Source organism: Coffea arabica, chromosome 11c (assembly GCF_036785885.1).
Source record: "Coffea arabica cultivar ET-39 chromosome 11c, Coffea Arabica ET-39 HiFi, whole genome shotgun sequence".
Lineage (NCBI taxonomy): Eukaryota > Viridiplantae > Streptophyta > Magnoliopsida > Gentianales > Rubiaceae > Coffea > Coffea arabica.
Window position 1 is genome coordinate 21,187,524 of NC_092330.1, and position 72,089 is coordinate 21,259,612.

The 72,089-nt window shown below is 39.2% G+C and overlaps 1 protein-coding gene and 11 non-coding genes across 12 annotated transcripts; all 12 read right to left on the reverse strand.

Annotated features, from left to right (window-relative positions):
* Positions 1-23,893: 23,893 nt before the first annotated feature.
* LOC140018186 (5S ribosomal RNA) lies at positions 23,894-24,012 on the reverse strand. Its single transcript, XR_011824487.1, has one exon. It is a non-coding gene; the product is annotated as a 5S ribosomal RNA (ribosomal RNA).
* Positions 24,013-24,397: 385 nt separating this feature from the next.
* Positions 24,398-24,515, reverse strand: LOC140018192 (5S ribosomal RNA). Its single transcript, XR_011824493.1, has one exon. It is a non-coding gene; the product is annotated as a 5S ribosomal RNA (ribosomal RNA).
* A 412-nt stretch (positions 24,516-24,927) lies between these two features.
* Positions 24,928-25,046, reverse strand: LOC140018185 (5S ribosomal RNA). The gene has a single exon (XR_011824486.1). It is a non-coding gene; the product is annotated as a 5S ribosomal RNA (ribosomal RNA).
* A 748-nt stretch (positions 25,047-25,794) lies between these two features.
* On the reverse strand, positions 25,795-25,913 carry LOC113720401 (5S ribosomal RNA). The gene has a single exon (XR_003455300.2). It is a non-coding gene; the product is annotated as a 5S ribosomal RNA (ribosomal RNA).
* A 413-nt stretch (positions 25,914-26,326) lies between these two features.
* LOC113717432 (5S ribosomal RNA) lies at positions 26,327-26,446 on the reverse strand. The gene has a single exon (XR_003454363.1). It is a non-coding gene; the product is annotated as a 5S ribosomal RNA (ribosomal RNA).
* A 411-nt stretch (positions 26,447-26,857) lies between these two features.
* Positions 26,858-26,976, reverse strand: LOC113717456 (5S ribosomal RNA). Its single transcript, XR_003454385.1, has one exon. It is a non-coding gene; the product is annotated as a 5S ribosomal RNA (ribosomal RNA).
* Positions 26,977-27,385: 409 nt separating this feature from the next.
* On the reverse strand, positions 27,386-27,504 carry LOC113717468 (5S ribosomal RNA). The gene has a single exon (XR_011824494.1). It is a non-coding gene; the product is annotated as a 5S ribosomal RNA (ribosomal RNA).
* Positions 27,505-27,917: 413 nt separating this feature from the next.
* LOC113720395 (5S ribosomal RNA) lies at positions 27,918-28,036 on the reverse strand. The gene has a single exon (XR_003455294.1). It is a non-coding gene; the product is annotated as a 5S ribosomal RNA (ribosomal RNA).
* Positions 28,037-28,786: 750 nt separating this feature from the next.
* Positions 28,787-28,905, reverse strand: LOC113720400 (5S ribosomal RNA). The gene has a single exon (XR_003455299.1). It is a non-coding gene; the product is annotated as a 5S ribosomal RNA (ribosomal RNA).
* A 5,064-nt stretch (positions 28,906-33,969) lies between these two features.
* On the reverse strand, positions 33,970-34,088 carry LOC113720402 (5S ribosomal RNA). Its single transcript, XR_003455301.2, has one exon. It is a non-coding gene; the product is annotated as a 5S ribosomal RNA (ribosomal RNA).
* A 413-nt stretch (positions 34,089-34,501) lies between these two features.
* LOC113720399 (5S ribosomal RNA) lies at positions 34,502-34,620 on the reverse strand. The gene has a single exon (XR_003455298.1). It is a non-coding gene; the product is annotated as a 5S ribosomal RNA (ribosomal RNA).
* A 12,662-nt stretch (positions 34,621-47,282) lies between these two features.
* LOC140016506 (uncharacterized) lies at positions 47,283-52,446 on the reverse strand. Its single transcript, XM_072070038.1, has 2 exons — positions 50,824-52,446; positions 47,283-47,345 (listed from the first exon to the last, which is right to left on the reverse strand). Exons 1-2 carry the CDS (start codon positions 52,444-52,446, stop codon positions 47,283-47,285), a joined length of 1,686 nt encoding a protein of 561 aa, XP_071926139.1.
* Between the last annotated feature and the right edge of the window lie 19,643 nt (positions 52,447-72,089).

The window sequence follows — 72,089 nt, forward strand, 5'->3', positions numbered from 1 at the left end:
TTTGAACTATTTTTCTTGGGTCAAATCGTCGCATTTTCAAAAGTCCCATTTAGACCCATCTTTCTTTTAAATCACAATTCATTTTCCAATCACAAAATCCATTTTTCAAACCATTTATTCATTTATTCAAAAAATGGGGCGCGACACCTCCAAGCCCTATCTATTACAAGCCAAGAGGTGTACACATACCCCATAAAGAACAACTTAATGAAAACAAAAGTAAATGACATAAATAAAAGGAATTAAGGAAAAGCTAGGAAAGCAAATTAGACATGCAAATCTCACTTAGCACGTTGGATCACATAGGAGACACAAAAGGGATAAAAGAAATTATACCGCCCCCTTTGAATGGTGTCCAGATGAAAGAAAAATGGCTTCAAAACAATAAAAAGGTCACGGTACCTCAAACAGTAAAGTATAACAAAGTCACCAAAACTCTCCTAATTGCAATTTAAATGAAATCAAACTATACATAATTTTCAATAAAGGAATCCACCAAGGACCCAATTGCAAGCATTAATCAACCATTCAAAGCCAACTGAAACATTTTAGAAACTTTTGAAAGTCAAAGAGCAAGAAAAAGGCCAAAGCCAATTTATTTCAGAAAATTCAAGAAAATAGGCGAACACAAGCTCATTTGAACACAAAGTTCTTAAACTCTTGAATTAAGTACCACCTAAACAAATGAAAGCAAATGAGCAATCGAGTTGCAAAGTTGAGGCTACCAAGGCCTCAATTGTGAACATTAACCAAACACTCAAGCTCAATTAAACATTTTTAGGAACTTCAAGGGTCCAAGGGCAATGAAAAAGTCAAGTAATGGCTCAAAATGCAACTACTTTAGGACTCGATTGCAAGAATTTAGAACATTATTGGGCCTTTATGGAACAAAGGGGGACTTGAGGGGTCAAAGTGCAAATTCTGAAAGTTATTTTGCATGCAAACCATGCAAACTAACGTGAGAAAACATTCTGTGAAAACTGATGTACCTTTGTCTCAAATTCAAACTCTAAAATCAGATTTGATCTCATACTTTAATCCAAAGATTACTTGATCCATCATCAAATTTCAAACCAAACAAACACAAAACATGAACTAGACATTCTGAACCCGAAAAATCATAGAAAGAAATCATGCAAACATTTAAAAACTTCATGCAAACCAAAACTAAGAAACTTCTCACAACAAGAAATTTGCTGCGGCTATGTTTCCAAATAGATACTTCAGATTTGAACATCAACCTTGGTCATAAACCTTTCAATCAAACCTCTAAACCTTGAACTAAACATTATGACACACAAATTCAAAGTCCAAACCAGTCAAGACGTAGAAGATACATCATGTTCATGCTGGAAAATTTTATGCGAAAGGTTCAGCAATCCTGATGAATTTTTCAGCAAATGCTCAAACATGATTCAAATATTTTAGACTCAAACATGCCAACTCAAACCAATCTTCACCCATCCAATTCCTCTCTCCAAATAAGATCAGACATCAAGTTGAATGGCCAAAATTTGGTGAAACAAATGCAAGAAAGAAAACAGCAAAAGGTAAGACCGAATGCAGCAGCCTTTGTTTCTCTTATCTTAGCTTAAAAGTATTGACATGAAAAACTCAAATAAGCTTTACCCACTTGTCATCTAAAGACTACATGTAAGGAATTCACCCCCCATTATCATCAAATGTCACCCAAGCATAAACTGCCTTGAAGATTCAAACAAAGCCAATGGACAAAAAATGCAGCAACAGAAAAAATGAAACTCACGGCAATCGCTAAAAAAACTGCAACAAACTAGCTGCTAACCTTCACTTTTCAAGCATGGATTTTACCCTCAAAACACCAGCTCAAACGGAAACAAATTCAACCAAACAATCAAAACTTTGATATAAACCAAAAACCCACAGGATCTTGGCATCTAAACTTACAAACATATTAGAATAAAAACCTGCAATTTTCCTGGTGCCCAACCCGTGACATGAAGAATGAATGAAACATTCGCATGATTGAAAACAACTTCAAATTAAACTCACTTGCAGATTTTTACTTGGAAAATTCACAATATAGAAACCATAGTTTTAGTTCCTTTCCCCCACCGACAGATTCACAAGCAAAACATTCATGGTGGAGGGCAAACAGATGCAAGCATCACAACAAAGTTTCAACCTTTCTAACATGATTTTTATAATCTATGGACAGCAAAACAAATGAAAGGCGTTACCTTTATCCCTTTCAAGGGGACAATCAGGGTCTGGGACGATGAATAGGGTATCCCCGCTCAGCCCAAAAGCTTTATCTTTCCGGCTACCAAACGTTCTTCCTCTGGTTTCTTCAACCGCAGACCCACTCCTTGTTTTCCTTTGCTCTCTCTTGCTCGCTATCTCTCAATCTCCTCTTTTCTTGCTGTTCAGATTCTTCCTGGAGCCCTCAGCTGTCAGCTCCTTCTCCCTCTGTTGTTCCTTTCCTTTTTCCTCACCAATCGCCTACCCCTTTGGTTCCCTCACTTTCACTTTCTCTCTAGCCCTTCCACGCTACTCCAGTCCGTTCTCCAATATCTCAGCCCTTTCTCCCTTTCGGTCTCCCTCTTGTTTTTCTTTCTGCCGTCCGAACCCTCAGCTCTCTTTCTTGCTATAGATTTTTCCGCCGTCCTCTTCTGCTTTCTAGTTTTAGCCGTCCGTCTCTTTTCTAGTCACCCCCCCTTGCGGCTAGTGTTCTCTTTCCTATTTATATGGGACTTCTCAAACCTAAAACCCAGTCCTTTCTTCTATAATTTGCAGCCAAGGGGCTGCCCAGCCTTTTCTTGCAAGCTACGACAAAACGCAGCTTGCATGCCGCAAAACCTCTTTTTTTTTTCTTTTTTTTTCAAATTAATAATTTAACAAAAATAATAGTAAAACTAAATAATAATAAAAACAACAATTTTAATTACAAATACATCAAAATAAACAAACTAAAAATAACAAAGTTACCATTTTCAATCTTTTCCTTTCATTTTTCCATTTTTCATCATTTTTCTCCTTCTTTTTCAAGAAAACATTGAATTTAAATAAAAAACAAATAAATCATATTTTTGAACGCTTTTCTTTTTCCTTTGAGAAATTCTACGCTAAAATGGCTAAAATAACTAAAACTAATTGTGACAAAAATAAAAATAGAACAAAAATAAAAAAATGAATAGCCAATAAATAAATAATAAAACACCAAAAATTTGGTGTCTACACTTGGTGAATAGAATCCCTCTCCACAAGTTGTGAAATAAGCAATCGAAAGATTGAATTCTAACGTTGACAAAGCTGCAACTAATCAGAATTGGATTATCTCAATTTTCAAAATTTAGAATCTACATACATATATATTGTAGCATAATTCTATGTTTGAGAGGTCATAACCATTAAATTGTGAGACCCAAAATGTACGCCTCAATGCGAAAAGCTTGCCAAGGTCCTCCTCTTACTGAGGAAATTGATCTTGAAGCTCAGGAAGTCCCATCAGCCTGTGGTTAGGATGTACCTTTATTTGATGTGATGTGAGCTGATTAATGCGACCCTTCACTAGTCTATTTGACACGCCTACATTGACCTACAACTGTAGGCCGACTCTAAAAAGATGGTTTGGATATCAATAAACGGTACAGCTTCTCTACTATATGTATCCCCTGTGACGCCCCCATTTCTCCCAAGGGCGAACCCAAGGTATCCGCGGAACGCCTGCCCAGCTTTCGTCAGGACTCAATACAATTCGATTCAAACTTAAGGATAACAACCAAATAATAAAAGTCGAAACGAAAAAAAGTCGCTTCCTTAAATAAATATTCAAATCTTACAACACAAGTTCTCAAAAGTACATCGCTTTCCCCAAAAGTACAATCACTAGAAGTCAGCTAATCAAATACAACCCAAAATACATATCAAAAGTAATCAAACCGGCTTCTCCAAAAATTCTTTCCATCCCAAACTCCTGTTAAGGAAAACAAAGTTAATGGGGTGAGCTGGCGCTCAGTGAGGCCAAGAAAACATGCAAAGTTGCAAACACATAGTTCAAGTAACAATGGCATTTGTACAAGAAATAAAACAACGAAATTCAAATAATTCATGAATAACATTAACACACTTAATAAGGATACAGGAGCTCTCAAAAGCTAGATTCCACTTGCTTCGCCAAGCCTCGATCAAATACCTCCACGGGATGACACTCCATCAAAACCAGGTAGGTATTAAGTTCGTAGAACTCCACTTACTCTTCATTCCCATTCACCGTTACACCCCCTATCCCGGGCCCGCTCTTCTTTTATAAAAGGCACTACTTCACAAGTATGCCAAGCGAGATCTCTTAATAGATCAAGTTTTTGATTATCTCATGGTTCACCGAGCTTCTCGACCAAGTCCATGCTAGTTCGAGTCGCAAGGTCGGCCAATTGAGATTTGGGCATCCCCCGATTTCTATTATGAGTCGATGAGATTCACTCCAATTGACAAATACAATTATAAGCCGATGAGATTCACTCCAATCGACAATTCAACCACAATCATACATTCAATTATGAGCAATTCAATTATATAATCAATTAAAAGAGAACGAGTGCGATAAAGTACACACTCGACTCAACAATTGTAAATCACTTAATTAATAAGAAGCAATTCACATAATTGACAACTATTCATGCATTTGACACTCACCAATTCAAAATTAATGAGTAAGTGCAAAATAAGATCTTTAGTGGTCGGCTCCGAGATTCTCTTCAAGGTCCTCTTGAGCACCTAAAGAAATAACAACTATCTATCACTCACAAATACTTACAAACCACTATCAATTAAGGACGAAAGTTCATTCGTTTAAAACTTAAGACAACGTCTTAAAAGAGCTTTATTCTCTCGAAAATCGAGATTCAAAAGTGAGGATTTAAAGTCACAAGAGAAACTAGTATCCTCCATGAAATCGAGTTTAAAACGATCTATCAATATCGAAAGCCAATGAAAAGTTCTCAAAAACTCATTCCCCAAGAATCATGAATTTTCAGCTTTGCGCGATAACCTTGGTAAAATCAGATTTTGAGTTTAGTATGTCCAAAAATGGAAAAATTTATACCGTTGGAAATTAGATCCAAAGTACTAAAAGTTCCTAGAAGACACTTTTTCAAGATTCTAAACAGAAAGCATTCATTTTTCAGCTCAAAGTCGCTGATTCAAGAAGGTAAGACAGAACCAGTCTTGGTTTTCAGCGATATTTGGAAATTCAGAAAACTTTACAGAACGTGAATCAGTCCTTGAAATTTATAAAACAATAAGATTTCAAAACAAGGTTTCAAACACAACAATCGGAACTAAATTCAGAGTTTTGAGCATCAAGATATAACAGTTCAAAGTCAGCTGAATCTTCCAAACTGATCGGTAAATTTCCAGATTTGAAGAGTAATCTTTGGGGCATCATTTGGATATCGAAATGGTATTGAATTACACCAAATTTGGTACACTTAAACTTCCATATGTGGAATACCTCTCTATCAAATTATAGGAAAAAACTCACATGGGAAGGCAGTTAACAAAATGACTAAAGTTCGTGAAATTTTCAAAGCAAATCTGCCAACCCACTCTTTCTTTCTTTCCAAAGGTTTTTGTCCAATGAAATCAATCCCAATTCACTCCATTTAAAAAACCAGGGTTCCAGAAACATTTAACAAGAAATTTATGGTGAAATGAATCTAGAATTTTTGAAATATAATCTCCCAAAACAGGTTTGACCATTCGGCCAACAAGAAAGGAAAAAGCTTCCAGTTTCCAGCTTTGTCGCATTTTCGAAATCAAGCCATATCTAACTCTATACAAACTCAAATTGAGAATGGTTGGTGGTGTTGGAAACTAGGTTTTAAATTCCACAATTCATCAGAAGACATGATTTTGAAAATCTTTTCACAAGTGGGACAAAATCAAGCCACAAAATGCAGCTCCCAATTTCATTCGTATGAATAGTCAAATCAGAACAGCTAATTTTGCCGACTCACTGCGGTTCACTCAAAACGAACCAGTAGGAGATTTTTATACCGTTGGAAAGTTATGAATGTCTAGTTTTGAATACCGCTAACAACCCTCAATTTTGACTTTTGTACAAAATGTTATATTCGCATAAAGGAGCACTGTCCGAGCACCCCTGCTAAATGATTTGCAGATTTGAATCTTGCCAAAGCTCAAGTTTTATGCAACCAAACGAAATGATTTTTGGAAGGCACTTTGTACACACAATATACAACATATATCCATCAATTTCACAGTCATCCAAGCATCAAAATTTCGAAATCAAAACTGAACAACAGGGACAGAATTTTCGGCCATCACACTCTCCAAAATTTTCCAACTTTCTCTCCATTTTCTAATCGAAATCCTTTCATTCATCACACAGACAACATTAACCAAGCAACAAATTCTCAAGGCAGCTACCTACAAGCCTCCTCAAGACCGCTAGCCTAGAGATTAAAGTAAGTAAATGGTTTCCTCAAGTCCTCTAACCTATTTCTTGCTTAGGGTTTCAAACCCATGCAAAACTAACCATGATTCTTGAAGAAATTGGAAAGATTAAAGCAGTTGAAAGGTTACCTCCTAAACCTTGATGAAACCAGATTTTTTCCACCAAAAATCCTCGAAGAAACTCCACAAGATGATGCCTTTCTTCAAGCTAGAGTTGATTTCCAAGAGGTGTGGAAGTTGGATGAAGAAATGGAGCAAGATGAAAGCTAGAAGTGAGGAGTTTTCTTTCTCTTCTTCCTCCTTGAGGTTTGGCCGGCTATGGAGAGAGAGAGAGAGAGAAGGGTTTGACTGATGAAAATTGTGAGGGAAGTGTCGCGCCCCATTTTTTGATAAATAAATAAATGGTTTGAGAAAGATGTATTTTTTGATTCAATTTATGATTGAGAAATGAATTGTGATTTAAAAGAAAAAGTGGGTCTAAATGGGACTTTTGAAAATGCGACGATTTGACCCAAGAAAAATAGTTCAAAAAGGGTTTTATATGAGAAATAGAGTCGCCACTTGGTATAGAGTTAGGGTGTACCAAGTCACCCAAAAATGTTTTTTTTAGGAAAAAAAGTTGTAAGAAACCCCTTTTAAACGACTCCTAGTCCACGTAAACCAATGAAAAAGGTTCGGGAGTCACATTTGACGAAGGGGAAGGCAAGGATAAAAATCCAAGGCACCCCTTCGACCTAGCCAAGGCTAGTTGCGTTGATTTAATCAAAGATTTTCTTGTTTTGACCAAAGAATTTATTACATTTGGATGTACTACATGAATGCAACAAGAAGGAAAAAATGCAAACCTAAATTCTAAAATGTCTCTTGTAAGGTTTTTGGTCCCAACCACATGAATTGTGGCGGCCAATAAAGGAAAACCTTATAGAGGTCGATTAATGCAAATGATGGCTAAAGTGCAAGTGTGCAAGTGTATAAAAAGGTGAACGTGTGAAATTGTATGAAAAATCCAAGTGTTTGTGTGCAAGTGTATGAAAAGGTGCATGTGTGAAATTGTATGAAAAATCCAAGTGTTTGTGTGCAAGTGTATGAAATATAGTGATAAGTGCGTATAGGTGTAGTTAAGTGCACTTTTGTGAAGTAGAAATCAAAATGAACAATAAGGAAAGGAAAAGTGATAAGGAAATGTGAATTGAAAAATGAATAAGTGATAAAATGAGAATGAATGAACCTAAAGGAATGCATCAGGTTGGGTATGGGAATGACTCCTAACTTTTCGACTTCGATTTTCCCTTTGATTAGAAAGCAAAACTAGCGTGCTAAGGCTATCGAGTAGCCACACTCGCTCGTTTCCCTTATCAAAAGGGGACACTCAAGCAAAATGAACCCTATAACTAGCATGAAATGCAAAAATCCTAAAATGGAGGGAAAACGGGTTCGAGGATCATGCCAAATGATAAAACTAAGGAAAATGCGTGATATGTGGTGAACAAGCAAATGATATGCTAATGAGGGGAAATCCCTAAGGGTCTAGCGTTGGACTAGCCCATTCTATGAATTCCGACTAGCGTTGGACTAGTGGAAACGATAAAAGAAGCCACAACTAGCGTTGGACTAGTGTGGTGACGTACATTCATCCATTCCATTCATTCAGGCTATGGAAAGCGAGTAGACATGCCAATCACATAGCACATAACACTTAGCATGCATATCTAAATGCCAAAGCCTAAGAAAACGATTAAACATATAGCACATAGACACGCAAGACACATAAGATGATTAAGGCCCTAACTATTACATTTGCTAGCTAGGCACAAGTCTTCAACAGCTCTTCATCGAAAGCTCCTCCAAACCCTATCTATTACAAGCCAAGAGGTGTACACATACCCCATAAAGAATAACTTAAATAAAAGGCAAAAGTAAATGACATAAATAAAAGAAATTAAGGAAAGGCTAAGAAAGCAAAGTAGACATGTATTTCTCACGTAGCACGTTGGATCACATAGGAGAGACAAGAAAGATAAAAGAAATTATACCTCCCCCTTTTGTGGTAATCAAATGAAGTAAAAATGGCTTCAAAACAATAAAAAGGTCAAGGGACCACTTTATTTAAGAAAAATTAAACGAAATGCGCAAAACAAAGCTCACTTGATCATAAAGTCCCTAAAGTCATGACTTAAGCGCAATTGAAACAAAGCATGGTAGTTAATTGAAGCAAATAAGCAATGAAGTTGCACAAATTAACATGACCAAGGACCAAATGGATGAAATTATTTAATTGGTTGGGTCACAGTGAAATGAAGGGAGACTTGGGGGGTCAAAGTGTAAATTTTCTGGAAAATTGTTCATGCAGCTCATGCAACCCACGAAGGGAAAACAAGCTTCTGCAGCATTTTGCCCTGAAGCTTTCAGTAGCAAAAACAAACGTCCGAATACAGCTTGCTTTGAAAACCAATTCTTTGATCAAAATCATAACGTGGAACTAAGCAACAAGACCCATAGCTTTAACATCAAACCAGCAAGACAACATAAAAGGAACTGATGCAGCTTCTTGGAAATTTCCATACAAAAAAGGTTCGGCTACCTATTTTGCTTCTGCAATTCTCATACTAAGCTCCTACTACTTCACCTTGACCGATTCACAACCTCTCAAACCAAAACCCAACCTCATCCTCTTATCTAGCTTATCATGCATGCAAGGGATTAAATCAGAAACACTAAAGACTTTCATGCAGACAAAAATGCGGACAAGGCTTTCTGCCAAAGGAAAAGAATGTGCAGCAGCTAAAAGGCTTTCGGCAAACCAGAAGACATTCGCGACTTTCATGCTTGGAAACTTCGGCAATATCATGTTGCCAGTTCTAAAAAAAAAATCATCTCAAACCAGAATCCAGCTAAACTTATCATTAAGGTAGTATACTAAGCATGCAAAGGAAATGAGTTGGTCGACACTACTGCAAACAAACAAATTGAGACTATACAACTCAAACAGAAACAATCACATTTTACAACCCCAAAAATGCATTCCTCGCAGACCCCAGCAATGAACTTCAGTGGAACTTGCAAATCCATTAGGCAACACGCTAAACCAATACTCTAACATGATTACCAAGAACAAATAGCAAACAGCCATCAAGAGTGTTAAAATAGTCATGATTTCGGCAATTCTGCAACCTACTGCTGCAAAGTTGCAGCTTTAAACTCTTTACTCAACCGAGATGTATTCATGCATAGCAATTTGAGAAAACCATGATAGATTCGACACTCAACCAAATGCCAAAACTTGGGATGAGGGGAAAGGACTATCCAGCAAACTTTCAGGCATCAAATGCAATCAAAATGACTGGAGTGCTTACTAAACTTGGACCCAAAGCACAGAGCAGCAGGAGAGACCCCAGATTTCATGAACAAATTTAAGCAAGACTCCATTTTTTTTCTTGAAAAATTCTGACCGAACATTTCCAGACCAAAGGACAAACAAAACAATCGGATTGCAACTTATCATGACTCCTAACAAACTCAGCACCCAATATAAAAAGCAAACAGAAACTCGAAAGCTTGGATCTTTATCAACATTTCTGGAAACCAACTAAAGAAAGAAGCCGTTGAAATCAACCTTTACAACTTCAGACCATAGAAGAAGAAAGAGTGATGGTTACCAGATACCTGAAAGTTGAAACAGAGATTATCTCTCTGGCCTGAAATTGGAAGCTGGCTTGGTTGGGTTCACGCTCTTCCTTCTTTACTCTTCTGCAACCTCATGGCCGCGCCTCTCCTTTTCCCTCTGGTTTCTTCTCCGTCACCTCACGCTGCCTTCCTTTCTCTGTTTTTCGTTTCTTTTTCCGTTCCCTCTCACGTCGCCTCTCCTTTCTCTCTCTCTTTCTGGTTTCCCTCTGTCTGGTTTCTCTTCACTCGGCCCCTCTCTTCTGCTCTCTCCTCAATCCACAGCCGCCCACTTTCTTCCTCTCCTCCTCACAGCCGTCTCTCTCTTTTCTCTCTCTCTTTCTTGCCTTTTTATTCCTTTTGTTTTTCCGTCACCCTCCCCTTTTTCTCTGCTCGCAACCCAGAAATTTTTCCTTACCGCTCTCTTGTTTCCTTGCTTAACTCCGTCAACCCCTCTCTCTCAGCCCTCTCTGGTTTGCTCTCTCTTTTTCCCTGATTTTTTATCTCTCCGATCCTCCCCCCTTTCTCCCCTTGCCTTGATTCCTTTCCAGCGGCCTTTCCTTTTCCTTGCTATAGCCTGAAACTCCTTGTTTCTCCGTGGGTTTTGTCTCCTCCGTGTGTTGTTTTTCTATCTTTCCTCCTTCTCGGCTTCCCCCTCTTCTATCCTTTTCTCCTAACCGTGCACCTCTGGTTTTTCTCTGCTCAGCCGCAACTCTCCCTTTCTATCTCTGGTATTTCTTTTCTTGTCTCCTCCTCCGATGTGCAGCCGCCGCTTTTCTTTTTCTCTCTTTTCTTTCTTTCACTTCCCCCGTAACCCTCTCCTCTCTCTTGCTCAATACCCTAGCCGTTTATTTTCTGGTTCCTTTCTATCCCTTAGGCAGCCGCCAACCTTCCCTCTTTCGCTGTTTTTCATTTCCTCTCAAAACCAGCCGTCATCTATTCTTTTTTTTTTTCTCTTTTTTTCATTTTTCCAATCCAACTAAAGCCTATTTTTTTTGAATTTTTTCTTCCTTTTCCTCTTTTTCTTTAATTTTCTCTTTTTTCCTTTTTTCCTTTTTTATGATTTTTCATTTTCATTTTTCTTTCAAGAAAGCATTGAATAAAAACAAAATGACTAAAACATATTTTTGATGTTTTCCTTTTCTTTTTTCTAAAAACTCTATGCTAATTTTAAACTTAAAAACTAAAACTAAAAACTAAAACTAAAAGTAAATAAGAATAAATAGCAAATGAAATAGGTCAACTAAAAGGGCGAAAATGAATAAAACTAAAATATCATAACAACTAATAGTACAAAACACACAATAACAAACTAAAATGCAAGCAATCTAAAATGAAAATCATGAAATAGATGCTACATAAAATTGTTCAAAATTTGGTGTCTACAGTTTGCCCTCTTTATCTGAGTTTTGAAAAAACTTGAGACAAAGAAGTAGACACCAAATACTTACCTGTGTTATTGGGCTGCAAAAGATTCTATCGAACAAGAATTCTAACACGGGACTGACCCGAATATGAAAAATGAAACGGGACTGACCCGAACAGGAATTTAAAACGGGGCTGACCCGAACAGAAATTTAAACGGGACTGGCCCGAACGGAAATTTAAACGGGACTGGCCCGAACGGAAATTTAAAAAGGGACTTCACTGGGAAGGTTTAAACAATAAATTGAGTTTTTACCTCGAGGTAGTTCAAATTTTGTACCAAGAGGGAGATTTGATCTCTGTGGCTAAACAAAAGGAAGTGCGCACTAGTGGGACTGACCCACGGCCAATGGCTTTGAAAATGAAATGCTTTGACAATCGGACAGTGGGATTAAACCCGATCCTGCCGTGATGAACTTGATTTGATTTTTTGATTTTTTTTGATTTTTTGATTTTTTTTTCTGATTTTTTTGATTATTTGATTTTTTGATTTTTTTTCTGATTTTTTTGATTTTTTGATTTTTTGATTTTTTTCTGATTTTTCGAGAGAATCTTTTTCAAAATAATTTGCCCTCAGTGTAGGGCCCTTTTCCCTTCTTTCTTTTCTTTCTTCAGCGTCGGCTTTCCACATCACCAGATGCTCCTTCGTCGATTTCAACTATGAATACCTGCACAGGGGCTTACCAAAATATGACATGCACTTGAATTTCATGAAAAGAAACAGCGTGATTGATTTGAAAAATGCATTATTTGATTCTTGGACGAAATCCTCAAATGAACTATAAAAATTTTGCCCCAGTGTGGGCTTGTTTTCACGAAATCTCATAACAAAAATTTGCCCCAGTATGGGCCATTTAATTGCAAAAACTTGTTTGGATGACTTTCCATTTACTGAACATAGTAAGAAACTATGTTTCCAAAAAGAAAAACTTCATGATGAATTTCTTGAAATAAAACCAAATCACAGAGGATTTCTTCCTCATTTTTAGCATCTGTGCTTTGGGTAATGAGTCACCATTTTCAGTTGGCTCATCTTTTCGGGACCAATCAAGTGATTTTATTTTTGAAATGGCTAAGGAAATGGGAAGTCAGAATTTGTCTCATTTTTGTGCCCCAGTTGTATGTAATCCATCAAATGTCACATCTTAGTGAAAGCAAATAGTTTGTCACCCTCATTTCTTAAGAAAACGTAGTGAACATGCAAGCTTCTAGGCTTGTAACGTATGGACAGAAGTGATAGCTAAACATGTGGGAAAGGGTTATACCCTTATGATCACAAATGATTTGATGAATTTCTTATGAGCATGATCCTCCCTTTGGATTGTCATGAAGGAATAAGTCAACGATGGACTTTGTTAGCTTGTAATGTGGCTTGAAAACGATAGCTAAAGAATAAAACTTTCAAGGACATAGCTCCGAAGATCGCATTTTTCCAAAATTGCCCCTATTTTGAACTCGAAGATTCTGAACTTTGTTCGATCACTCAATAGGGACTTCACCATCGAATCCTTTGTATTTCATTTTTCCTTTTTGCTTTTCCGTTTTCTTTTCTTTGATCTGGTGGGTTTTCCATGGTGAGTAGCGTCAGCCCCCATACTCAAGCAATTCAGAAATACAGCTAAAATTTTCCGGCATCAGAAATTTTCTTGACAGGGCCATTGCAAAGAACAAAAGTCAGGACTTTCGGCTTTTGTAATGGGGTCAGGTGGGGTGTTTAGAAAAGTTGAGGCTTGAAGGCAGATTTTAAAAATGGTTTGAAGAATCTGAGATCGCATTGTTGCGCCAACCCTATTTTAGGGTTAAATCAGAATTTGCCCCAGTTTATGCTCAATTGAGGCTTTTCTCTTTCATTTTCTTTTGATTTTTCGGCCTTTTACCATTTTTTTATTTTTTTTTTTGAACTTTTCAAAAATTTGCCCCAGTTTATTTGTGAACTGAGGTTCTCTTTTCTTCTTTTGTCTTTTGAATTTGTGGCTTTTCACTTTTCCACTTTTTGAAGTTTTCCTTTTCAACTCAAACTTGCCCCAGTGTGGGGTTTGCGATTCTCAGGGGTTGCCAAACGAAATAATTTATTCTGAAAGCTCAAAAGGGATAATTAGGGATAGAATGTTCGATTGGAAAAGAAGAGGGCCTGACTTTTAATCCGTTCCTTACATTAACCCTGAAAGGAAAATTTTCATTAATGCGAAATTTTTGCATGCACCTGAATTAATTGACTGAGGAAGACGTTCATGATCCGCCGGGCAAAACTCTTCTTTTTCTTTTTTTTTTCTCTTTTCTTTCAAAATTGAAGCTCAAGTAGAATCAAATTCCTCCGATTTATGATTCCCTCTTTTTAATTTTAGCATTTTTGCTTTTTCTCCTTTTGGAAAATTCTCCAATCTCCTTCCCCAATGTGGGGTGCGATCATATGTGCACTCGAAAAGAACCACCAATTTTTAGCTCAAATGAGGATGCAAGGGATAAATGGTGTTTAGGTTGTAGAAACGACGGCCAAAGTATCATTCTTACACCTCATGACAACCAAAGTAACAAAATGGTCATTGAAAATCCATTCCCCTTTTAAATATTTGAAAATTTTCCAATAGAGGGTAATGATCATTAAGGCGCTCATTTGAAACGAAGTTATTCTTTCAAAGGCTCAAATGGGAGAGCAAACGATAAAATGTGTATAGGTAGAGAAACGAATGCTCGAAATATCATTCCAAATTTTCAAAACAAACAAGAATAATGCACATTTTTGCTTTCACTTAGATGTGAGTTGAATCTATTTAGACACAACGGCCATTTTCAAGCCAAGGTTGCCCCAATTTGCAATTTATCAATCAATGTGACTGATTTTATTCTGGACCAATAGAAGTGGGCAAAAAAAATATGAATTGTACAGTGAAAGAGAAAAGGTATCTCATTGGGCCTTTTGAGTGACCTCTTTCAATCTTGAGCACTCTTATTGTATAGCTCAGATCACCAATTTAGTGTACACAAGGATTTTAGAAAGCATACACTGGCGAATTTTCAGGCTGGAGGTTGAAAACAAATCCCAATTTAGTTTTTTTCTTAAAATTCATCATGAAATCTCCAATGAGTAAGAATAAAGAATGAAATGTACATAAATATACACAAAACAATAATTGTCCAAAAACTTTATTGCTGAAAAACAATTTGAAACAAAATTTCTCGTTCAATTATGATACAAATGAGAAGAAAATTTATTGTTTCCTTTTCTTTTGGAACAAAATTTAACAAATCAAATAAACAGAATTTCCCTTTGGAAAACAATTACGACATCTCTCAGAGGCTTTAGCGTAGAGCTTCCAGATGGATCATTTATGTTTTAATCGTAGGATCTGCCCAAGAATCAAATAACACTTGTAATCTTCAAACTTTATGGGATTAAAATTAGCATCAGATATAGAAGAATATTTTCGTCTTATTGAAACATTTTTATGAATGCAGGGGAGGGGGAAAACAAAAGAAAAATACTCAGAGTTAGTAGGCAAAACTGCAAAATCGGTATGCATGTCCTATGGGGGAACCCTTTTTGTGCCAAGGGTAGGCCTAGCATGAAAATGCAATCCGCTAGAGTAGGCACTATACAATACCTGATGGATCTGATCAATTCATTGAGTGAAAAATAATTTTGAAGAATTTGGTCAATTGGAGAGACGAAAGACACTTTGTCAAAAAGAGGACCTCGTCCGAAGAGATTGATCACTTTTGATCGATATTTGCAAAAACGCATGGGTTTGACCTTGACGAACTTCCTATCGAAGAGATTGGAATTCCTTGATAAAATTTTCTCAGTGAAGCGCGGGTCAAAATTCCAACTGATCAAATGCCTGGATGCAATGAATGGTTTTCTCAAAACCGACTAGGTTTCCAAATTGAAATTCGTCATTGAAACCCTACTTGGTCAAATGGGTTGAACGAAATTGACAATTTTATTTAAAATCGACCGCATTACCCTAAAAAGGGAATCGGGTCAAATGAATTGAGTGAAATTTAAAAGCTTACTCAAAATTGACCGAATCATTCTAAAAAAGGGATTTGGTCAAATGAAATCGAGAATTTATTCAAAATTGACCGGATCGCCCTAAAAGGGTAAACTGGTCAAATGAATCGACGATTTATTCAAAATCGACCAGGTGACCCTAAAAAGGGTAAATTGGTCAAATGAATGGATGATTTTTCAAAAATTGACCGGATGACCCTAAAAAGGGTAAATTGGTCAAATGACCCTAAAAAGGGTAAATTGGTCAAATGAATTGACGATTTATTCAAAATCGACCAGGTGACCCTAAAAAGGGTAAATTGGTCAAATGAATGGATGATTTTTCAAAAATTGACCGGATGACCCTAAAAAGGGTAAATTGGTCAAATGAATGACGATTTATTCAAAATCGACCAGGTGACCCTAAAAAGGGTAAATTGGTCAAATGAATGGATGATTTTTCAAAATCGACCAGGTGACCCTAAAAAGGGTAAATTGGTCAAATGAATGGATGATTTTTCAAAAATCGACCAGGTGACCCTAAAAAGGGTAAATTGGTCAAATGAATGGATGATTTTTCAAAAGTTGACCGGATGACCCTAAAAAGGGTAAATTGGTCAAATGAATGACGATTTATTCAAAAATTCGACCGAATGACCCTAGAAAGGGTAAATTGGTCAAATGAATTGACGATTTATTCAAAATTGATTATGAATTGTCAAAATGGATCGACTGAATCGGCCGGCCATTGGTGGTTTCAGAAAATTAGTCTATGAGCCTTCTAAAATCACGATTTGGCCTCAATTTATTTATCGTCTCAATAGGAGGAATCATTTGTGAATTTTTTCAAATTAATGTCCTTCACGCAAGGGATTTTTACCAATTTTTGATAAAATGGCCAAAAAGCGATTATTAGATGCTCATATTCCAAAGATCACTCTACGAAAATGATCGGATCCTACCTTACCTTGTGCACTACCCCTTTGGATGGTACAAGAAAGGTGAACGTGCAGGTCTCATTGGATTATATATCCGAGACATGGGGTGGTTTATTTCTAAAATGGGATTCCCTATGTGGCATTCCCTTCTAAGGTAGATGCATGATGCCATTTTATTAAAACAATGTAAATATGTGACAAATGTGGCCTAAAGGACATGAATAATGCATCGGGGGGAAAAGGTCTAAAAATGAAATGTATTTATTGAAAATCAAGTGTAATAACTGAAATTTAAACATGTGAGTTATCTAGTGGGTAGGCCGCTAAAAGAGTGCCAAAGTGGCCTCTTATTGCTAAGGCACATGAATGCAAGTCAGGAAAACAAAAGAATGGTTAGTGCAATTGATAGTACACATAACACATTGGGAGCAATAAAAGAAATACAATAAAAGCAAATAAAAGGGGTGGAACCCCTTCCCTCGTGCCTAATGTGCTTAATAGGGTAAGGTCGACTCTACCCTAGGCAAGTCTAACATGGATGCATGAGGCTGGGGTTCACTAATGCAACTAAACTTGATAAGGCTTCGGCTCCCAAGCCTTCAGACCTAAAGGCAAAGGGTCATCACTCCCAAGGCCTTCGATCGGTGGCTTGAGTGATCCCTTAGGTAGCGCTATGGGCGCAGAGCACACCAGCCGCCTACCCAAGGCGATCGATCCTAATCCTACAAGGCGGTGTGGGATAGCGCCCATGAAAAATAAAATAAAATGGGATAACAATAAGTAAACGTGCACGTATGAAGTGCTCCCTATTTTGAGGGAAGGGGTTGAGAACCACGCGAGGCTCTAAAGGTGACACCCCCCCCCAAATGCAATGCAAGCGCGAGATAAACATACATCCAATCAATCATACATACGTGAGTGAGGGATTAGCTGGACACGCGTGAAATGCAAAATCCTAAAAAAGGAAAAAATGCAACCCTAAAACACCCAAATGTGATATATGAAAAGGTTAAAAGAAGAAAAAGGTTGATTAAATCAAATTTGCTCGGACTCTCGAATGTCCCCAGTGGAGTCGCCAACTGTCGCGCCCCATTTTTTGATAAATAAATAAATGGTTTGAGAAAGATGTATTTTTTGATTCAATTTATGATTGAAAAATGAATTGTGATTTAAAAGAAAAAGTGGGTCTAAATGGGACTTTTGAAAATGCGACGATTTGACCCAAGAAAAATAGTTCAAAAAGGGTTTTATATGAGAAATGGAGTCGCCACTTGGTATAGAGTTAGGGTGTACCAAGTCACCCAAAAATGAATTTTTTTTAGGAAAAAAAGTTGTAAGAAACCCCTTTTAAATGACTCCTAGTCCACGTAAACCAATGAAAAAGGTTCGGGAGTCACATTTGACGAAGGGGAAGGCAAGGATAAAAATCCAAGGCACCCCTTCGACCTAGCCAAGGCTAGTTGCGTTGATTTAATCAAAGATTTTCTTGTTTTGACCAAAGAATTTATTACATTTGGATGTACTACATGAATGCAACAAGAAGGAAAAAATGCAAACCTAAATTCTAAAATGTCTCTTGTAAGGTTTTTGGTCCCAACCACATGAATTGTGGCGGCCAATAAAGGAAAACCTTATAGAGGTCGATTAATGCAAATGATGGCTAAAGTGCAAGTGTGCAAGTGTATAAAAAGGTGAACGTGTGAAATTGTATGAAAAATCCAAGTGTTTGTGTGCAAGTGTATGAAAAGGTGCATGTGTGAAATTGTATGAAAAATCCAAGTGTTTGTGTGCAAGTGTATGAAATATAGTGATAAGTGCGTATAGGTGTAGTTAAGTGCACTTTTGTGAAGTAGAAATCAAAATGAACAATAAGGAAAGGAAAAGTGATAAGGAAATGTGAATTGAAAAATGAATAAGTGATAAAATGAGAATGAATGAACCTAAAGGAATGCATCAGGTTGGGTATGGGAATGACTCCTAACTTTTCGACTTCGATTTTCCCTTTGATTAGAAAGCAAAACTAGCGTGCTAAGGCTATCGAGTAGCCACACTCGCTCGTTTCCCTTATCAAAAGGGGACACTCAAGCAAAATGAACCCTATAACTAGCATGAAATGCAAAAATCCTAAAATGGAGGGAAAACGGGTTCGAGGATCATGCCAAATGATAAAACTAAGGAAAATGCGTGATATGTGGTGAACAAGCAAATGATATGCTAATGAGGGGAAATCCCTAAGGGTCTAGCGTTGGACTAGCCCATTCTATGAATTCCGACTAGCGTTGGACTAGTGGAAACGATAAAAGAAGCCACAACTAGCGTTGGACTAGTGTGGTGACGTACATTCATCCATTCCATTCATTCAGGCTATGGAAAGCGAGTAGACATGCCAATCACATAGCACATAACACTTAGCATGCATATCTAAATGCCAAAGCCTAAGAAAACGATTAAACATATAGCACATAGACACGCAAGACACATAAGATGATTAAGGCCCTAACTATTACATTTGCTAGCTAGGCACAAGTCTTCAACAGCTCTTCATCGAAAGCTCCTCCAAACCCTATCTATTACAAGCCAAGAGGTGTACACATACCCCATAAAGAATAACTTAAATAAAAGGCAAAAGTAAATGACATAAATAAAAGAAATTAAGGAAAGGCTAAGAAAGCAAAGTAGACATGTATTTCTCACGTAGCACGTTGGATCACATAGGAGAGACAAGAAAGATAAAAGAAATTATACCTCCCCCTTTTGTGGTAATCAAATGAAGTAAAAATGGCTTCAAAACAATAAAAAGGTCAAGGGACCACTTTATTTAAGAAAAATTAAACGAAATGCGCAAAACAAAGCTCACTTGATCATAAAGTCCCTAAAGTCATGACTTAAGCGCAATTGAAACAAAGCATGGTAGTTAATTGAAGCAAATAAGCAATGAAGTTGCACAAATTAACATGACCAAGGACCAAATGGATGAAATTATTTAATTGGTTGGGTCACAGTGAAATGAAGGGAGACTTGGGGGGTCAAAGTGTAAATTTTCTGGAAAATTGTTCATGCAGCTCATGCAACCCACGAAGGGAAAACAAGCTTCTGCAGCATTTTGCCCTGAAGCTTTCAGCAGCAAAAACAAACGTCCGAATACAGCTTGCTTTGAAAACCAATTCTTTGATCAAAATCATAACGTGGAACTAAGAAACAAGACCCATAGCTTTAACATCAAACCAGCAAGACAACATAAAAGGAACTGATGCAGCTTCTTGGAAATTTCCATACAAAAAAGGTTCGGCTACCTATTTTGCTTCTGCAATTCTCATACTAAGCTCCTACTACTTCACCTTGACCGATTCACAACCTCTCAAACCAAAACCCAACCTCATCCTCTTATCTAGCTTATCATGCATGCAAGGGATTAAATCAGAAACAGTAAAGACTTTCATGCAAACAAAAATGCGGACAAGGCTTTCTGCCAAAGGAAAAGAATGTGCAGCAGCTAAAAGGCTTTCGGCAAACCAGAAGACATTCGCGACTTTCATGCTTGGAAACTTCGGCAATATCATGTTGCCAGTTCTAAAAAAAAAATCATCTCAAACCAGAATCCAGCTAAACTTATCATTAAGGTAGTATACTAAGCATGCAAAGGAAATGAGTTGGTCGACACTACTGCAAACAAACAAATTGAGACTATACAACTCAAACAGAAACAATCACATTTTACAACCCCAAAAATGCATTCCTCGCAGACCCCAGCAATGAACTTCAGTGGAACTTGCAAATCCATTAGGCAACACGCTAAACCAATACTCTAACATGATTACCAAGAACAAATAGCAAACAGCCATCAAGAGTGTTAAAATAGTCATGATTTCGGCAATTCTGCAACCTACTGCTGCAAAGTTGCAGCTTTAAACTCTTTACTCAACCGAGATGTATTCATGCATAGCAATTTGAGAAAACCATGATAGATTCGACACTCAACCAAATGCCAAAACTTGGGATGAGGGGAAAGGACTATCCAGCAAACTTTCAGGCATCAAATGCAATCAAAATGACTGGAGTGCTTACTAAACTTGGACCCAAAGCACAGAGCAGCAGGAGAGACCCCAGATTTCATGAACAAATTTAAGCAAGACTCCATTTTTTTTCTTGAAAAATTCTGACCGAACATTTCCAGACCAAAGGACAAACAAAACAATCGGATTGCAACTTATCATGACTCCTAACAAACTCAGCACCCAATATAAAAAGCAAACAGAAACTCGAAAGCTTGGATCTTTATCAACATTTCTGGAAACCAACTAAAGAAAGAAGCCGTTGAAATCAACCTTTACAACTTCAGACCATAGAAGAAGAAAGAGTGATGGTTACCAGATACCTGAAAGTTGAAACAGAGATTATCTCTCTGGCCTGAAATTGGAAGCTGGCTTGGTTGGGTTCACGCTCTTCCTTCTTTACTCTTCTGCAACCTCATGGCCGCGCCTCTCCTTTTCCCTCTGGTTTCTTCTCCGTCACCTCACGCTGCCTTCCTTTCTCTGTTTTTCGTTTCTTTTTCCGTTCCCTCTCACGTCGCCTCTCCTTTCTCTCTCTCTTTCTGGTTTCCCTCTGTCTGGTTTCTCTTCACTCGGCCCCTCTCTTCTGCTCTCTCCTCAATCCACAGCCGCCCACTTTCTTCCTCTCCTCCTCACAGCCGTCTCTCTCTTTTCTCTCTCTCTTTCTTGCCTTTTTATTCCTTTTGTTTTTCCGTCACCCTCCCCTTTTTCTCTGCTCGCAACCCAGAAATTTTTCCTTACCGCTCTCTTGTTTCCTTGCTTAACTCCGTCAACCCCTCTCTCTCAGCCCTCTCTGGTTTGCTCTCTCTTTTTCCCTGATTTTTTATCTCTCCGATCCTCCCCCCTTTCTCCCCTTGCCTTGATTCCTTTCCAGCGGCCTTTCCTTTTCCTTGCTATAGCCTGAAACTCCTTGTTTCTCCGTGGGTTTTGTCTCCTCCGTGTGTTGTTTTTCTATCTTTCCTCCTTCTCGGCTTCCCCCTCTTCTATCCTTTTCTCCTAACCGTGCACCTCTGGTTTTTCTCTGCTCAGCCGCAACTCTCCCTTTCTATCTCTGGTATTTCTTTTCTTGTCTCCTCCTCCGATGTGCAGCCGCCGCTTTTCTTTTTCTCTCTTTTCTTTCTTTCACTTCCCCCGTAACCCTCTCCTCTCTCTTGCTCAATACCCTAGCCGTTTATTTTCTGGTTCCTTTCTATCCCTTAGGCAGCCGCCAACCTTCCCTCTTTCGCTGTTTTTCATTTCCTCTCAAAACCAGCCGTCATCTATTCTTTTTTTTTTCTCTTTTTTTCATTTTTCCAATCCAACTAAAGCCTATTTTTTTTGAATTTTTTCTTCCTTTTCCTCTTTTTCTTTAATTTTCTCTTTTTTCCTTTTTTATGATTTTTCATTTTCATTTTTCTTTCAAGAAAGCATTGAATAAAAACAAAATGACTAAAACATATTTTTGATGTTTTCCTTTTCTTTTTTCTAAAAACTCTATGCTAATTTTAAACTTAAAAACTAAAACTAAAAACTAAAACTAAAAGTAAATAAGAATAAATAGCAAATGAAATAGGTCAACTAAAAGGGCGAAAATGAATAAAACTAAAATATCATAACAACTAATAGTACAAAACACACAATAACAAACTAAAATGCAAGCAATCTAAAATGAAAATCATGAAATAGATGCTACATAAAATTGTTCAAAATTTGGTGTCTACAGGAAGATTGATGGAAAGTTACTTTAAGTTAGGTGCAAAAAGGTCAACCTTGAATAGTTGTCGCGCGAGGGTTTCATACCACCATTTTCTCTCGGGTTTGATACACTCATGAACTAATCCTCCAAGGTACTTCCTTTAACACTGTAATTATTCACTCTTAGTAGTCTAGAATTAATTCCTCAAATCTCCAACTAGTCGCGTGGTACGACTTTCGAGAAACTATTGACACGCGCGCGGTAAAAGCTTAATTTTAACTAACTCACATCTAATCCCTCAATTAACTTTTCTTAATCTACTATTAATTATTCTTAATTCTCTAAGATTATTGCACTTTTGGATCGAATATTGTCTCGAAAAATGTGTACTCGCTATTTCTCGCTAAACGAGCCTCCGAAATTAAATTTTGCTAACGTTTTTAAAATATAAGTGAGACCTTGTTCCATGTAAATGATTTAAAATGGTTGAAATAAATTATTTGGAGAAAACAGGTGGATAATAATTAAATAAGCCAGTAAAATAAGATAAAAATAAAAAATTTTTGGGTCCTCACATCCATCTCTTCACTTTCTAGAGATAATTGATGTTGTCATGTACAATTCGTTACCACCTTTGAGCCCATTTTCCTCTACTTTAGTCACTGATTCAAGCATCAGAGTTGCACCAAGGGTGAATCCTCACTTGCAAGTAGCTTGTTCTTGCTAAGGCATGTTTACCGACTCGGGAAGATAAAAAACCGTGCCACACAAATTAGTGCTGTCATGGGAATCGACAGTTCAGCATCTTCTTTTTGAAGATATGCCACCTACTACTCATACTAGTCATTCCAAGAAAGTCCTCTCCTCAATGTGTCTCACGAGAGAGAAGGAGGCTTACCAAGACCATACTCTTGAAGATGACCGCGGGAAGTGACCGGAAAGGAAAGGTGACTGTAGTGGGGCCAATCCACCAGAGCCACGTGTCAGTTCGGACATGGTGACTTGTCAGCTCGGCCAGGGCAGCTCGCACAGGTGTTGATGCCAGTTCATGTGAGGACTCGCAAAATTCATCTTATTTTCTTAAAATTTCCTTTTATTTTGATTAAATTACTTTATAATAGATTTACTACTCATTTACATCCTCCATAGTTGTAATAAATCATAGAATCAAGAGTTTCATCTTTAGTTTCTTAGTTAGTACCCATCCTAGTACTACTCTAACCCAAGCACGCTTAACTTCGGAGTTCTGATTGGATCGGCGCATTAGTACTGGTATGATCGCACCCGCCATATTCTTTTCGGTTTATTCTTTTAAACTACCCCGTCCTATGAAGCAATGTGGCTTTTCTAGAACAGAATTCATTTTAAGCGTCAATTCAAGCATTTTCCTCTTATCCTTTTATTTATTTACTTTTACATTTTTTTTCGCATTGATTTGCACCTTGTTTTTTTCCCTCATCGCGCAACTCTCAATTATCATGAAATTAATCCATCACGCTTGCGCTTATACATTTACACCGACAATTTTGAACGACGATCCGGGCTTTGATCGAGTCGTACCATTCCTGATTTGTCTCGCGCCTTCAGATCCGCCTTCATGCTTCAATAAGAAGCAAAATATAAAGCAATTGTTCCGACGGAGCAAAATTACTACAGGATAAAGAACGAAGAGGAAATTTGGATTTTGAAACAAAAAAAAAGGGTGCAACACGAGGACTTCCCAGGGGGTAACCCATCCTAGTACTACTCTCGCCCATGCACGCTTAACTTCGGAGTTCTGGTGGGATCCGATACATTAGTGCTGGTATGATCACACCCACCATGTTCCTTTTGTTTTATTCTTTTAAACTACCCCGTCCTGTGAACATTTTAAGCAACAATTCAAGCATTTTCCTTTTATCTTTTTATTTATTTACTTTTATATTTTTTTTCTTATTAATTTGCACCATGTTTTTTTCCCTCATCACGCAACTCTCAATTGTCATGAAATTAATCCTTCATGCTTGCGCTCATACATTTGCGCCGACAATTTTGAGCGACGATCCAGGCTTTAATCGCGCCGTACCGTTCCTGATTTGTCTCGCGCCTTCAGATCCACCTTCATGCTTCGATAAGAAGCAAAATACAAAGCAATCGTTCCGACGCAGCTAAATTACTACAGGATAAAGAACGAAGAGGAAATTTGGATTTCGAAACAAAAAAGGGAGGGTAACACGAGGAATCCCAGGAGGCCACCCATCCAAGTACTACTCTCGCCCAAGCACGCTTAACTTCGGAGTTCAGATGGGATCCGGTGCATTAGTGCTGGTATGATCGCACCCACCATTTTCCTTTCGCTTTATTCCTTTAAACTACTCCGTCCTGTGAAGCAATGTGGCTTTTCTAGACCGTAATTCATTTTAAGCGTCAATTCAAGCATTTTCCTCTCATCCTTTTATTTATTTACTTTTATATTTTTTTCTTGTCGATTTGCACCTTTTTTTCCCCTCGTCGCGCAACTGTCAATTATCATGAAATTGATCTTTCACACTTGCACTTATGCATTTGCGCCGACAACTTTGAGAGACGATCCGGGCTTTGATCGAGCCATACCGTTCCTGACTTGTCTCGCGCCTTCAAATCCGCCTTCATGCTTCGATAAGAAGAAAAATATAAAGCAATCGTTCCAACGGAGCTAAATTACTACGGCATAAAGAACGAAGAGGAAATTTGGATTTCGAAACAAAAAAGAGAGGGGTGCAACACGAGAACTTCCCAGGAGGTCACCTATCGTAGTACTACTCTCGCCCAAGCACGCTTAACTTCGGAGTTCTGATGGGATTCAGAGCATTAGTGCTGGTATGATCACACCCGCCTTGTTCCTTTCGCTTTATTCATTTAAACTACCCCGTCCTGTGAAGCAGTGTGGCTTTTCTAGACCGGAATTCATTTTAAGCGTCAATTCAAGCATTTCCTCTCATCCTTTTATTTATTTACTTTTATATTTTTTTTCTTGTTGATTTGTACCTTTTTTTCCCTCGTCGCGCAACTCTCAATTATCACGAAATTGATCCTTCACGCTTGCGCTTATACATTTGTTCCGACAACTTTGAGTGACGATCCGGGCTTTGATTAAGCCGTACCGTTCCTGACTTGTCTCATGCCTTCTGATGGGATCCGGGGCTTTAATGCTGGTATGATCGCACCCGCCATGTTTCTTTCGCTTTATTCTTTTTAACTACCCCGTCCTGTGAAGCAGTGTGGCTTTTCTAGACTGGAATTCATTTTAAGCGTCAATTCAAGCATTTTCTTCTCATCATTTTATTTATTTACTTTTATATTTTTTTCTTGTCGATTTGGACCTTTTTTTTTTCATCGTCGCGCAACTCTCAATTATTATGAAATTGATCCTTCACCCTTGCGCTTATGCATTTGCGCCGACAACTTTGAGCGACGATCCGGGCTTTGATCGAGCCGTACCGTTCCTGACTTGCCTCGCGCCTTCAGATCCGCCTTTATGCTTCGATAAGAAGCAAAATATAAAGCAATCGTTCCGACGGAGCTAAATTACAACAGGATAAAGAACGAAGAGGAAGTTTGGATTTCGAAACAAAAAAGGGAGGGGTGCAAAACGAGGACTTCCCAGGGGGTCACCCATCCTAGTACTACTCTTGCCCAAGCACGCTTAACTTCGGAGTTCTGATGGGATCCGGTGCATTAGTGCTGGTATGATAGCACCCGCCATGTTCCTTTCGCTTTATTCTTTTAAACTACCCCGTCCGGTGAAGCTGTGTGGCTTCTCTAGACCAGAATTCATTTTAAGTGTCAATTCAAGCTATTTCCTGTCATCCACTTATTTATTTACTTTTATATTTTTTTTCTTGTTGATTTGCACCTTTTTTTTTCCACATCGCGCAACTCTCAATTATCGTGAAATTGATGCTTCACGCTTGCGCTTATACATTTGTGCCGACAACATTGAGCGAAGATCCGGGCTTTGACCGAGCCGTACCGTTCCTGACTTGTCTCGCACCTTCAGATCCGCCTTCATGCTTCGATAATAAGCAAAATATAAAGCAATCGTTCCGACGGAGCTAAATTACTACAGGATAAAGAACGAAGAGGAAATTTTGATTTCGAAACAAAAAAGGGAGGGGTGCAAAACGAGGACTTCCCAGGGGGTCACCCATCCTAGTACAACTCTCGCCCAAGCACGCTTTAACTTCGGAGTTCTGATGGAATCTGGTGCATTAGTGCTGGTATGATCACACCCGCCATGGCTCTTTCGTTTTATTCTTTTAAACTACCCCGTCCTGTGAAGCAGTGTGGCTTTTCTAGATCGAAAATCATTTTAAGCGCCAATTCAAGCATTTTCCTCTCCTTCTTTTATTTATTTACTTTTATTTTTTTTCTTGTTGATTTGTACATTTTTTTTCCCTCGTCGCGCAACTCTCAATTATCGTGAAATTGATCCTTCACGCTTGCGCTTATACATTTGCGCCGACAGCTTTGAGCGACGATCCGGGTTTTGATCGAGTTGTACCGCTCCTGACTTCTCTCGCGCCTTCAGATCCGCCTTCATGCATCGATAAGATGCAAAATATAAAGCAATCGTTCCGATAGAGCTAAATTACTACAGCATTAAGAACGAAGAGGAAATTTGGATTTCGAAACAAAAAAGTGAGGGGTTCAACACGAGGACTTCCCAGGGGGTCACCTATCCTAGCACTACTCTCGCCCAAACACGCTTAACTTCAGAGTTCTGATGGGATCCAATGCATTAGTGCTGGTATGATCACACCCGCCATGTTCATTTCGTTTTATTCTTTTAAGCTACCTCGTCCTATGATGTTGTATGATTTTGCTAGACCGGAAATCATTTTAAGCGTCAATTCAAGCATTTTCCTCTCCTCCTTTTATTTATTTACTTTTTTTTTCTTGTTGATTTACATCTTTTTTTTTCCCTCGTCGCGCAAACTCTCAATTATCATGAAATTGATCCTTCACGCTTGCGCATATACATTTGCGTCGACAACTTTGAGCGACGATTTGGGTTTTGATCAAGTTGTACCGTTCCTGATTTCTCTCGCGCCTTCAGATCCGCCTTCATGCATCGATAAGAAGCAAAATATAAAGCAATCGTTCCGATAGAGCTAAATTACTACAGCATAAAGAACGAAGAGGAAATTTGGATTTCGAAACAAAAAAGTGAGAGGTTCAACATGAGGACTTCCCAGGATGTCACCCATCCTAGTACTACTCTCGCCCAAGCACGCTTAACTTCGGAGTTCTGATGGGATCCGGTGCATTAGTGCTGGTATGATCGCACCCGCCATATTTATTTCGCTTTATTCTTTTAAACTATCCCGTCCTGTGAAGCTGTGTGGCTTTTCTAGACTGGAATTCATTTTAAGTGTCAATTCAAGCATTTTCCTCTCATCCACTTATTTATTTACTTTTATATTTTTTTTCTTGTTTATTTGCACCTTTTTTTTCCCTTGTCGCGCAACTCTCAATTATCATGAAATTGATCCATCACGCTTGCGCTTATACATTTGTGCCGACAAATTGGAGCGACGATCCGGGCTTTGATCGAGCCATACCGTTCCTGACTTGTCTCGCGCCTTCAGATCCGCCTTCATGCTTTGATAACAAGCAAAATATAAAGCAATCGTTCCGATGGAGCTAAATTACTACAGCATAAAGAACGTAAAGGAAATTTGGATTTCAAAACAAAAAAGGGAGGGGTGCAACAAGCGGACTTCCCAGGGGGTCACCCATCCTAGTACTACTCTCGCCCAAGCACGCTTAACTTCGGAGTTCTGATGGGATCCGGTGCATTAGTGCTGGTATGATCGCACCCGCCATGTTCCTTTCCCTTTATTCATTTAAACTACCCCGTCCTGTGAAGCAGTGTGGCTTTTCCAGATCGGAATTCATTTTAAGCGTCAATTCAAGCATTTCCTCTCATCGTTTTATTTATTTACTTTTATATTCTTTTCTTGTTGATTTGCACCTTTTTTTTCCCTTGTCGCGCAACTCTCAATTATCATGAAATTGATCCTTCACGCTTGCGCTTATACATTTGCGTCGACAACTTTGAGCGACGATCTGGGCTTTGATTGAGACGTACCGTTCCTGACTTGTCTCATGCCTTCTGATGGGATCCGGGGCTTTAATGCTGGTATGATCACACCCGTCATGTTCCTTTCGCTTTATTCTTTTTAACTACCCCGTCCTGTGAAGCAGTGTGTGGCTTTTCTTGATCGGAATTCATTTTAAGCGTCAATTCAAGCATTTTCTTCTCATCATTTTATTTATTTACTTTTATATTTTTTTCTTGTCGATTTGGACCTTTTTTTTTCCATCGTCGCGCAACTCTCAATTATCATGAAATTGATCCTTCACCCTTGCGCTTATGCATTTGTGCCGACAACTTTGAGCGACAATCCGGGCTTTGATCGAGCCGTACCGTTCCTGACTTGTCTCGCGCCTTCAGATCCGCCTTAATGCTTCGATAAAAAGCAAAAGATAAAGCAATCGTTCCGACGGAGCTAAATTACTACAGTATAAAGAACGAAGAGGAAATTTTGATTTCGAAACAAAAAAGGGAGGGGTGCAAAACGAGGACTTCACAGGGGGTCACCCATCCTTGTACAACTCTCGCCCAAGCACGTTTAACTTCGGAGTTCTGATGGAATCCGGTGCGTTAGTGCTGGTATGATCGCACCCGCCATGGTTCTTTCGGTTTATTCTTTTAAACTACCCCGTCCTGTGAAGCAGTGTGGCTTTTCTAGATCGGAAATCATTTTAAGCGCCAATTCAAGCGTTTTCCTCTCCTCCTTTTATTTATTTACTTTTTTTTCTTGTTGATTTGCACCTTTTTTTTCCCTCGTCGCGCAACTCTCAATTATCATGAAATTGATCCTTCACGCTTGCGCTTATACATTTGCGCCGATAACTTTGAGCGACGATCCGGGTTTTGATCGAGTTGTACCGTTCCTGACTTCTCTCGCGCCTTCAGATCCGCCTTCATGCATCGATAAGATGCAAAATATAGAGCAATCGTTCCGATGGAGCTAAATTATGTGAGAACCCGAAAATTATATTTATATTGATATTCTCAAAAATTATATATATATATATTTGTATTCTAGTCTAATTGCCTCGAATCTTTGGTTAATCTAACGGTTGAATCATGATTTTACTCCTATTGCCTCATTCAATTTATTGCATGTTGGTTTTCTTGGGGTGATATACCAACTCGTCGAACTAGCGAGGTAGGTGCGATAAATTTTGTGAACTAGAGGGAGATTTGTACAAAAGGGGTTATTGTGCTGCAAGGTGTTTTCGAAACGCAGTTGTTTTGAAATTCTCTACTTTGAATGAATTATATTTCTTAGTATTGGAAAATGATTTATATATGATTTTATACCTTCTTGTTTCGGTCCAATAATTTTGAAAACATTTGCAAGGGTTTAATTGAAGTAGTCAAACTTATTTGGTTGTGCAAACTCTATTTGAGTGGAAATGAAGGGTTAATCTTGGCTAATTACTTTTAGAATTATTGGATTTTTGACTTTGATCAAGACTAGTTTTAGTCTTCACCTTGGAAGCAAAATGGACCAAGACATTTCATTCCTTTTCTTACCTCTTGGCCGACCATGGAGTTGAAATATCAGCCATAATCTTCTTCTCTTGGCCGAAAATTTTGACTAAGCAAGAGAGTAGGAAAAAACAAATTTAAGGGAAAGCTGCCGGATGGTTTTTCCTTGTGTTACTCCAATTGCCCAACCGAGAGAGACATATTTCTCCATTGCCTCCATTTTTGACCAAGTAGCATGCAAGTTGACTAAGCCAAATTTACTTCCTCTTGTTTCTTTTCTTTAGCTCAACCACCGAGAGAAAGAAAAACAAAGACAAACAAGACTGCTCACTTGTTTTGTCCCACCTTAGCCGAGAAAGAGTAGAGAGAGTTGAGAGGAAAAGGTTGTGTCTTGCACCCACCTTCCAGCGAGAGAAAATTTGGGGAAACAAAGAAATTTCCCTTGTTTTGTTTCCACTTCAGCCAAGAGGAACCAGCAAGAGAAAACTGAAAGGAAGCTTGAGTCTTGTTTCCATTTCCAGCTTGTTTGATCGAGTAGAAGGACCAAAACAGGGGAGTTAACTTCTAGCTTGTTTTAAAGGTAACATGACTTGGAACTTTAATTTCTTTCACATACTTTAGAGGGCTTTTGATGTATATTTCCTTGAGGTTGGATTGAAGTAGAAATTGGTTGTAAAGACTGGATTTATTGCTGGAAATTTCTGGAAAACCAATGATAGGAAACATATGTTATACATTTACCTTAAGTTTATAAGAGGTTTGGCTGAAGAAATCAAGATTAAAATACTGACCAAGTGCTGGAAATGCTCAATAGAAGCTGTTATGTGATATTGTTGAGCTAAGCTGAGATTTTCTGATTGTTTCTTATGTGCATGACTGATATACACTCTCTAGTTCATGTATATGGACATGAATGGTAGACTTTAGCTAAGAATGAACCTTGCTGAAGAAAATTTAGATTAAAGGCTGATTGGGTGCTGGAAAATTTCTGAGATGACCGAGGCTAAGGAGCTAGAATTTTAACGCTTGTAACTAGAATTTCCTTGAAGACTCATGTTAGCAGAAGTATGAAATATATCTACTTCAGGTTATATAGGATTATTAGCTGTGAAAGTCGTATATAAGTTGTTCTAGTTGCTATGCTGCACTCTTGGCTTTATTTTTAGATAACAATGGTGAGTTTCTGAAATAGAAGTCGTGTCAGATGCTTCAAAGAGAGAGCTGCTGTGAAAACCAATATACTACGGATTTGGGTGCCAATATCTATGTCTCTTGGTTCCTTAGGTAGTGCTCTTCAAGGATACAGTATATGATTAATTTCCATTTTAGATATATGACCAGGTTCCGTATAAGAATAATGGTAGTGAAGTTCAAATTTTCTCCTTTTATAAAACATGTCAATGTTTTGAGGAAGTGGGTATTTAAACTTTAGATTGCTATTAATTGGTGCAGTTAAGCTGCATGATGGTTGGCCTAGTCTGGTTGCTATTCATTGGTGTAGTGGAGCAAAACCCAAACTACAATCAACTTAGAATCCATGACTATTGAATAGAAATGATTTAATCTTAGTCTACACATCTTACAAAACTTTCAACTTAGAATATACATATCTTTGGTTTTTGTTGAAATTTGATGCTTAAATTATGTTAAAATTGCTGGTATGAATGTCATACTTAATGTATGGGTGGTTGGAATAAAGGTCTTGTGGTTTTAAAAGAGAAAAAGGAGTTTTTCACAAGTGAAATTGAGTTTCCAGATTTTCGGATTTCACTGACCAGTTTCAGTAAAATGCTTATATCTTGGTGTAGAAAAATCCGATTGAGGCGCCGTCAGTGGCATTTGAAACTAGGCTCATGGGCCTTTGTTCTGTAAAACTTTCATATTTTTCCGCCATGTGTACTGCTGTCCGTGACTCCTCAAAGTAGGCTGCCCTGCTTGAATGTCCTGTTTCTTCAGGAAAATGGAAAATGAATTTTTGACTTTGATCGAATATTTGGCCTATTTTTTATTTTAATCTCTAAAAAGTGTCTTCTAGGATGTGGTAGTACTAAAAATCTATTTTACAACGGTATAACTTTCATAATTTTTTGACTTGTGGAACTCGAGTTGCGAATTTTTAAAGTTTACTGTTACTATTCATCTCGGTAGATTCCTAAAGCTGAGAAACGGGCTTCTTGACTTTAAAACCTCGGACGGCCTACTTCCAACCTCTTACCTTGATTTTTCCACTTCCTTGACTTCAAATGTACCCCTATTGAACTTCTCTCGCTAATGTATCTCTTATTTTCTCAAAGTTTTACTCTTTTAACAAGTTATCTTAATTAAAGCGGTCAAGACTTGTACTTAGCTTTTAGCCACTATTTTCGAATTTCCAAGTGAAGCTTACTTGCTAGAATTGCCTTGTATTTGGATGACTTTTAGCCTATTAAACGACTATTGTGATGAGATTATTTGTATGTGTTTTGGGGCTGATTGAGAAAAAGAATGAAGCCATAAATGGCTGGAAAATAGGTAAATACAAAGGGCAGCACGCCCAAATTTGCACTCGAGGGCTAGGTAGATATACTTGCGACTCGAGTAAGGCTTGAGAGCGAATACCACGTGAACCATCTAGGATATTTGCATCTTCTTTTATCGAGGTATATGAGTTAGAATTCGGCCGAAACTTGTACCCTTGAAAAAATGAAAATTACGACTAATAGAAATATGTTTTCTCCATTTCTTCGACTCAAATGGTATTTCAAAGTATAATTGCTTTAAAGTTATAAAGGTTTAAGAGCGAGCATGAATTGTTTGGCATTTGATAAGTATCGTGAATACTACTTAAACGAGTTGCATTTACTTGATTTTCTTGAAGCGAAACTCCTATGTTTCGAACTTTAGAGAGTTTTACATTCATAAATGATATTTTATCGCAGATTTAGACTCCAACCAAGGAGTTGAACCTAAACATGACTTTTGAGAGGCACTAGACCTTTGATGAGTGTTTCCAAATACCTGATTGAACTGGATGCTGGTTTTAATATTTGACCAATATGATCGAATGATATGTGATTGGTATGATCGGGCAAGGGTGTACTTTATCGCACTTGCCCTAATGTGATATGTACTTGTTTATTATTGCAATTGATTTGAGATACTTGTACGTGACTTGTAAGTACTGATCGGCAGTATGTACCACACTCGATCCGAGTGGGAGGTACCTCTCATTCCCGTCTCCGTACTTTTATCTTGATTCAATCGATTGGAGTGTTATCTCATCGACTTTTTGGGGACCCAAACCCCATTGGCTAGTTAATCGAGTCGAGCCGGCAAGGGCCTGGTCGATTAGATAATGAACCATGGGTATCTAGTGTTGTCGAGTGGAGTGTTATCTTTTCGACTAATCGGTATACTCGAGTATTACCACCAGTGTTTATCTTGGAGTTCGGGCCCGGTAAGGGGTTTGGTTGGTGGACGGAGATTGGAGTTAAGTGGTGATCTACTGGATTGGTTACTTTACTTGAAAGTTGACGGAGTGTCAACTAATATTTGATGAAGCTCTGGTGAAGCAATGGGAACTTGGCTCCTGAGAGCCATCCGTATCCTTATACTTGGAAATGATTATTGCCTATTGGATTATGGTTTCTTCTAAAAACTAAAAGCACTTTACACTCGTTCATTTGGAAATTTGCTACTTGAAGTGTTAGTGTTCACTTTTATGAATTTGTTATGCTCGCTATCTTTTGCTACGTTGATACGTGTACCTTTAAATAATAGTCAACTTGCTATTTGGAACCTCACTGGGCTTTTAGCTCATTCAACTCCATTTGTTTTCCTTACAGGGGGTACGAGCGAGGCGTGAGACATGTACCGACTAGCGTAGTCTAGTTGTTTTGAATTTTGAATTTGTACTTGTGCTAGTACCCAACCAGGGTTGATTGTACTCGAATTGTAAACACTTTGAAATATTTTGGTATGTAGAAGCTCTGTATCTGGATTTGAGTTTCGATGTATATTATAAGTTTGAATTGCGATGTTATTTTTTGTCTATGGATGTATGCGTAAGATACGAGTGAGTGAGTCCTGGCGAGAGCTGGGCAGGCGGTCCGCCGAACCCTTTGGTACGCCTTAGGGGGAGGTGGGGCTGTCACAAATTACTACAGCATAAAGAACGAAGAGGAAATTTGGATTTCGAAACAAAAAAGTGAGGGGTTCAACACGAGGACTTCCCAGGATGTCACCCATCCTAGTACTACTCTCGCCCAAGCACGCTTAACTTCGGAGTTCTGATGGGATCCAATGCATTAGTGCTGGTATGATCGCACCCGCCATATTTATTTCGCTTTATTCTTTTAAACTACCCCGTCCTGTGAAGCAGTGTGGCTTTTCTAGACTGGAATTCATTTTAAGCGTCAATTCAAGCATTTTCCTCTCATCCACTTATTTATTTACTTTTATATTTTTTTCCTTGTTTATTTGCACCTTTTTTTTCCCTCGTCGCGCAACTCTCAATTATCATGAAATAGATCCATCACGCTTGCGCTTATACATTTGCGCCAACAATTTGGAGCGACGATCCGGGCTTTGATCGAGCCATACCGTTCCTGACTTGTCTCGCACCTTCAGATCCGCCTTCATGCTTCGATAACAAGCAAAATATAAAGCAATCGTTCCGATGGAGCTAAATTACTACAGCATAAAGAACGAAACGGAAATTTGGATTTCGAAACAAAAAAGGGAGGGGTGCAACACGCGGACTTCCCAAGGGGTCACCCATCCTAGTACTACTCTCGCCCAAGCATGCTTAACTTCGGAGTTCTGATGGGATCCGGTGCATTAGTGCTGGTATGATCGCACCAGCCATGTTCCTTTCGCTTTATTCATTTAAACTACTGTGACGACCCCACTTCTCCCAAGGCGGGCCGCCTGCCTAGCTCGCGCCAGGACTCAAAACTTAAAACAATCAAAGCCAGAAAATTCAAAAGAGTACTATATACAACCCCAAAAGAGTTATAATTACATTCTCCAAAAGTATCGAGTCAAACCACCAAAACAAAAACAAACATCCTAACTGTTCAACTATTACAAGCCAATCTAACTATACTAGTATACGAGCCAAAAGTCCCCGCGTCGGCCCCTGCTAAGGAAAACAAAAGGAATGGGGTAAGCTATATGCTTAGTAAGTAAACAGGGGCGAAAGCATAAATTTCACGTAACAGTTACACAATAAAAGTAAAGCAAAAGCAGAAAAGTAACATCACATAATAAGGATACAGGTGGCTCCAAAGCCAACTCATGTGCCATGCATGATCTCCTGCCGACACTCCGTCGACCGCAAATAATAGTCCGTAGAACTTCACTTGTACACCCACCGACACCTTATCACCCTCACTGGCCAGTCACCTCACAAACTTGCCCGGGCGAACGAAATCACAAACTTGAGCTTGAGTCACAAGCTCGGGTCACAAACTTGGTCACCTTCTCGGTGAACCGGATTCACAAAATTGGTTCATAACATGAACCTACAAACTTGGTGACCTCAGACTAAGTTGGACTGCCTTCGACCAAGCCCTAACCGGCTCGAATAGTCCAACCAGGTCAAGAGTTCACCCCAAACTCACAAACTTCACAAAATTATTCAAAATCACAAACTTTGCAAACTTCACAAACTTTATTCGAAAGTCGCCCCGAGCCACAAGCTCAAGGGTTTTGGTTCCAAAAGGTTCATATACATATGTCAAGTACAATTATACATTCAAATTAGGGTTTAGGTCGAGTGCGATAAAGTACACCCTCGCCTAAGTGCCCTTTTCACATATCTCAAACACATAGCAAAGAAAACACACCAAACTGGCCTGAATACTTACTCAAAATACCAAAAGTAGTACGAAAGCAAAATCGCTTCGCGCGTTCGCTAGTAGTGGGCCCCATCGGCTCCGCCTAGCTCACCGCTGTCTGAAATAGAAGATTTTATCACAAACGGCCACTAACATGCCCAAAACAAGCAAAACGGCAAAACAACACGCGCGCACGTAAATATGACAGCCGGAAACGGAAATGGCAGATTTGATACTCGTTTCTAGTTTACTCATAAGTTGAGCTACGAATATCGGATTAAGGCGTATGAGACGCCATATCGAAGCTTAAAGGATGAACAACAACTGTTATGAAGACATCCAGAACTGAAACTGGAGGCTTTAGTCCCAAATGAACCAAACACAATCACTTACGAAATCTGGCCAATGCACAAATGGTCAGTTTTGAGTGCAAACTGTTTTCTATGCTACACATGGTCAAAAGAGCTGAAAATTGGCAGTTAGATAGTTCATTCCAAATGGAACAACTTTCATGAAGGTCGGCAATCCAAATTCGGAACGGAAATTGGTCATCAGGACCAAAACAGATTTCTAGTCATTTTCACGGGCAGGCCTTGTTTGCTCGGCTATATCTCAGGTTTTATCAATCCGATTCATGAAATTCCAAGGGCGTTAGAAAGCTCTGATATAGGGCTATAAGTTTGGTGTTTTGGTCGGAAGCCCAAACAGCTTGTAACTCAGTCAAATGTGAAGCCAAAGTTCCAGCCATAAACTTTCCAAAAACGTACCAGAATCACAAACCGTATTTGACCTCAATATGCGGTAATGGCACCAAATTCACTACGGTTATCGGATGGGGGTGTAAGACCCACCGTTTTGAAGCTAAGAAACAGGAGTACAACAATGTAGAAGGCCACTCAGTCCAAATCCTAGCACAACTAGGTCAAATATGCAAAATACAAATCCAGAATTACCAAAACAGGTTTGCAAATCACATAAAACTGTAATCGGTATATCTCAGTCCATACAAGTCCAAATGCCGAAATTCCAAAGGCATAAGTTAGCTAAGACGTCCAGCTACATTTCATCAGAAGACACCAACATCCAAATCCAAACCAATTCCAGTCAAAATGGCCAATTACCAATACAGTTTTCGCATTCTGTCCAAAGCAGAACAGCTACAGTAATTTCGTCATATCTCATTCTACATCAATCCAAATGACCTGAAATTTTACAGGAACCTCAAACACATCAATACCTACAACTTTCATGTTTTGAGCAAAGTCAAATTCGGCCTCTAACCCTATGATCCAAAACCGGACAGAATTGGGTTTTATGAACCCTATCTTTTCATTTTCCAATCCAAATCCATAATTGGTTGTATTTATCCACAATTCACACCCACTAGAGTCATTATAGTCCATTACCATTCATCATACAAGGCCACAACATCCCATTCATATTAAACCAGAAAAATTCCCAATAAAATAAAAACTTCACCAAAACTCTTCAAATCAAGAAATAAATCATATATTCCATCACTCAAGCCACCATTAAGCACAAAAAACCATCATTAAATATAGGGGAAAGGTTGAAGCATCACTCACCTAATAACAAGAGAGAGGAAGATGATGGACACCTTAGCTCTTCCAAAAAGCTTCAATAAACCAACCAATATCACCAAAAGGAAAGATTGTATGGAGTAAAACTAACTTAAACTCTTGATTTGGTGGATTTTGGTCCAATTGGAAGCTTGAAAGTTGAAGAATTTCCTTCTTCTTTGAGAGAGAAAGGGCCGGCCAACACAAGGAAGAAAATGGTGATTTTTGAGCAATTTTTGGATATTTAATCTTTTGGTCAAAAAAGTCAAGAAAGTGAATAGTAATTCTTAAGTCTTCTCCAATGAAATGGTGACACTTGTCACCACCATTAATGCATTCCTATCCTTTCTTTTCTCTCTCACATCAATCATATCTCACTCTATACTTATCTCTTAACACCCGATAAATTTTACACAATATCCGGAATTTAACCTAATTGGTCGAATTTTTCCGAACATTTCGCACTAGTGGGTCCCACGTCCGATATACGTTCTTAATTTCTCAAAATCTAACCAATACTAGAAAAATCATCTAAAAACTATATTTACTCATAAAAATTATCTGGGGAATTTTCTAATAAAGAAAATGTAGAAAAAAACGGGTTTTCAATCTTAACCGGAACTTAGGGTTTAAATCTTAATCCCTACTTAGGGTTTTCGAAATACCCCCAAAACCGAACGTTACCGCCCAATTAATGAATATATCAACGTAGAACGAACTGGGGCCTCACAATCTCCCCCACTTAGGACAATTTCGTCCTCGAAATTTCTATGAACGGAATCTATCAAATCTAAAGTAACCAGTAGCCTGTACCTTCTACGGTCTTAAAAGAAACGAGGCTCTTCATTCCAGTCCCTTCTCTAGTTGACGGTCCAGGGTCGGTCTGGGTTAGTTGCTGAGTTCCTTTCTTTTCGTGCAATAAACCCGGGCAATTAGCAATTTGGTGCTTGGCGTTCCCACAGCGCAGACATCTCCTCCCCTTTCTCCAACAATTCACTTCAATGTGATTGGATTTTCTACAATAACCACAAATTGTCACACCACCCGCTCCACGACCCTTCTTAGCAGATGACCTACCTCGCTTACTCGGTTCTGGCCTTTGATTCTCAAGAGATGCGCTCCTTTTCTTTGCATGGAAGGTCTTCACTTGCGGCCTTGATATTTCTGTCCTTTGAGTTTTCTCTGGAACCCCCATAGAAGTAGTGCTCTGTGCCATTGCTAAGGCCTCCCCGGAAATCCCTTCGTATTTCCTTTTTAGCTCTAAGTTCTTGTGCAAGAGCTCAATTTTCTCTGAATACTCGTGCTTCCATCGCCCTTCCCAGTATGCGACTAGTTTCTTTTGGACTTCTATTTCGTCTCGAAGAACCGCAATTTCCTTATACATCTCAACCCAATGTGCCATCTCACAAAATTGCTGGAACTCAGATGGTAGCCTGTCGGGCAAAACAATGGGTCATAATCAATTCTTGGACACAAGTGGCATTCTCGGTCCATGTTTTGTTCAGCTATTGTTTCCTCCCTTTCTTCTCTTAACTCTCGGCCTCGTTTTGTTCCACAGCCATGACCATGTCCGCGACTATGTCCTCCTTCCACATATATACATATATATATATATAGTTTTCCCTTCTCTCTCTTTTCTTTCCAAAAAGGTACTTTAATGAATGAATGCAGTAAATTGACTACAATAACAAAATCCAACATACCAATTACACAAATAACCTATCGCACATAACACGCCATATCAAAAGACGGACAAGCAAGTATACAAATACATATCAAGTTGGACAGATAACCATGTACACAAACACATATACTAACATCAGGTGGTTGTCGCGCCCCATTTTTTTTGATAAAAAATAAATAAATGGTTTGAGAAAGATGTATTTTTTGATTCAATTTGTGATTGGAAAATGAATTGTTATTTAAAAGAAAAATGGGTCTAAATGGGGGTTTGAGAATGCGACGATTTGACCCAAAATTATAGTTTAAAAAGGGTTTTTGAACCTAGCCAAGGCTAGTTGCGTGATTTAATCAAAGATTTTCTTGTTTTAACCAAAGAATTTATTACATTTGGATGTACTATATGAATGCAAACCCTAGACCTAGGGGTATTGGGAGAAATTTCTCTTCAAGGGTTGGATGGTGCCAATCACATTAATTGTGAAGCCCAATAATGACCCTTTGGAGAGGTCACGAATAATGCGAGTGGGATGCAAATGAATGAAATGCATGTATGCAATGTGAGGACATGAGTTTGAAAAAGTAATAAAAAACAATAAATATGTAAATGAAAATGTGCACGTGAGTGGGCAAGGTACGGTATGTGAAATGATAATATGAAGTGCATGTGTGCAAGGGATGATAAAAGTGTTCGTGTGCAAGTGAAAAAAACATAAAGGTGCACGTGTGCAAAATGGGAGGAAAAATGAAAGTGTGATGAGGGTATAAAATGGTAGAGTGGATTTGAAAATGCATGAGCCTAGGGAATTCATGCATATTGGGTACGGGGAGACCTAAATCGTGACTCAATTTGCCCTTTTATAGAGGGAATACAAGCGTGCTAAAGCTTAGAAAAACCCACACTCGTCTATATCCCATATTTAAGGGGACACTCAAGCAGATGAACCCTATAACTAGCATGAGATGCAAAAATCCTAAAGTGAGAGGGAAGGGATTAGAGGGGCATGCAAAATGATAAAACTAAAAAGAATGCATGACATGTAATGAACATGCAGACATGTACTAATGAGGGGAAATCCCTAAGGGTCTAGCATTGGACCAGCCCATTCTATGAATTCCGACTAGCGTTGGACTAGTGGAAACGTACATTCATCCATTCCATTCATCTACACTACGGAAAGCTAGTAAACATGTCAAACACTCATAAACACGTAGCACGTAGCACTTAACATGCTTGACTAGATGCAAAACCTAATAAAACAAGTAACACGTAACACATAGGCATGCAACCAAGCTAATGAAATTATTACATTCACTAACTAAAACAAAAGGGAAAGGGGAAAATGGACCAAATCGCTCGCCAAAGCCCTATTTATTACAAGCCAAGAGGTGTACACATACCCCATAAATGAAAGGAATGAAAGGAATTAAAGAAATGTAAAGAAAGCAAGGTAGACATGCAATTCACTTAGCACATTGGATCATATAGGAGAGATAAACAAAGATAAAAGAAATTATACCTTCCCCTAATGGTAAGCAAATGAAGGAAAATGGCTTCAAAACAATAAAGGGGTCAAGGCATCAATTTAAAAGTAAAGTATAAGCAAAAACACCAAAACCCACCTAATTGCGACTTGAATGAGCTCAAAAAATGCTTAAAGACCAAGAAAACGGAATAACCCGTTCAATTTCCAAATATAGCATCTACTAAAGACCCAAAACAAGCATTACTCAAACATTCAAGTCCAAATAAATCGTTTAAGCACTTCAAAGATTCCAAAAATAAAGAAAAAGAGCCAAACAATGATTGAAGTTGCAATGATTTTAGGACTTAATTACAAGATACTAAAACATGCTTGGGCTATTGTGGCACAAAGAGAAACTTAGAGGGATCAAATTAATTGAATTCTTCAATTTGCTTGGGCCATGGTAAGATAAGGAGAGACTTAGGGGGCCAAAGTGTAAAGAAAAAGCCAAGGAATGGTTCAATTTGCACTTTTAGAAACCAATTACAACCATCAACAACCACTCAAGTCTAATTAACACATTTTGAGAAATTCACAAGCTCAAAAGCAAGGAAGGGGGCCAAGTCATGACTCAAATTGCAATTATTTTAGAACTCAATTGTAAGCTACTAGAACATAGTTGGGCCTTAGTAATATGCGGAGGAACATGAGGGACTGATTTGCAATTTTTTTTTGAAACTTTTTACATGCCAAATTCATGCAACAAAGAAAACAACGTAAACAAGTTTCTGCAATAAACTTTCGGCAGCTTCCTCTTGTAAACTTCATGCCAGATTTTAAACAAACTAACTAACTAACACCAACTCTCAAACACCCTTGACAACTGAACATTTTTGTTAACTCAATCCCTTCATAAACAACCAACCCTTAAAATGAAATGAAAGATCAAATGATGAACCATATTGCGGCAGAAAATAGAACTTGCTGGAAATTTTATTTCCCAAAAACGCAGGTTCCCATCCAAATGCCTAATTTTGATCTAAACTTTGTTCCCCAGATACCAAAATGGAAAACTAAGCAACCAAATATAAGAACTTCCGCATCTAAAAAGGCCAAAAACTTAACAGGATATCACGCCACATTCTGAAAGAAAAACATGTTTCAAAATCTGCTACAACTAAAGGAGAAGTCTGCTGCAGCTTCATTTACAAATGGGCTCTAGACAGCCTTAAGTATAACCATTTCATTTGTCCAAACTCTGGATTAAGCAATCAAAACAAATAAAACTCACATCCAACAAGCAAAACATAGAAGGAAATTATATAAAACACTTATGGAGCTTTTAGGCAAGATGGAAAAAGATTGCTGTAATTTTATTGATTCACTTTGAGTTGAGCGCATATGATATAGCAAGGGTGAAATATCTTGAAGACTTTGCTGGACAACCTCAATAATAGCCTTTGGTATATAAAAATCCTCCAAACACACACTAAACCCCTCGGAATACAGATTTTCCATCAACAAGGGTGTCAAACAATTGAAGAATCTTAACACCTCCTTAGGACCTTTTTGTAAAGAAATGAGAACATGTTTGGGCTTTTGTGGAACATGGAGAAGCTTGAAGGATTAAATTGATTAATTTTTCCAATTTCTGGGTCATAGTACAACCAAAAGAAACTTGGGGGGTTAAAGTGTAATTTTCTGAAAAAATATTTTCATGCAAACTTTCATGCAATCACGAAAGAAAGAAGAAAAAGAAACCGCTGCAACACTTTGCTCTTTGAGCTTGCATCGGCCAAAACAGAAAATCTGCCCATAACTTTCTTTCAAAACAAACAACAAACAAACAAAAAAAAAAACAGGTTTCAAACACAAACTTGGGACTTCAGCACACCTTCTTTAACCAAACCTTTCACCTAAACACTTCTCAAAAAATTTCAAATAACAAACAGACTAAGTAATTTAAACACTAAGGATTTCAGCATGCCGAATGTAAAGCCTGCTGCATTTTGGTTTCCTAACTCAAATTTCCAATTTTAACACACGACTTTGATTAGATACCTTCAGCTCCAATGTCACAGCTTTAAGCTAAGCAACATGCAACATGATTTCAACATGCAAACAAAGCAAAACATAGAAAAGAAACTCATGCAAATGACTCAAAGAAGTTCATGCATTCTGCAAATTTTCCTTGTTCCTCGTGTGACAACTTATCAGATTTCATGTTCCACCGCAAGTTTAGCTATTCCAATCAAATCCAACTTGAATCAAAGAACAGAATTCCCTACGCATCCTCCTAACGTACACTGACCAGGATTTAACATTAAGAGAATGACCTGAACTATCCATATCAGCCACCAAAACAAAAATGAGTGAAACAGAGGAAGACACCAGCAAAGAGAAAGAAAACCCCTGAAACTTTGATAAAAACCATTTCAACTCTTGCCCACTAACCAATAAACGCAACCCAGAGACAACGAACCCACCCCAGAAATTAAACCACTCAAACTTTAGAACAACCAAACGATACATCTAGCAATGTTGCTGCAACAACAGATACTCTGTTGCAGCTCACTATTGTACCGCAAATTGCTGCTTCGAAATGCAGTCAGCAAAGGCATGAAGACATGATCAAACAAGACCAAAAGGAAAATCGAACCAGTCCAGAAATTTCAACAAAAGACCATCAAAAACTGAGCACTTCGAACTAGCAAACGGAACCCAAACATCTAATCATTTGAACTGATTTGAATTGGTAACATAGAATAGTCTTAAACAGAATTTTCCTTCGGTTAAAACCTTGTATTTGGCACTTAAATCTCACATGCACAACTACTGAACTGATTAGCTAGCATTTCCAGTCCAAATTCAGTTCGGTTATTACCAAGAATTCGTCAATCAACCAGCAATTTGTTCAGCTTCCCTCGGATGAACTTGCATGCAAGCCGATTTTGTTTCATCTCTTCTTTTCTAGCTTAATCTGAGCTAACTAACTTCATGCAAGACCTAACCATCCAGTTCTTAGTTAGTTAATAACATTTAAAAGCTCAGATTACTCCAAGAAACAAGATTAACGCTGCATTATCCAAATCAGTTCTCGGTCAACTCATTTCTTTTGCAAAACAGATTTTCTCAGGTGGTAATTTCATCATTCAGTCGCACCATCCAACATGCAGACTCTTAATCTCTATCATCTACCATTAATTAGCTTAAATTTGGCTCAGAAATTACCTCTGTAACAACTCAGCTCACGCACAAAAAAAAATCTGAAAATTTTTTCTTCCTTCCTCTCGGCTTCACGCACCAGTTCGGTTCGCGAGTTGGTGTTGCAGCTGCGGTTGTTGAAGTGGGTGGATGATCGCAGTTGATTGAGGGTGAAGGGTGCAGAAATGGGAGGAACTCACGCAGTGTCTTCCTTTCCGTTGCTCTAGCTCACGGTCTGGACAGAAAGGAGAAGAAGAAAGATTGCAGCTCGCTATTTTCTTTCCTCTCGCGGTGCTTACCAGGTAAGTCTCTCTCTCTCTTTTGGTTGTGGCTGAAAGGAACCAGAAATACTCCCCCACTCTCACTCTTCCTCACAGTTTCAAGCAGACAGCAGAAAAAAAGCCTCGCTCTCTGTTTTCTTCCTTTTTATTCCTCTCGGTCGGTATTACCTACGTAACTAATCACTCCAGCTCCTTATCAGTCGGTGGTGTCAATACCGAAGCTCTCCACTCAACTTCTACTTCTAAGGTTCACACAACATTCACGGCTTTAGTTAGTTTTTTTTCTTTTTCTTTTTTTTTCTTTTTCTTAACTTAATAATTTAACAAAAATAATAGTAAAACTAAATAATAATAAAAACAACAATTTTAATTACAAACACATCAAAATCAATCAAACTAAAAATAACAAAATTACCATTTTCGATCTTTTCTTTCATTTTCATCATTTTTCATCATTTTTTCCTTCTTTTCTTTTTTTTTCAAAATAAATTAACAAAAATAAACCAAAATGCCAAAAGATTAAATTTGAATGTATTTTTGTGAACAATTTTCTTTTTTTCTCTTTTTCCATGATTTTTCTACGTTAAAACTTAAGAATTAAAATAGAAACTAGAAACTAAAAAAAAAAAAAAAAAAAAAAAACTAAAAGCAACCACGACAAATGAGAATAAAAAGTAAAAGAAATTACACCAAAAATTTGGTGTCTACAGTTTGCCCCTCTTTGTCTGAGTTTTGGAAAAACTTGAGACAAAGAAGTAGACACCAAATACCTACCTGCTTTATTCGGTGGCAAACGTCACGAACGGTGGACGTTTTAGAAATAAGGACTGACCCCTTTTGGCAAACTTCTTTTTTTTTTTTTTTTAAAAAAAAATGGAATTAACTTAGACAGGAGATTTAAAGTGGGATTGACCCGAACGGATTTTAAAGACGGGATTGGCCCAAACAGGAACTTAAAGCGGGACTGACCCGAACAGGAATTTAAAACGGGACTGACCCGGACAAGAATGTAAATGGGATAGACCTGAACAAGAATTTAAAACGGGACTGGCCCGAACAGGAATTTTAAAACGGGACTGGCCCGAACAGAAATTTAAAACGGGACTGACCCGAACATGGATTGAAAACGGGACTGACCCGAACAAGGATTTAAAACGGGACTGGCCCGAACAAGAATTTAAAACGGGACTGGCCCGAACAGGAATTTAAAACGGGACTGGCCCGAACAGGAATTTAAAACGGGACTGGCCCGAACAGGAATTTAACACGGGACTGGCCCGAACAAGAATTTAAAACGGGACTGGCCCGAACAGGAATTTAACACGGGACTGGCCCGAACAAGAATTTAAAACGGGACTGACCCGAACATGGATTGAAAACGGGACTGACCCGAACAAGAATTTAAAACGGGACTGGCCCGAACAAGAATTTAAAACGGGACTGCACTGGGGAAATTTAAACAATGAATTGAGTTTTTTTTTTTTTTTTTTTTTTTTTTTTTTTTTTTGAGAATAGTTCAACTTTTGTACCAAGAGGGAAATTTGGATTTCTGTGACTGAAACGATAGCTGATGCTGTTTCTTATGATCGAGTCTTGCAAATAACATCTATCCTTGTTTACTGGGAAGCTTTGTCTGACATCAGTTTAGGTGCCAAAAAGAGAGTGACTGCTTTTGTTTGTGAATGCAACATTCCTGCAAGAAAAGAAGAAATAATGGACTTGCCACCATTGTTTGATCCGGTTTGCCTTGAGAATCGTGTAAACATGAGTCTTGTGATGCTTTTATTTCGGCTTGGCGGCGTCTGCCTTAGTCGAACTTGAAACCTTTCAATTTCTGAGACTGATAAAATACGGATTTGCCACGTCACCCAATCCAGGTGGTAGCTTTGTTGTATGTTACTCCCTGTAGCTGATGATTGAATCCCTTATCTTTGCCCAAACCTTAGGGTTTATCATTTATTTGAATTTAATGGTAAAAGAATGATGCATGAAAATTAGTCATATAAAAATCAATGTATATGCAAGATGATTTCCTATGTCAGGCAAAGATAAACATGCAGAAGAATACAGACAACCATAGATAGTAGAAGGCAAATGAATTAAAGAAACCAGGAGATTTACATTTTGTAAAATGGTGTTTATACAGAAAATACAAGTTTAGCCAATGAATATCATATTCAAGACTTCGGATATTTTCGCTTCGGAATCCGATACTAGCAGAAGTTTCACAAATATGAGGAAAACCCTCAATGAACCGGGTCACCAGCTGTTCCTTCTCGAGCTTGACTGTTGTGAAAACCTACCTTGGCGCCCTTTCGGGTTTTCACCAAGGTTGCCCCCACCCTTTTATTTTTGCTTTTGTTGTTTTTCTTTTCTCTTTTCCTTTCCTTTTTTTTTCCTCTTTTTCTTTTTTTCTTTTTTTCCTTTTTTTCTTCTTTTTCGCTTTTCTTTTTCTTTCGAGGTGCCCTTTCGGGTTTTCACCTAAAGAAGACTGAAATATCTCGACCATGATCGACTCAGAAACATGAATTAAAGATTTCTGGCATCAGTAAAATGTACTTCCCTTGTAAAATTAGGCGAAGACATTACGGACATCACCTGCCAGTTGATTAACAAATTTTCTAATAGAAATGCAGCAAGTGATGAAAGCCAGGACTTTAGGCTTTTGTAATGAGGTCAGGTGAGGTGTTTTTCAAAAAAAGTTAAAGCTTGAAAGCAGATTTGATACGAGGGGTGAAATAACTTAAAATTGCACTCTTCTGAAAATAACTCCAAAACTGAGGAAAATTTTGCCCCAGTTTGATCAGACTTTCCCTCTTTGCATTTTTTATTGTATTTTCCTCACTTTTTGCACTTTTCTTTGAAAACTAAATTTGCCCCAGTGTAGGGTTTTTTCTTTTCCTCTTTTTTTTTTTTTTTTCGAAACAAATTTGCCCCAGTGTGGGGTTTGCAATTCTCAAGGGTTATCAAACGAAAATTGTTAATTCTGATGGCTCAAAGGGGACAAGTAGAGATAAAATGTTTTTAGTGTAAAAGAAGATGGCCTGACTTGCATTTCGCCATTTGCATGAATTTCTAAAGAAAGTTTGCATGATCAAATGAAAAACTTTTTGCACATATCTGAGTTGATGGGTTGAGGGAAAACCCGTCCATCCATTTCCGCCAAAATAAGAGCTCCGCCAGGTAATACCTTTTGGACAACGAACGGCCCTTGCCAATTTGGAGCGAACTTGCCTTTAGCTTCATCTTGCATTGACAAAATTCGCTTCAGTACCTTATCACCTTCTTCAAATGCCCGCCGATGGACCTTTTTGTTGTAAGCTCGGGCCACACGTTTTTGATAGCATTGCCCATGACAGATAGCATTGAATCGCTTCTCATCTATCAAAGTCAATTGCTCATGGCGCTGCTTGATCCAATCGGCCTCCTCCAATTTAGCTTCCATGAAGATTCGTAGCGACGGAATTTCAACCTCAGCTGGTAATACAGCTTCCATCCCATACATGAGTGAATACGGCGTTGCCCCAGTTGATGTCCTGATAGAAGTCCGATACGCCATCAATGCATAAGGCAACTTTTCATGCCAATCACGATGCTTTTCTGTCATTTTGCGGATAATTTTCTTCAAATTCTTATTTGCGGCTTCTACAGCTCCATTCATCTGAGGCCTATAAATGGCAGAATTGCGGTGTTTGATTTTGAATTGCTCACATAGTCCATCTACCATGTCATTGTTCAGATTCTTGGCATTGTCCGTGATAAGCGTTTCGGGTACTCCGAAGCGACAGATGATGTGATCTCTCAGGAAATTGGCCACTACCTTCTTCGTGACATGTTTGAATGACTCCGCTTCAACCCATTTGGTAAAGTACTCGATCGCCACCAATATAAATCGATGTCCATTTGAAGCGGGAGGATCGATTGTACCAATCACGTCCATACCCCACATTGAACAGGGCCATGGGGCGGTCATGCTATGCAGTTCAGTGGGTGGAGCGCGTATAATGTCACCGTGCATTTGGCATTTTATACATCTCCGGACAAAATCTATACAATCATGCTCCATAGTAAGCCAGAAGTATCCGGTTCTCATGATTTTCTTCGCTAGCAAATGGCCATTCATGTGAGGTCCACAAACGCCACTATGCACTTCTTTCATCATATATTGAGCTTCATCTTCATCAATGCACCTTAAAAGGTTCAAATCTGAGGTTCTTTTGTATAACACTTCTCCATTTAAGAAGAATTTGGAAGCCATTCTACGCAGAAAATTCTTGTCTTTTGTACCAGCATGCAGAGGGTAGGACCCAGTTTTAAGAAACTCCTTAAGATCACTATACCAAGGAACATTGTCAAAAGACTCATTTGCAACCCAGCAGTGGGCAGGCTTGTCTTGAAGTTGAACTTGGATTGGTTCGATCTTTAATTCATCTGGATACTGGATCATGGAAGCCAAGGTGGCCAAAGCATCAGCAAATGCGTTTCGGGCTCGAGGGAGATGTCTGAATTCCAAATTTTGAAATTGCTTGGCCAGAGTGAGCAGACTACAATGGTAGGGTAGAATTTTTGAATCTTTGGTTATCCACTGCTTCAAAGTTTGGTTCACGAGCAAATCTGAATCACTAAAAACTATCAACTCCTTGATTTCCATTTCCAAAGCCATTTTGAGACCAAAAATGCAAGCTTCATATTCAGCCATGTTATTCGTGCAAGCGAATTGCAATTTGGCAGCGGCAGGGTAATGCTTCCCTTCGGGTGACACCAAAACAGCTCCAATTCCAGCTCCGAGAGAATTCGAAGCTCCATCGAAGAAAAGCCTCCATTCAGGACTTTGTTCACTTATATCATCTGCAGCGCCTACAAATAGGACCCTCTCGTCAGGGAAATAAGTACGGAGTGGTTGATAATCATCATCCCTTGGATTTTCCGCCAAATGATCAGCTATAGCTTGCCCCTTGACCGCCTTTTGTGAGGTGAAAACAATATCGAATTCTGAGAGAATTATTTGCCATTTCGCCAAACGCCCAGTCAGCATCGGCTTCTCCAAAAGATACTTCAAAGGATCAGACCGGGAAATAAGATAAGTGGTATGGCTCAACAGATAGTGTCTCAACTTCTGGGCTGCCCAGGCCAATGCACAGCAGCTTTTCTCAATGAATGAATAATTAGCCTCGTACTGCGTGAACTTCTTGCTTAGATAGTAAATGGCTTGTTCTTTCCTTCCGGATTCATCGTGCTGACCTAGAACACACCCTACTGCTCCATCGAGTACAGATAAATACATAATCAAAGGTCGGCCCGGTTTGGGCGGCACTAAAACTGGTGGATGCAACAAATAATCTTTAATCTTGTCAAAAGCCTGTTGACACTCCTCATTCCAATACAACGGCACATTCTTTCTCAATAATTTGAACAACGGCTCGCATGTGGCAGTTAGTTGGCCGATGAACCTCCCAATGAAATTGATCTTCCCTAAGAAGCTTTTCACGTCCTTCTGAGTTTTCGGCACTGGCATATCTCGAATTGCTTTGATTTTCGCCGGATCTATTTCTATGCCCTTCTTGCTGACAATGAAACCCAACAGCTTACCCGCAGGTGCTCCGAAGGCGCATTTTGCAGGATTTAGCTTCAAATTGTACTTCCGTAGTCTCTCGAACAATTTCTTCAGATCAACCAAGTGGTCCTCTGCCCTTTTAGACTTGATTATAATGTCATCCACGTAGACCTCCATTTCTCGGTGGATCATATCATGAAATAGGGTTGTCATGGTCCTCTGATATGTTGCTCCGGCATTCTTTAAACCGAAAGGCATGACTCGGTAGCAAAAGGTACCCCAAGGGGTAATGAAAGCAGTCTTCTCCCTATCCTCCTCTGCCATTAAAATTTGGTGGTAGCCAGCAAAACAATCGCAAAAGGTTTCAATCTCATGTCCGGCCGTATTGTCTAAGAGAATGTGAATGTTTGGTAGAGGGAAGTCATCTTTAGGACTGGCTTTATTGAGGTCTCTATAGTCAATACAAACTCTTACCTCTCCACTCTTTTTTGGAACAGGGACAGGATTTGAAAGCCAAATTGGGTAATGGGAAACAATGATAATGTTGGTTTTGAGTTGTTTTTCAATTTGCTCTTTTATTTTGAGGCTTATATCTGGTTTGAATTTTCTGGGTTTTTGTTTTACGGGTGGAAAAGAAGGGTCCGTGGGTAACCTATGCACCACCACATCAGTTGAAATGCCAGTCATATCATCATAGGACCACGCAAATACATCCTGGAACATAGTCAAAAATTCAAACATCTCCTTTTTCTGCCTCTCGTTTAAATGAATACTAATTTGCACCTCCTTAACTTCATCCTCAGTGCCAATGTTAACCTTTTCTGTTTCTTCCAGGTTCGGTTTTGGTTTTTCCTCATATTGTTCAAGGTCCTTTGCAAAAGAATCGAATACCTCCTCATTATCACTCTCGCTTTGGAGTTCGGATTCACAGACCTCCAAGTCATGAGTGATATAGAGATTGCCGTTATTGAATTCCAGAATTGTGATATCCAAAGGGTCAAATAATTTTATTTTTGGCCATCTGAAAGAATTAACGAATGTGGGATAATAAGTAAATAAGCATACAACAAACAAATGAATCAAGCAATATGAATATAAACAATCGAATAAACAACACAACCATGACAAGAACAACTTGTGCATTTTCATAAAGATCTTTGATTGAAAGCAAATTGAAACGAAAACTTAACAATATTTACATGCACAAACGTTAGTTAAAAGGAAAATTGTCTTCATTGGCTATTTACAGATGCAAAGGTATTTTCATGAATTCACATGAATGATAAACCCCTTTTAGTTTACCGAAACTCCTTCCGAACGGGCAGGGACTCGGCTGTCCAATTGGGAATTGATCCTTCGGGGATGTCAGGAAATTCAGCTTCGCCTGGAACACTATCTTCAAATGTTGCCCCAACGAACAATTGAGCCAAACTTGCTTCAATTTCGTCGACTGGATTAACCTCTGATGTGATAACCTCTGTTGGTCGTGGAAAAGTATACCGCAGTGGTGGAATGTCAAAAACCCTTTGCCTGCCCTCTTTCTCTGCTTTCTTACGTTCCTTCATTTCTTTGATATCCTTAGCAGTTGGTCGGAACCCTAAGCCAAATGAATCTTTCTTCTCCATAATCTCCACTGGCTTCAAAACTCCTTGCAGATTTCGTCCTAGTCCCTTGTCAAATTCATAACCTCCTCGGATCATTTCCTTAGCCATCATAACACTGGCCTTTGGTAGAACTTGCTCCTCGTTTGTGATCCAACTTACAGAGACGATATCAGCCGTGCTATGGGGAGTCATGGTGACATTGCGGCTTCCATCCTCTTTTGTCCCAGAATCAGTGATTACAAGGCAATCCTCTTCGGCAAATATAGTGATCAGCTTGTCATTCACTACAAACTTTAGCAATTGATGCAATGAAGAAGGCACAGCCCCAGACTTGTGAATCCATGGCCTGCCAAGCAAAACGTTGTAAACACTAGAAAAATGCATGACTTGGCAGGTTATTTGAAACTGGGCGGGCCCCATTTCAACTACTAAATCAATTTCTCCTATTGGCTCTCTTTGCGCTCCATCAAAACCTCGGACTATGGTCCCTGAAGGCCTCAACTTGACGTCTTGCAATCCTAGCTTTTCCAAGGTGCTCCAGGGACATATATTAAGAGCAGATCCATTGTCAATTAATACCTTCGGCAGCATTTTTCCGTTGCACCTCACAACTATGTACAGGGCCTTGTTATGTCCAATGCCTTCCGACGGCAACTCCTCGTCGGAAAAAGTAATTTGCTTGGTGAAGAGTACATTCCCAACTACGTGTGAGAAATTATCAACTGAAATGTCTCTAGGAATTTGAGCTTTAGTCAGTACTTCGAGCAATGCATCCCTATGCACATCTGATGAAAAAAGTAGATCCAACATGGATATTTGAGCGGGCGACTTGCTAAGCTTCTCGATCACATTGTATTCGCTTCTTTGGAGCCTTTTAAGGAAATCTAAGGCTTCTCTCTCGGTAATTGTTAGTTTAGCGGGTGGCTCAGAGTTATTTGCTTGAATCGGAATGGTTGCTTCAAACGGGCTTGCAATTTTCCCCGATCTTGTGACCACTGATACTTCCTTCTTTGCAATTGACCTTTCCCCAATCTGCACGTCAGGTTCATCATAATTCCATGGTACTTGTTGCAGGCTCAGGACAGGCTCCTGCTTCGGGAATTCAATAACCACCGGCTCTAAAGACTCACTCTCAGCTGGCGTGAGATCCAAGATAAAGGGTTTCTCGTCCTCTTCAAATGGCAGTTCTATGACAAAAGGTTGGTCTGTGACCCCAAACACTTCAGCTTCCCTTGCCAATTCTTTGACTGGTTCCACATACTCCGTATCATCCAGAATAACCCCAATGGTATTGGCATGTTCCGGTAAAGGGTTCCTATTTACGTTCGGCCCTTGCGCCTCCCTTTTCCGGATTACAATCTCCCCGGCTTCAACCATATCTTGGATTTTATGCTTAAGCGCTTTGCAATCAAAGGTGGCATGTCCGGGGGCCCCAGAATGATAAGCACAGACAGCTTGTGGATTATACCACGCGGGCATGCCATAGGGATAGGTAGGAGGGGGTACCGTACCAATTTTCCCGGCGGCCTTTAACTGATCATACAATTGGTCTAAAGGCCTACCTAAATTGGTAAATGTACGGCCAGGGGGTCGGTTGTAAGGTTCAGAAGGTTGAGGGTGGTTGTAAACAGGTCTATTTGGTGGAGGAAATCTTGGGTTATATGGAGGGTGAGGTCGGTTTTGGGGTGGATTTGGTTGGGAAATTTGAAAAGGGGCTGAAGGTGGGTTTGGATAGCTTGGGCGAGGTCGAGGGTGGTGGATGTTGGTAGTATATACAGGATGCGGATTTGAGTAGTAAGGGTAATGGGGTTGGTAGATTGGGCTGTGTTGGTATCGGGGTCTGGGTGAAGGGTTTTGGTTCCAAATAAATGTTGCATCCCCCTCTTTCTTTTTGAACGGCGGCTTCTTCATATTGCTTCCCTGCCCTTGTAAAGCATCCAACTGAGATTTCAGGGCAGAGACATTGACAATCTTCCCGGCTCTCACAAAGTCGTCAAACTCTTCCAATTTATTCACAATTGCAGCAAAAGAACAACCAGTCATACGGAAAATTTCTTCGAAATATGGAGGATCATGCGCCTTTATGAATGTGCGAATAATTTCATCCTCAGTCATCGGTGGCTCCACCTTCGCAGCTATCTTTCTCCATCTCTTGGCATATGTCTTATGATCTTCAGATGGTCGCCTTTTCGTTCCTTCCAGAGTAGTCCGAGTTGGCGCTAGCTCACAGTTATACTCATATTGTCTAATGAAGGCATTGGACAGATCGAGCCAGGTCTTCACTTCCTCCGGCTTTAGGTTGGAATACCAGTCAAGCGCATCCCCTTCTAAGCTTTCTGGAAATAATCTCAACGGCAAATTCTCGTCATCCACTGGCTTGCCCAACTTGTTAGCAAACAAGCGCAGGTGCGTTTTAGGGTTACTTGTTCCATCATATTTGTTGAATTTAGGGGTCTTGAACCCCACTGGCAGTTGCACGCTCGGAAACAGGCACAAATCATCATAATCCAACACCCCTTGTTTGCTTAAACCTTGGCTTTTCCGGATAAATTCATCAAAACGATCCAAGCGTTTAAGTAACTTCATATTAATCTGGGCAGACGACTCTCCCATTTCTGGCTTATTTTGAAAAGTGTGCTCCGGCACCACGGGCTCCGCGGTGGTTTGATAAAAAGCTGGTGGGTTCTGATGCATGTTTGGGTCGCTTTGAGGCTGAAATCCTTGACCATAAGGAGGGTAGAAAGGAGGATTTTGAGTAAAAGCATATTGCGGGTTAAAAGTTCCCTCAAAGGTGGTTTGAAATGGAGGAATAACAAATGGTTCGGATTGTGGTTGTGTAGCGGGTACAGGCTCAGGTTGCACTCCGCTACTAACGAGCTCGTCAATCAACTTCTTCTGAGCGGCCATTTCTGACGCCATTTCCCCAAATTTTGTGAGTAACTCTGTCAACTGAACCCCAGGACTTGCAGCTTCCGGCTGGGTAGTGGCAACGGCCTTATCGGATGATTCTGGTTGAGTACTCATGTCTACACGATTCCTTTGGGCTTTACTTCGGGATCGCGTAATAATGGGGCTTTTCCGAAAAGCTATTTTGAAATTTACCTGAAATGAAGAAAGAACTCCCTTAGATAAACCAATGATTACTGAATTTCTGCAATTTATTCAAAAAAAGAAAGAAAAAGAAAAAGGCATGAGTTAGTAATTATTCGAAAAATTCGGATGCATGTCCTATGGGGGGGCCCTTTTTGTGCCAAGGGTAGGCCTAGCATGATGCAATACTTTCGGAATGAGACCCATTAATCAAACCTGTTATTTGACAAACACTTTGTGAGAAGGGATTCATTGCAAAAACCAAATACATCTGTTTACATCATATTGCGAAGGCGATTTTGTACAAGATCACCAAAGTTCCTAAGCCTATCTAGTACAGAGTCTTTACTCTCTCTAGTATATGGCATCTGGACACGTTCGGCTTGATCATATAATTCCCCACATTTCCGCTTCATCTCTTGGCGCCTTTCTCGCTCCTTCTCATATAACCTCTTGTTTTCTTCTGCCTTTCCTTTGTGCACTTCGATGGATTTCTTCAACTGTACCACCTCCATGTCCTGGGCTTTAATGATGGCTCTCAGCTTCTCAATTTCCTCATACGGCTCATGTTGCAACCCTTGCGTGGTGGAATCTTTCAACCAATCCTCGTATGGTGCGGTCATTACCCCCTTCTGTTTGAGCTCCGGAAGATAACGAATGCTTCTATCGTCGGATATTGTTCTCCAAGATTCAGTGATTTGACTCTTCATAGGGATCTCTTTTGGGCATACCCCCTGATCAAAGAAAATAGTGACTTCACTAAACTCGGAAATCGGTGGCGGCCCCTGAATGCGACCTAGTTGTCTGAGAAATCTTTTCGGGGTATATGAGATGATTCCTTGAGTTCCCAGCAAGAGAACACGTTTGGATTCCTTAGTGCGAAGTATCGGCTCAAAGCAGTCCGTCCAATCTAATACCCACCTAATGTTGAAATCTTGCAATGTTTCCAAGTAATCCACACATTCGGATGCGTTCTTAGGTAGATCTCCCTCGTTGACTCTTTTGGGATGTGTGATTACCCAATTATATCCAACCACCGGCAAACTATTGGCAACTGATGCTTGTCTCTTAAAATGTTCCGTAGCCCATATGTATAAAACCAAGTTCGCCCCATGGAAAAACTTTTCTCCCTTTTGACAACCAGTACAAGCTAAGAAAATATCTGCGAGAATAGTCGGGACTATAGAGCATTGCTTACCCTGAATTCCTAAGAAAAGGTCATTCACAATTTTTGCTGATTTGAAGGCTATCTTTTGATCTTTTCGCGGAAAGAGATAGGTCCCAGCCATAACTACCCCATATACTAGTAGCCTTTTGCGCTCCCATACGGCTTTGGAAGTGAACACAAAATCCGTCACATGCCTCTCGAATCCATCGCGTGGCGCAAATCGTTCAAACAGAATATTCACAGCGACGCCCTGATCTGACCCTCGTAGCACGGACTCTTTCAATCCTATAATTTGACAAAATTCGGCCTTGTCGGAGGCAAATGGAAACACCAAGGCAGTTCCTCGTGTGGGTAAACCAAGGAGACCAGCTACTTCTTCGAGTGTTATAGTCATTTGCCTATTGCCTATTCTAAAAGCAGTACACTCGGGGTCCCAAAGATGAACTAAAGCCTCTACCAAATAATTGTTGGATTTGATCTGCTTAAAGTCTCCAATTGGTCCTAAAAATTGGGCTACTTGATTCAATTCACTAGGTAACATGAAGGTGGGCCATTGTTGAACCTCAGTTGACGGTATTAACAATTGATAGATGCGGCGAGGGCAAGCCATCTGATAATGAAGAGAGTAGTTTGTCAATTACCTTACCTACGAGTCTCATTCCTCCAGTTATGCGATAACTTAAACGTGCAGTCCCTTGAAGGGTTAAATACCCATGGGACACAAAAGGGTTGGCTTTATTCCTAAAACGGGATTCCCTACGTGGCGTTCCCTTTCTAGGGTTTATGCATGATGCCATTTTATTAAAACAATAAAATATGCAATTTGAAATGAAACGTGACCTAAGGAACCCTTTATTTGCCAGAGTAGGCCTAAAACGGTATGGCATTATGAATTGATGAACAAAATAAACCATAATTTGTCAAACGTGCAATAGCCTATCTACAAGGGTAGGTCCTAAAAGAAGGTCATGCCAGACCTCTTATTTCTTAATGTTTGTGAATGCCAAAGACAAAAACAAGGAAACGTGAGCTCAACACATAATCACATAACACATTTGGACAAATAGAAAATATAAAAGGCAATAAAGATAAATAAGAAAAGAGGGTTGGGACCCCTCCCCTCGTGAATAGTGTCCCTAGTTCAGGATAATGGCTGACTCTACCCTAGGCAGTTCTAATATGAATGCATGAGACTTGGCTTACTAATGCATCTAGACTCGATAGGTCATAGGCCCCCGAGCCTTCAGACTTAGAAACCAAGGGTCATCAATCCCAAGGTTCTTTGTCGGTGGCTCGAGCGATTCCCCAAACACCGCTACGCACACATCGTGTCACGGCTACGTGTTTGAGTGAATCTATCAAAACCTCAATCTTCGACCAAAAGCTAAAGGCTATCAACCAATAGCTTTAAGCGGAAGATTGAGTGACCCATTGGAACATGCTACACACACATCGTGTCGTGATCACATGTCCAAGTGAGTCACCTAATCCTAATAGGGTGGAGTGGCGTGACAAGCCACTAAAGAAAAATAAAAGGGATAAATAATTAAAGCGTATGCACGTATGCTAGTGCTCGTTTGGAGGGGAGGGATCAAGAACCAACGCGAGGCTCTAAGGTGATGTCCCCCACCCAAATGCAATGCAAGCGCGAGATAAACAAGTAAACATACATCCAATCAACCAATCATACATTCACGAGCGAGGGAGTAGTTGGATACGCGTGAAATGCAAAAAATCCTAAAAAAGGAAAAAATGCAACCCTAAAACACCCAAATGTGATATATGAAAAGGTTAAAAGAAGAAAAAGATTGATTAAATCAAATTTGCTCGGACTCTCGAAAATCCCCAGTGGAGTCGCCAACTGTCGCGCCCCATTTTTTTTGATAAAAAATAAATAAATGGTTTGAGAAAGATGTATTTTTTGATTCAATTTGTGATTGGAAAATGAATTGTTATTTAAAAGAAAAATGGGTCTAAATGGGGGTTTGAGAATGCGACGATTTGACCCAAAATTATAGTTTAAAAAGGGTTTTTGAAATAAAAAATCGGAGTCGCCACTTGGTAATGAGTTAAGGTGTACCAAGTCACCTAAAATGAATTTTTAAAGAAAAATAGGAAAAAATATTAAGAAACCCCTTTTAAACGACTCCTAGTCCACGTAAACCAACAAAAAAAGTTCGGGAGTCACATTTGACGAAGGGGAAGGCAAGGATAAAAATCCAAGGCACCCCTTCGACCTAGCCAAGGCTAGTTGCGTGATTTAATCAAAGATTTTCTTGTTTTAACCAAAGAATTTATTACATTTGGATGTACTATATGAATGCAAACCCTAGACCTAGGGGTATTGGGAGAAATTTCTCTTCAAGGGTTGGATGGTGCCAATCACATTAATTGTGAAGCCCAATAATGACCCTTTGGAGAGGTCACGAATAATGCGAGTGGGATGCAAATGAATGAAATGCATGTATGCAATGTGAGGACATGAGTTTGAAAAAGTAATAAAAAACAATAAATATGTAAATGAAAATGTGCACGTGAGTGGGCAAGGTACGGTATGTGAAATGATAATATGAAGTGCATGTGTGCAAGGGATGATAAAAGTGTTCGTGTGCAAGTGAAAAAAACATAAAGGTGCACGTGTGCAAAATGGGAGGAAAAATGAAAGTGTGATGAGGGTATAAAATGGTAGAGTGGATTTGAAAATGCATGAGCCTAGGGAATTCATGCATATTGGGTACGGGGAGACCTAAATCGTGACTCAATTTGCCCTTTTATAGAGGGAATACAAGCGTGCTAAAGCTTAGAAAAACCCACACTCGTCTATATCCCATATTTAAGGGGACACTCAAGCAGATGAACCCTATAACTAGCATGAGATGCAAAAATCCTAAAGTGAGAGGGAAGGGATTAGAGGGGCATGCAAAATGATAAAACTAAAAAGAATGCATGACATGTAATGAACATGCAGACATGTACTAATGAGGGGAAATCCCTAAGGGTCTAGCATTGGACCAGCCCATTCTATGAATTCCGACTAGCGTTGGACTAGTGGAAACGTACATTCATCCATTCCATTCATCTACACTACGGAAAGCTAGTAAACATGTCAAACACTCATAAACACGTAGCACGTAGCACTTAACATGCTTGACTAGATGCAAAACCTAATAAAACAAGTAACACGTAACACATAGGCATGCAACCAAGCTAATGAAATTATTACATTCACTAACTAAAACAAAAGGGAAAGGGGAAAATGGACCAAATCGCTCGCCAAAGCCCTATTTATTACAAGCCAAGAGGTGTACACATACCCCATAAATGAAAGGAATGAAAGGAATTAAAGAAATGTAAAGAAAGCAAGGTAGACATGCAATTCACTTAGCACATTGGATCATATAGGAGAGATAAACAAAGATAAAAGAAATTATACCTTCCCCTAATGGTAAGCAAATGAAGGAAAATGGCTTCAAAACAATAAAGGGGTCAAGGCATCAATTTAAAAGTAAAGTATAAGCAAAAACACCAAAACCCACCTAATTGCGACTTGAATGAGCTCAAAAAATGCTTAAAGACCAAGAAAACGGAATAACCCGTTCAATTTCCAAATATAGCATCTACTAAAGACCCAAAACAAGCATTACTCAAACATTCAAGTCCAAATAAATCGTTTAAGCACTTCAAAGATTCCAAAAATAAAGAAAAAGAGCCAAACAATGATTGAAGTTGCAATGATTTTAGGACTTAATTACAAGATACTAAAACATGCTTGGGCTATTGTGGCACAAAGAGAAACTTAGAGGGATCAAATTAATTGAATTCTTCAATTTGCTTGGGCCATGGTAAGATAAGGAGAGACTTAGGGGGCCAAAGTGTAAAGAAAAAGCCAAGGAATGGTTCAATTTGCACTTTTAGAAACCAATTACAACCATCAACAACCACTCAAGTCTAATTAACACATTTTGAGAAATTCACAAGCTCAAAAGCAAGGAAGGGGGCCAAGTCATGACTCAAATTGCAATTATTTTAGAACTCAATTGTAAGCTACTAGAACATAGTTGGGCCTTAGTAATATGCGGAGGAACATGAGGGACTGATTTGCAATTTTTTTTTGAAACTTTTTACATGCCAAATTCATGCAACAAAGAAAACAACGTAAACAAGTTTCTGCAATAAACTTTCGGCAGCTTCCTCTTGTAAACTTCATGCCAGATTTTAAACAAACTAACTAACTAACACCAACTCTCAAACACCCTTGACAACTGAACATTTTTGTTAACTCAATCCCTTCATAAACAACCAACCCTTAAAATGAAATGAAAGATCAAATGATGAACCATATTGCGGCAGAAAATAGAACTTGCTGGAAATTTTATTTCCCAAAAACGCAGGTTCCCATCCAAATGCCTAATTTTGATCTAAACTTTGTTCCCCAGATACCAAAATGGAAAACTAAGCAACCAAATATAAGAACTTCCGCATCTAAAAAGGCCAAAAACTTAACAGGATATCACGCCACATTCTGAAAGAAAAACATGTTTCAAAATCTGCTACAACTAAAGGAGAAGTCTGCTGCAGCTTCATTTACAAATGGGCTCTAGACAGCCTTAAGTATAACCATTTCATTTGTCCAAACTCTGGATTAAGCAATCAAAACAAATAAAACTCACATCCAACAAGCAAAACATAGAAGGAAATTATATAAAACACTTATGGAGCTTTTAGGCAAGATGGAAAAAGATTGCTGTAATTTTATTGATTCACTTTGAGTTGAGCGCATATGATATAGCAAGGGTGAAATATCTTGAAGACTTTGCTGGACAACCTCAATAATAGCCTTTGGTATATAAAAATCCTCCAAACACACACTAAACCCCTCGGAATACAGATTTTCCATCAACAAGGGTGTCAAACAATTGAAGAATCTTAACACCTCCTTAGGACCTTTTTGTAAAGAAATGAGAACATGTTTGGGCTTTTGTGGAACATGGAGAAGCTTGAAGGATTAAATTGATTAATTTTTCCAATTTCTGGGTCATAGTACAACCAAAAGAAACTTGGGGGGTTAAAGTGTAATTTTCTGAAAAAATATTTTCATGCAAACTTTCATGCAATCACGAAAGAAAGAAGAAAAAGAAACCGCTGCAACACTTTGCTCTTTGAGCTTGCATCGGCCAAAACAGAAAATCTGCCCATAACTTTCTTTCAAAACAAACAACAAACAAACAAAAAAAAAAACAGGTTTCAAACACAAACTTGGGACTTCAGCACACCTTCTTTAACCAAACCTTTCACCTAAACACTTCTCAAAAAATTTCAAATAACAAACAGACTAAGTAATTTAAACACTAAGGATTTCAGCATGCCGAATGTAAAGCCTGCTGCATTTTGGTTTCCTAACTCAAATTTCCAATTTTAACACACGACTTTGATTAGATACCTTCAGCTCCAATGTCACAGCTTTAAGCTAAGCAACATGCAACATGATTTCAACATGCAAACAAAGCAAAACATAGAAAAGAAACTCATGCAAATGACTCAAAGAAGTTCATGCATTCTGCAAATTTTCCTTGTTCCTCGTGTGACAACTTATCAGATTTCATGTTCCACCGCAAGTTTAGCTATTCCAATCAAATCCAACTTGAATCAAAGAACAGAATTCCCTACGCATCCTCCTAACGTACACTGACCAGGATTTAACATTAAGAGAATGACCTGAACTATCCATATCAGCCACCAAAACAAAAATGAGTGAAACAGAGGAAGACACCAGCAAAGAGAAAGAAAACCCCTGAAACTTTGATAAAAACCATTTCAACTCTTGCCCACTAACCAATAAACGCAACCCAGAGACAACGAACCCACCCCAGAAATTAAACCACTCAAACTTTAGAACAACCAAACGATACATCTAGCAATGTTGCTGCAACAACAGATACTCTGTTGCAGCTCACTATTGTACCGCAAATTGCTGCTTCGAAATGCAGTCAGCAAAGGCATGAAGACATGATCAAACAAGACCAAAAGGAAAATCGAACCAGTCCAGAAATTTCAACAAAAGACCATCAAAAACTGAGCACTTCGAACTAGCAAACGGAACCCAAACATCTAATCATTTGAACTGATTTGAATTGGTAACATAGAATAGTCTTAAACAGAATTTTCCTTCGGTTAAAACCTTGTATTTGGCACTTAAATCTCACATGCACAACTACTGAACTGATTAGCTAGCATTTCCAGTCCAAATTCAGTTCGGTTATTACCAAGAATTCGTCAATCAACCAGCAATTTGTTCAGCTTCCCTCGGATGAACTTGCATGCAAGCCGATTTTGTTTCATCTCTTCTTTTCTAGCTTAATCTGAGCTAACTAACTTCATGCAAGACCTAACCATCCAGTTCTTAGTTAGTTAATAACATTTAAAAGCTCAGATTACTCCAAGAAACAAGATTAACGCTGCATTATCCAAATCAGTTCTCGGTCAACTCATTTCTTTTGCAAAACAGATTTTCTCAGGTGGTAATTTCATCATTCAGTCGCACCATCCAACATGCAGACTCTTAATCTCTATCATCTACCATTAATTAGCTTAAATTTGGCTCAGAAATTACCTCTGTAACAACTCAGCTCACGCACAAAAAAAAATCTGAAAATTTTTTCTTCCTTCCTCTCGGCTTCACGCACCAGTTCGGTTCGCGAGTTGGTGTTGCAGCTGCGGTTGTTGAAGTGGGTGGATGATCGCAGTTGATTGAGGGTGAAGGGTGCAGAAATGGGAGGAACTCACGCAGTGTCTTCCTTTCCGTTGCTCTAGCTCACGGTCTGGACAGAAAGGAGAAGAAGAAAGATTGCAGCTCGCTATTTTCTTTCCTCTCGCGGTGCTTACCAGGTAAGTCTCTCTCTCTCTTTTGGTTGTGGCTGAAAGGAACCAGAAATACTCCCCCACTCTCACTCTTCCTCACAGTTTCAAGCAGACAGCAGAAAAAAAGCCTCGCTCTCTGTTTTCTTCCTTTTTATTCCTCTCGGTCGGTATTACCTACGTAACTAATCACTCCAGCTCCTTATCAGTCGGTGGTGTCAATACCGAAGCTCTCCACTCAACTTCTACTTCTAAGGTTCACACAACATTCACGGCTTTAGTTAGTTTTTTTTCTTTTTCTTTTTTTTTCTTTTTCTTAACTTAATAATTTAACAAAAATAATAGTAAAACTAAATAATAATAAAAACAACAATTTTAATTACAAACACATCAAAATCAATCAAACTAAAAATAACAAAATTACCATTTTCGATCTTTTCTTTCATTTTCATCATTTTTCATCATTTTTTCCTTCTTTTCTTTTTTTTTCAAAATAAATTAACAAAAATAAACCAAAATGCCAAAAGATTAAATTTGAATGTATTTTTGTGAACAATTTTCTTTTTTTCTCTTTTTCCATGATTTTTCTACGTTAAAACTTAAGAATTAAAATAGAAACTAGAAACTAAAAAAAAAAAAAAAAAAAAAAAACTAAAAGCAACCACGACAAATGAGAATAAAAAGTAAAAGAAATTACACCAAAAATTTGGTGTCTACAGCTCAATTCTGGAGTATTCGAGCACAAGAATCCGAAATAAGATAGTTCACATCTCGAGCTGGCCAGTCCCAAGAGTAAACCATCTACAAATCGAACTTCCTACCCGACATACCTATCTATGGTCCTTAGATATCATGAGAAAGATTGAAGACCTATAACACTTCAGGGTTCATAGCTTATGCTCGAACGAGCACTTAATCCTTCATACCCATTCACCACTCAGCCCAAGCACACTCCGCGCGGAGACCACGCAAAGCAGGCTTTGGGTTTTATCCCTCAATTGCTTAACTTTCAAATCAAATCGAATCCCACAGTCCGGCATCCTAAACTTCAAGCCTAGGATACACTACAGGAATTTGAAGCCTAAACTCTGATACCAACTGTGACGACCCCACTTCTCCCAAGGGCGAACCCAAGGGTATCGGCGGGCCGCCTGCCTAGCTCGCGCCAGGACTCAAAACTTAAAACAATCAAAGCCAGAAAATTCAAAAGAGTACTATATACAACCCCAAAAGAGTTATAATTACATTCTCCAAAAGTATCGAGTCAAACCACCAAAACAAAAACAAACATCCTAACTGTTCAACTATTACAAGCCAATCTAACTATACTAGTATACGAGCCAAAAGTCCCCGCGTCGGCCCCTGCTAAGGAAAACAAAAGGAATGGGGTAAGCTATATGCTTAGTAAGTAAACAGGGGCGAAAGCATAAATTTCACGTAACAGTTACACAATAAGAGTAAAGCAAAAGCAGAAAAGTAACATCACATAATAAGGATACAGGTGGCTCCAAAGCCAACTCATGTGCCATGCATGATCTCCTGCCGACACTCCGTCGACCGCAAATAATAGTCCGTAGAACTTCACTTATACACCCACCGACACCTTATCACCCTCACTGGCCAGTCACCTCACAAACTTGCCCGGGCGAACGAAATCACAAACTTGAGCTTGAGTCACAAGCTCGGGTCACAAACTTGGTCACCTTCTCGGTGAACCGGATTTACAAAATTGGTTCATAACATGAACCTACAAACTTGGTGACCTCAGACTAAGTTGGACTGCCTTCGACCAAGCCCTAACCGGCTCGAATAGTCCAACCAGGTCAAGAGTTCGCCCCAAACTCACAAACTTCACAAAATTATTCAAAATCACAAACTTTGCAAACTTCACAAACTTTATTCGAAAGTCGCCCCGAGCCACAAGCTCAAGGGTTTTGGTTCCAAAAGGTTCATATACATATGCCATGTACAGATATGTGCGCAAATTAGGGTCTAGGTCGAGTGCGATAAAGTACACCCTCGCCTAGGTACCCTCTTCATACAAATCGAAACACATAAGCAACGAACACACAAAAGCGGCCTGAATACTTACTCAAAATACCAAAAGTAGTACGGAAGCAAAATCGCTTCGCGCGTTGGCTAGTAGAGGGCCCCACCGGCTCCGCCTAACTCACCGCTGTCTGAAATAGAAGATTTTATCATAAACGGCCACTAACATGCCCAAAACAAGCAAAACGGCAAAACAACACGCGCGCACGTAAATATGACAGACGGAAACGGAAACGGCAGATTTGACACTCGTTTCTAGTTTACTCATAAGTTGAGCTACGAATATCGGATTAAGGCGTATGAGACGCCATATCAAAGCTTAAAGGATGAACAACAACTGTTATGAAGACATCCAGAACTGAAACTGGAGGCTTTAGTCCCAAATGAACCAAACACAATCACTTACGAAATCTGGCCAATGCACAAAAGGTCAGTTTTGAGTGCTAACTGTTTTCTATGCTACACATGGTCAAAAGAGCTGAAAATTGGCAGTTAGATAGTTCATTCCAAATGGAACAACTTTCATGAAGGTCGGCAATCCAAATTCGGAACGGAAATTGGTCATCAGGACCAAAACAGATTTCTGGTCATTTTCACGGGCAGGCCTTGTTTGCTCGGCTATATCTCAGGTTTTATAAATCCGATTCATGAAATTCCAAGGGCGTTAGAAAGCCCTGATATAGGGCTATAAGTTTGATGTTTTTGTCGGAAGCCCAAACAGCTTGTAACTCAGTCAAATGTGAAGCCAAAGTTCCAGCCATAAACTTTCCAAAAACGTACTAGAATCACAAACCGTATTTGACCTCAATATGCGGTAATGGCACCAAATTCACTACGGTTATCGGATGGGGGTGTAAGACCCACCGTTTCGAAGCTAAGGAACAGGGGTACAACAATGTAGAAGGCCACTCAGTCCAAATCCTAGCACAACTAGGTCAAATATGCAAAATACAAATCCAGAATTACCAAAACAGGTTTGCAAATCACATAAAACTGTAATGACTATAACTTAGTCTATACAAGTCCAAATGCCGAAATTCCAAAGGCATATGTTAGATAAGACATCCAGCTACATTTCATCAGAAGACACCAACTTCAAAATCCAAACCAATTCCAGCCTAAATAGCCAAATACCAACGCAGTTTTCGCATTCTGACCAAAGCAGAACAGCTACAGTAATTTCGTGATATCTCATTCTACATTAATCCAAATGACCTGAAATTTTGTAGGCACCTCAAACACATCAATACCTACAACTTTTATTTTTTGAGCAAAGTCAAATTCTGCCTCTAACCCTATGATCCAAAACCGGACAGAATTGGGGATTTAGGAACCCTAACTTTTCAATTTTCACACCAAATCCAAAATTTGTTGCACTTATCCACATTTCACACTCACTAGAGTCATTATAGGGTATTACCATTCATCATATTCAACCACACCATCATAATCCAATTAAACCAGAAAAATCATCATAAAATGGAAAACTTCACCAAATCACTTCAAACCAAGATTAAAACCAGAAATTTCAGCACTCTTATCACTAATAAGCACAACATAAGCATCATTAGGTGTAGTAGGGTGTTTCAAGCTTCACTTACCAAGAACCAAGAGAGAGGAAGATGTTGGGCACCTTAGACCTTCAAACAAACTTCACCACAACCCTTACTAGCACTAGAAGATAAGATTTTATGGAGTGAAATCTAGTCTAAGCTTTTGTTTATGGAAGATTGAAGCTTATGGAAGCTTGAGAGATGGAAAATTTCCTCCCTTCTTTGAGCTTAGAGAGCCGGCCACCAAGGAGAGAAAAATGGTGAATTTTGAATGATTTTTGAGATATTTAACCTTTGGTCAAAAAAGTCAAAATTGTGAATAGTAATTCTTAAAGTCCAACCAATCATATTGTGACACTTGTCACACTCATTAATGCATTCTTATCTTCCTTTTCTCTCTCACATCACTCACTTCACACACACTACTTATCTCTTAACACCCGATAAATTTTACACAGTATCCGAAACTTAACCTTATTGGCCGAATTTTTCCGAACTTTTCGCACTAGTGGGTCCCACGTCCAATATACGTTCTTATTTCTCAAAAACTAACTAATACTAGAAAAATCATCTAAAAACTCTATTTACTCAATAAAAATTATCTGGGGAATTTTCTAATAAAGAAAATGTGGAAAAAACGGGTTTTCAATCTTAACCGGAACTTAGGGTTTAAATCTTAATCCCTACTTAGGGTTTTCGAAATACTCCCAAAACCAAACGTTACCGCCCAATTAATGAATATATCAACGTAGAACGAACTGGGGCCTCACACGTGCCATGCATGATCTCCTGCCGACACTCCGTCGACCGCAAATAATAGTCCGTAGAACTTCACTTGTACACCCACCGACACCTTATCACCCTCACTGGCCAGTCACCTCACAAACTTGCCCGGGCGAACGAAATCACAAACTTGAGCTTGAGTCACAAGCTCGGGTCACAAACTTGGTCACCTTCTCGGTGAATCGGATTCACAAAATTGGTTCATAACATGAACCTACAAACTTGGTGACCTCAGACTAAGTTGGACTGCCTTCGACCAAGCCCTAACCGGCTCGAATAGTCCAACCAGGTCAAGAGTTCGCCCCAAACTCACAAACATCACAAAATTATTCAAAATCACAAACTTTGCAAACTTCACAAACTTTATTCGAAAGTCGCCCCGAGCCACAAGCTCAAGGGTTTTGGTTCCAAAAGGTTCATATACATATGTCAAGTACAATTATACATTCAAATTAGGGTTTAGGTCGAGTGCGATAAAGTACACCCTCGCCTAAGTGCCCTTTTCACATATCTCAAACACATAGCAAAGAAAACACACCAAACTGGCCTGAATACTTACTCAAAATACCAAAAGTAGTACGAAAGCAAAATCGCTTCGCGCGTTCGCTAGTAGTGGGCCCCACCGGCTCCGCCTAGCTCACCGCTGTCTGAAATAGAAGATTTTATCACAAACGGCCACTAACATGCCCAAAACAAGCAAAACGGCAAAACAACACGCGCGCACGTAAATATGACAGACGGAAACGGAAATGGCTGATTTGATACTCGTTTCTAGTTTACTCATAAGTTGAGTTACGAATATCGGATTAGTAGTACGAAAGCAAAATCGCTTCGCGCGTTCGCTAGTAGTGGGCCCCACCGGCTCCGCCTAGCTCACCGCTGTCTGAAATAGAAGATTTTATCACAAACGGCCACTAACATGCCCAAAACAAGCAAAACGGCAAAACAACACGCGCGCACGTAAATATGACAGACGGAAACGGAAACGGCAGATTTGATACTCGTTTCTAGTTTACTCATAAAGGTTGAAGCATCACTCACCTAATAACAAGAGAGAGGAAGATGATGGACACCTTAGCTCTTCCAAAAAGCTTCAATAAACCAACCAATATCACCAAAAGGAAAGATTGTATGGAGTAAAACTAACTTAAACTCTTGATTTGGTGGATTTTGGTCCAATTGGAAGCTTGAAAGTTGAAGAATTTCCTTCTTCTTTGAGAGAGAAAGGGCCGGCCAACACAAGGAAGAAAATGGTGATTTTTGAGCAATTTTTGGATATTTAATCTTTTGGTCAAAAAAGTCAAGAAAGTGAATAGTAATTCTTGAGTCTTCTCCAATGAAATGGTGACACTTGTCACCACCATTAATGCATTCCTATCCTTTCTTTTCTCTCTCACATCAATCATATCTCACTCTATACTTATCTCTTAACACCCGATAAATTTTACACAATATCCGGAATTTAACCTAATTGGTCGAATTTTTCCGAACATTTCGCACTAGTGGGTCCCACGTCCGATATACGTTCTTAATTTCTCAAAATCTAACCAATACTAGAAAAATCATCTAAAAACTATATTTACTCATAAAAATTATCTGGGGAATTTTCTAATAAAGAAAATGTAGAAAAAAACGGGTTTTCAATCTTAACCGGAACTTAGGGTTTAAATCTTAATCCCTACTTAGGGTTTTCGAAATACCCCCAAAACCGAACGTTACCGCCCAATTAATGAATATATCAACGTAGAACGAACTGGGGCCTCACAATCTCCCCCACTTAGGACAATTTCGTCCTCGAAATTTCTATGAACGGAATCTATCAAATCTAAAGTAACTAGTAGCCTGTACCTTCCACGGTCTTAAAAGAAACGAGGCTCTTCATTCCAGTCCCTTCTCTAGTTGACGGTCCAGGGTCGGTCTGGGTTAGTTGCTGAGTTCCTTTCTTTTCGTGCAATAAACCCGGGCAATTAGCAATTTGGTGCTTGGCGTTCCCACAGCGCAGACATCTCCTCCCCTTTCTCCAACAATTCACTTCAATGTGATTGGATTTTCTACAATAACCACAAATTGTCACACCACCCGCTCCACGACCCTTCTTAGCAGATGACCTACCTCGCTTACTCGGTTCTGGCCTTTGATTCTCAAGAGATGCGCTCCTTTTCTTTGCATGGAAGGTCTTCACTTGCGGCCTTGATATTTCTGTCCTTTGAGTTTTCTCTGGAACCCCCATAGAAGTAGTGCTCTGTGCCATTGCTAAGGCCTCCCCGGAAATCCCTTCGTATTTCCTTTTTAGCTCTAAGTTCTTGTGCAAGAGCTCAATTTTCTCTGAATACTCGTGCTTCCATCGCCCTTCCCAGTATGCGACTAGTTTCTTTTGGACTTCTATTTCGTCTCGAAGAACCGCAATTTCCTTATACATCTCAACCCAATGTGCCATCTCACAAAATTGCTGGAACTCAGATGGTAGCCTGTCGGGCAAAACAATGGGTCATAATCAATTCTTGGAAACAAGTGGCATTCTCGGTCCATGTTTTGTTCAGCTATTGTTTCCTCCCTTTCTTCTCTTAACTCTCGGCCTCGTTTTGTTCCACAGCCATGACCATGTCCGCGACTATGTCCTCCTTCCACATATATACATATATATATATATATAGTTTTCCCTTCTCTCTCTTTTCTTTCCAAAAAGGTACTTTAATGAATGAATGCAGTAAATTGACTACAATAACAAAATCCAACATACCAATTACACAAATAACCTATCGCACATAACACGCCATATCAAAAGACGGACAAGCAAGTATACAAATACATATCAAGTTGGACAGATAACCATGTACACAAACACATATACTAACGTCAGGTGGTCGTAATATACGGGCGAACCAAAAGGAAAAGGTGAAGTCGTCCCAGTATCAGCCCGTCTGATCTCTCACGTCCCTTACTATCCAAACTAGATGTCCATTGACCTTTTGTGCTCATTCTAGTCAGACAAAGCCTGTTCACGTTTCCAAAATACAAGTCTCAAGTACCTAGTAGCTTGCATCGCCTCAATTCTGGAGTATTCGAGCACAAGAATCCGAAATAAGATAGTCCACATCTCGAGCTGGCCAGTCCCAAGAGTAAACCATCTACAAATCGAACTTCCTACCCGACATACCTATCTATGGTCCTTAGATATCATGAGAAAGATTGAAGACCTATAACACTTCAGGGTTCATAGCTTATGCTCGAACGAGCACTTAATCCTTCATACCCATTCACCACTCAGCCCAAGCACACTCCGCGCGGAGACCACGCAAAGCAGGCTTTGGGTTTTATCCCTCAATTGCTTAACTTTCAAATCAAATCGAATCCCACAGTCCGGCATCCTAAACTTCAAGCCTAGGATACACTACAGGAATTTGAAGCCTAAACTCTGATACCAACTGTGACGACCCCACTTCTCCCAAGGGCGAACCCAAGGGTATCGGCGGGCCGCCTGCCTAGCTCGCGCCAGGACTCAAAACTTAAAACAATCAAAGCCAGAAAATTCAAAAGAGTACTATATACAACCCCAAAAGAGTTATAATTACATTCTCCAAAAGTATCGAGTCAAACCACCAAAACAAAAACAAACATCCTAACTGTTCAACTATTACAAGCCAATCTAACTATACTAGTATACGAGCCAAAAGTCCCCGCGTCGGCCCCTGCTAAGGAAAACAAAAGGAATGGGGTAAGCTATATGCTTAGTAAGTAAACAGGGGCGAAAGCATAAATTTCACGTAACAGTTACACAATAAGAGTAAAGCAAAAGCAGAAAAGTAACATCACATAATAAGGATACAGGTGGCTCCAAAGCCAACTCATGTGCCATGCATGATCTCCTGCCGACACTCCGTCGACCGCAAATAATAGTCCGTAGAACTTCACTTGTACACCCACCGACACCTTATCACCCTCACTGGCCAGTCACCTCACAAACTTGCCCGGGCGAACGAAATCACAAACTTGAGCTTGAGTCACAAGCTCGGGTCACAAACTTGGTCACCTTCTCGGTGAACCGGATTTACAAAATTGGTTCATAACATGAACCTACAAACTTGGTGACCTCAGACTAAGTTGGACTGCCTTCGACCAAGCCCTAACCGGCTCGAATAGTCCAACCAGGTCAAGAGTTCGCCCCAAACTCACAAACTTCACAAAATTATTCAAAATCACAAACTTTGCAAACTTCACAAACTTTATTCGAAAGTCGCCCCGAGCCACAAGCTCAAGGGTTTTGGTTCCAAAAGGTTCATATACATATGCCATGTACAGATATGTGCGCAAATTAGGGTCTAGGTCGAGTGCGATAAAGTACACCCTCGCCTAGGTACCCTCTTCATACAAATCGAAACACATAAGCAACGAACACACAAAAGCGGCCTGAATACTTACTCAAAATACCAAAAGTAGTACGGAAGCAAAATCGCTTCGCGCGTTGGCTAGTAGAGGGCCCCACCGGCTCCGCCTAACTCACCGCTGTCTGAAATAGAAGATTTTATCATAAACGGCCACTAACATGCCCAAAACAAGCAAAACGGCAAAACAACACGCGCGCACGTAAATATGACAGACGGAAACGGAAACGGCAGATTTGACACTCGTTTCTAGTTTACTCATAAGTTGAGCTACGAATATCGGATTAAGGCGTATGAGACGCCATATCAAAGCTTAAAGGATGAACAACAACTGTTATGAAGACATCCAGAACTGAAACTGGAGGCTTTAGTCCCAAATGAACCAAACACAATCACTTACGAAATCTGGCCAATGCACAAAAGGTCAGTTTTGAGTGCTAACTGTTTTCTATGCTACACATGGTCAAAAGAGCTGAAAATTGGCAGTTAGATAGTTCATTCCAAATGGAACAACTTTCATGAAGGTCGGCAATCCAAATTCGGAACGGAAATTGGTCATCAGGACCAAAACAGATTTCTGGTCATTTTCACGGGCAGGCCTTGTTTGCTCGGCTATATCTCAGGTTTTATAAATCCGATTCATGAAATTCCAAGGGCGTTAGAAAGCCCTGATATAGGGCTATAAGTTTGATGTTTTTGTCGGAAGCCCAAACAGCTTGTAACTCAGTCAAATGTGAAGCCAAAGTTCCAGCCATAAACTTTCCAAAAACGTACTAGAATCACAAACCGTATTTGACCTCAATATGCGGTAATGGCACCAAATTCACTACGGTTATCGGATGGGGGTGTAAGACCCACCGTTTCGAAGCTAAGGAACAGGGGTACAACAATGTAGAAGGCCACTCAGTCCAAATCCTAGCACAACTAGGTCAAATATGCAAAATACAAATCCAGAATTACCAAAACAGGTTTGCAAATCACATAAAACTGTAATGACTATAACTTAGTCTATACAAGTCCAAATGCCGAAATTCCAAAGGCATATGTTAGATAAGACATCCAGCTACATTTCATCAGAAGACACCAACTTCAAAATCCAAACCAATTCCAGCCTAAATAGCCAAATACCAACGCAGTTTTCGCATTCTGACCAAAGCAGAACAGCTACAGTAATTTCGTGATATCTCATTCTACATTAATCCAAATGACCTGAAATTTTGTAGGCACCTCAAACACATCAAT

Bases quoted from the DNA above. Each gene is read 5' to 3' on its own strand.
- LOC140016506 (XM_072070038.1), bottom strand. From the start codon at position 52,446: ATGCCCGCGTGGTATAATCCACAAGCTGTCTGTGCTTATCATTCTGGG. The intron at 47,346-50,823 runs GTTAATCCAGTC...GACTTCTATCAG, and splicing joins CAGAGGTTATCACATCAGAG to GACATCAACTGGGGCAACGC.